We start from the raw sequence: 71,241 nt of genomic DNA, 5'->3' as shown, positions 1-71,241 counted from the left end.
AAACTCAAGAATATCTATACAAATGCTCTGCAATGCTCATGGAAGGAATGTATAAATTTGACTGTGTACACTTTTCAACAAGACTTGGTAGACCAGCAGTAAACTACATTCAGATACAAGAAATGGTGGGTTTTATTGCTCTACTGGAGTAAAAATGTACATGCTTACTTTAACAGTCTAACATGAAATTTTACATTTAAAATACTGAACCCATATAGTTTTTCTGAACACACAATTAATTCTCCACACATTTGTGTTTGTTGCTTGGAGCTATAATTTAGTTCAGCTCCCCAGACAATCTCTCCCTTCATGTACCATACCTCTAAATCTATCCTACATGAGTTCAGGCTATTTATATAACATAGACCATTCCCTGTTTAATTTGCCAATCTAAGCCTTGCTTCATTTAAAAGGAGCATTGGAGGGAATAAACTCGTGAAAATGGTACTTGCCCCAAAATTTCATGTGTGGGCAGATAGAAAGACATCTGTGTAGCAGTGATCCGGTAACTGGGGCATTCCACTTGCTTTTGTTTTTTCAAGGGTGAAAGAAGAGACGAGCGTAACCATGGAAATGTTCCCTCCAAAAACACAGATCTTAAACAAATCTCCAAAGCCTAGAAAACACAGGAAACCAGGAGCTCCCCGCCTTCAGACAGAGAACTCAGCATCACCGTGACAGACAGTAGCTGGCAGGGATTCCTTTCCAAAACAGGAAGAAAAGTTTCTTTAAGCACAGTCTTTTGCTTTCAGTGCGGGCAAGATGCTTTTCTTCTATTAAATTAAATGTTTCTTAACAACTGTGGAAATGAACCAAATGCATACATTTTTCTTTTAAAATTATTATCATTATCATTATTATTGGGGTGGGGGTGTACTCATGCCATGGTACATGTGCAGAGGTCAGAGGTTAACTCTCAGGAGTTGATTCTCCCCTTCTACTGTTTCTAATGTTTTAGCACTTACATCTAATCTAATGTAGTGGCCAATGATTAAAGTAAAAGAAAGAATCATACAGGAAAAGTGCATAATGATAGAAATATGAAACTGTAATCATAAAACCCATTCTTTTGTACAAACCTGTAAAAACTTAATGAAGCAGTGATATACTGTGTAGTCTTAAGGGGTGAAAGGGAAATGAAACAGGACAATGGGATGTATGTAAGTTATGAGTGGGGAGTGACTTCAGACTGGATTGTAACACAAATTGCTAAACAGCCTTATTAATATATATTAGGGAAAAAAAAACCCTGGAGCCAGATATTGGGGTGAAAGCTGAAAGATCAGAGAAACAGAACAAGTCACAGCCAACCTCACCTCACCAACTCCTCAGCTGATCTTGTTTCCTCAGACTGAAAGCCTCTGAGTCCTTACCCAAGAGGGATCTCAGCTGAACTGCTTAAAAGCCTCTAGTTACTGGTCCTCACACCTCATATACCTTTCTGCTTCCTGCTATCACTTCCTGGGATTAAAGGCATGTGTCCTTCCCAAGCAAACTTGAGATCTCAAGTGTTGAGATTAAAGGTGTATTCCACCATGCCTGGCTCTGTTCCCGGTGTGGCCTTGAACTCACAGAGATCCACATGGATCTCTGCCTCCTGAGTGATAGGATTAAAGGTGTGTGCCACCACTGCCTGCCCTCCTTATCGAATTTAGTGGCTGGCTTTGTCCTCTGATCCCCAGATAAGTTTAATTGGGGTGCACAAATAAAATATCACCACATTGGTGGTCCCTGAAAATGGATCCTCGAGCTAAGGGGTAGACCATGTTGAAACAGAGGGCTCTGGCAGAAGAACAGAAAACACAATAGGTTTTGGAATAGGAATAAGCTCCATGAATTTATGGGAAAGATGGCGCACAAAGCAGACCCAAAAGAAGGAAACAGTTCTATAAGCTATGAGGAACACAAAAGAAGAAAACAATCACTTTCATTAGCATTTTATGATTTCCCGTCTATGATAGAGATGGTTGAACCAACTAATTTTCTAACTTACACTTTTAAAGCAGATGTTTTAGAGTAGAAATAAATAGAGTTGGAGAGATTGCTCAGGGGTTAAGAGTGTTTACTGTTCTTGTAGAGGACCTGGGTTCAGTTTGAAGCACCCAAATCAGGCACTCACAACTGCCTATAACTCTAGCTCTGGGGAATTTAATGCCTCATCTGGCCTCCATGGGCTCCTGCACACATATGGTGCACATAAACTCATGCAGGCACACACACATACACATAAAAATAATAAGCTTTTAATAAAAAAGAATATGAAAATAGCCATCACAGCTGGGTGTAGTGGTGCACACCTATAATCCCAGTACTCCAGAGGCAAAGGCAAAGGATTGTGAGTTCAAGACCAACCTGGACCACAAAATGAGACCCTTCTGATAGATCACAGCACGGAAAGTAATCTGGTGAAAAGTCGTCTTTGTATCTTACATTCTTAGCCAGGTTGAAATGGATTTTGAACCAACAAACATCTCTAGCTTAGTTATGTTCAGTGCACTGTGGAACAGATAGTTAAGACTTTTGAGTCGTACATAAGCACCAGTCTGCATAAAGATTTGAAGTATCTTGTACAGGTACAAGAGAGCCCGGAAATTCAAAAATCTTTATTTGTCATATATTTTTGAACAAATGTTAGAACAAAAAGAAACTGTGAATTTTTAATCAGGAAACTTCTTTAAATTTGGAATCATAATGCATATTACTATGATCACAAAATTTAAATGAATTATAGCTCCCCCATTTTATAATTAAGAAAGGCAGAAGTTGTGGTGGTTTTAAGAACTATTTCAGTGATTGTAGACAAGATGCAGAGAGCATACACTAAAAGCAAAAGGAATGGAAAGAGAAGACTTCCAGGTCAAGCACCGAGTGGATCATGGCAGACACAGAAGCTGCTGTTCTGGTTTGAATGTGCCCCTCCCCAAAGCATATATTGAAAGCTTACTCCCCGAGAAACAGAGTTGGGAGTTGGAACTAAAAGAGAAGTACTTTGGTCACAATGGTGCTGCCCTTGTGAATGGGTTAATGTTGGTTGAAACAGTGCTCCTGGCTGCCAGTTCAATCTGCTGATTGCTTCTACCTTCTTGTTTTCTTTTTGTATTCATAGGTGAAACACAGCAAGGAGGCTGTCGTCAGGTGTAGTCCCTTATCCTTGGACTTCCCATTCTCTACACTGAACCTGTGTCCACTAGAAATTATCCAGTCTGTGGTATTCTGTTACCACAGCACCAAATAGACATGCCCAGAAACACTGGTTTCAACCTGACTTGCTCAGGCCAGTTCACATCTGTAACTGAGCAAGGGGTGGGCATAAAGGCAGGACCAGTTGAGCTGGCTAAAGGATGATAGTATCAAGCAATATAAACTCTAGAGAGACACTGTTGGGCCAGCATCATAGCTTCTCTTCTTGCACCCTACTTCTTCAACCTTTCTTTTCAAGTGTTGATCCCTAAAATCAGTATTATATGCCAAACTTAGTGTCTGTTTTGGAAACCCTGACTTGTATCAGTGATCCATCTTATACTGCTAAATCAGAAATATACATCCTAGCTGGGAGTGGTGATGCACACCTTTAATCCCAGGACTCGGGAGACAAAAGCAGGTGGGTCTTTGTGAATTTGATTGAGGATAGCCTGGTCTACATAGTAAGGCCAGCCAGAGCTATATAGTGAGCTAAATAACACACACACACACACACACACACACACACACACACACACACACACTGTCTCACAAAAAGAAATGTAAGTTCTAAAGTAGTCATGATGGATTGTCTTCATAAAAAGAACATCAACAAGAACATAGCAAAAAGTGCTATATACTAAACACTAAATGTTAACTGTGGTTATCACTGCAAGAGCGAAGTCTCAAGGGAGCTCCTGTTGTCACCTTGTACTTTAGAAAAGGTCACCAAGTATAGCAGGTGACATGTAGGCATAGACAATCCTAGTCTTGATTTCTAGGGATAGACGCTAGCTAGATGAACTTACAGCACTAATAAACAGTGACAACGTTGATCATTGTGTTAGTCAAACTTGGTTGCTGGAACAAAAACCTGACAGAAAGTTCTTAAAAGGTTCCCAGGTTGCAGAGGGTATGGTCTGTGGTTATCTGGCTTCCTTGCAGAATATCACAGCAGTGTAAATGTGTGGAGAGGCTGCTTATGTACTGGCAGCTGGAAACAGTACATTACCCTGACTTTGAACCTATTACTGGATTAAACATTGTTCAGATCAGAGCCCTCATGATCTAGTGACCCTTGGAGATCCTCTCCTAGACATACTTAGATGAGCTTCAGTACTTTCTTAGGTGTCTCAAAATCTACTCAAGTCCACAATCAAGATTAACCATTGTTATTGTTATTATTACCACTCCCCCTTCCCCGCCCCAGCCTCTCCCCTTGAGACAGTAGCCCATCAAGCCTGGAACTCACTATGTATCCCAGACTGGCTTTGAGCTCACAGTAATCTTCCTCCTTTAGTCTCCAAAGTGCTGGGGTTACTTTTGAGTTACAACACCCTTTTAACCATCATGATTATTAAAATTAAAAACTTTGTTGTTCATCAAAATACATTTACATGATTTTTTAAAGTTCCAAATAAAAACACATTTAGAATACACAAGACTGATAATTAATATCAACATTCAAAGAATTCCAAATTAATAAAGAACAGATGAAAAAGAACAATAAGCAAAGAACATAAATGGTCATTGTAAGATGAGAATAAGTCTTGCTAGTGGCAAAAATAAGTGACAGTGAAGACAGAAATAGGTAACTTTTAACTTCTTTCAAATGAGAGTATCAAATGGAACAGAAGATGTTGATTGTAGAATCTCTTATCCTTTCCAGGAGAGTCTAAAATGGTGCCAACACTTCTGGAAAATATTTAGTACTATTTATACATACACATGTAGCTAAACATACATGGACATTCTCTACTGGCTTCAAGCCCAAAAAAAATTATCACTTAAGCACACAGAAAGCTATAATAACCTAGAAATAATTTAAATGTCTGTTTGTAGAAGAATTGAAAATATATCCTGGCATATTCACACAATGGCATGGTGTGAATCATACAATCTTGAAAGATTATATATAGAATGATTATTTTTTTTAAAAGAACAAAAGATTTAAACTAATAATATTTTAGGAAATAAAGATTAAAGTAAGTCTTGTAAGTCAAAGGGATAATGTAAAGAAAGAAAAGAAAAAAGGCATAAAGGATGTGGTAAGCACAGAAGACTGAAGAGGGCTTGGCACTGTTGAATGGCACAGCAGTTTCACAGATAATCAACCAGTGTTAAAGGGGAAGACAAGCAAAGGCCTGCATGGACTGTTCCTGTGTGTCAACAAAAACCTGCATGGATTGTTACTGTGAGTGTGTCAACAAACCTGTGTGGATTGTTAATGTGAGTGTGTCAACAAAGACCTGTGTGGACTGTTAATGTGAATGTGTCAACCAAGACTTGTGTGGACTGTTAATATGAGTGTGTGACAAAGGCCTGTGCAGATTGTTAATGTGAGTATGTCAACAAAGACCTGTGTGGATTGTTAATGTGAGTGTGTGACAAAGACCAGTATGGATTGTTAATGTGAATGTGTCAACAAAGGCCTGTGTGGACTGTTAATGTGAGTGTGTAGCAGGAATCTTAAAGAGTCTTATTAATAAAAATCAAACCTGAGGCCAGGTATTGGGGTGAACACTGGAAGATCACAGAGACAGAACAGGCCACAGCTAACCTCACCTGGCCAACTTCTCAGCTGATCTTGTTTCCTCTGACTGAAAGCCTCTGTGTCCTCATATCTGAATGGCTCTGTGCTGCTCAAAACCTAAAAGCTTAACCAGCCAAATGCTTAACCAGCCAAATGCTTAACCAGCCAAATGCTTCTAGTTTCTGGTCCTCATGCCTTATATATCTTTCTACTTTCCACCATCACTCCCTGGAATTAAAGACATGTGTTACCATGCTTGGCTATATCCTTGAACAGATGGATTTCTGCCTCTGGAGTGCTAGGATTAAAGGTGTGTGCTACCACTGCCTATCCTAAGTATCTAGTGGCTTTTCTGTTGTCTGACCCCAGATAAGTTTATTAGAGTACACAATATTTTGGGGAACTCAATACCACCACATGAGTGTGTGACAAAGACCTGTGTGGACTGTTAATGTGAGTGTGTGACAAAGACCTGTGTGGACTGTTAATGTGAGTGTGTGACAAAGGCCTGTGTGGACTGTTAATGTAAGTGTGTCAATGAAGGCCTGTGTGGATCCTTAACAAGAATCTGTTCTGAACCTGAGATTATGAATATCTACTTCTGTGTACAACTTGAGATATGATTTTTTAAAGGTGTAAACCAAAACTAGTAACAATCTCAGATTAAAGCTTCCTTAAAATATAGGCTTATTATAAGGAAAAGACAGAAAAATAAATCTGGCTACATTAAGCATCTTCTTTGCAAGTTGGAGAAGATAAGATACCGGTTAATTCCCATTATTGAATAAAAAAATTAATGGCTAGTAAACATATAAGCACAACAGACTGAAAAAGAGAATCTAGTCAATACAACTGTACAGGCAAAGGAAACAATAAGAAAGCTTAACAAAGTCATTGTAGCAACTGTCAGGAGAAATACAATTAACACAATCAATATGGGAGAATTAAAAGAAGGTGAAACAAAGCTGGACAGAGTGGTGGATGCTTTAATGCCAGCATTTGGGAGGCAGAGGCAGGAGGGATCTCTGTGAGTTCAAGGCCAGCCAGAGCTACATAGTGAGATCCTGTCTTGAAAAAACAAACAAACAAAAAAACAAAACAAAAGACATCGAAACAAACCTTCAATATTAGTATTTTTACTTATTTATTTAGAAAGTTTTAAAATGTTCCCAAATTAAGACATGCCACTTGAGATAATAACATTAATATAATACTCACATGCGTTTATTTTATGAGCTTTAGGAGGTATATGAACAAATATAAATGTATGTGACTTAGTAAAACATACAAGTTGCTACAGAGTAATGGCCTATTCTTTTCTTTACCAAATTCCTAGCAGAGACTTCCTAAGGTTAAAAGCGTCTATTCAAGACTGACAGGCTCAGAAGGCACACATTTCTCCACATTACAAAGTCCTTAAATAATTCTTCCAGAATTCAAATACTGACTACTGACTCAGAACCAAACATTTAATCAACAGATTATCTCTGATATATCAGTTCTCAGCAAATAATAAAACTTACATTAGACCATATAAGACAACCCAGGGATGAAGGAAAAGGGTAATTGTGTACCATGTTTCCTCCTTCTCTTTGAATATTTCCATTTTTACAAGACAGGCCAATGGCTGCTGAGATTACGTGATAAGAACAAAATCACACTGGTTCTTTACTGCCCTCTGATGGAAGATGCACATAGATACACAGAAGTTTTAAGCACTAACTGGAGGCTCATTTGTGTAGCTGACATAGTCTAGCTGTTCTTAGCTTTACGTGTAGATGATGCTTTAGAACAATGCACTTAAGACATTTGAGGGTTACCATGAGTGTTTGTAGAACTGAGATACAAACTTTACTGACATTTAATATTGACTTAAATGAGTAACCACTCTCTAAAATCATCTTTGCAGGGCTGGTAAAATGGGTCAGCAGTTAAGAGCACTTGCTGCTCTTGCAGAGGACCCAGATTGGGTTCCTAGCATCCATGTGGCAGCCCACAACTATCTATAGCTCCATTTCCAGGGGATCCAACACCCTCCTACGGTCTCAACCAGCATCCCCTGAGCATAACACAGACATACATGCAAGCAAACACTCATACACATAAAGTAGAAATAAGAAAATCTTTAAAAATCTTTGTAGCATATAAATTCATACATACCACATTTACTTGATATATTAAATTACATCATGCAACCAGTTTATACACAGGAAGGTAAAAATTGATGATATTATCTAAAACTTCAATTTAATCTTTTGTTTTGAGCACCATGGCCTTTTTTTTTTTTTTTTTTGGTTTTTCGAGACAGGGTTTCTCTGTGTAGCTTTGCACCTTTCCTGGAACTCACTTGGTAGCCCAGGCTGACCTCGAACTCACAGAGATCAGCCTGCCTCTGCCTCCCGAGAGCTGGGATTAAAGGCGTGTGCCACCACTGCCCAGCTGCGCCACCACCGCCTGGCTGCGCCATGGCCTCTTTAAAAGCTGAAATCTAACCAATAGTGAAAATGAATGGTTGAGGGTTTTCCAATTGTCTTCTGTTTGGTTAGTCTGTTGGCTGTGCCTGTAATCTCTCTTAGGGAAGACCAAGTAACCTGAACTTTGAATTAAGCAGGCCTAACCAGTTTAAAAAAAAAAAATCTATGAAGAATCTACATAGCAGGTAGTTACCACAAATGAAAATAAATGAATGAATGAATGAATGAATGAATGAATGAATAAAAAAGAAAACAAAAACTTGTTGGGATAATCATCAAAAATATTTCTTGGGCTGGAGAGAAGGCTCAGTGGTTAAGAGCACTGGCTGTTCTTCCAGAGGTCCTGAGTTCAATTCCCAGCAACCACATGGTGGCTCACAACCATCTGTAATGAGATCTGGTGCCCTCTTCTGTCCAGGCAGAACACTGTATACATAATAAATAAATAAATCTTTAAAAAAAAATTTCTTGGATCCCACCTCTGTTGCCACAACCCATGCTGACAAGTTTGTGCCAGCTTCTTCAAGAGCTTTGCTTACTACTTATATCTCCTTCCTACTTTCTTTTCTTTTAATTATTTTTTTATCCTTTTGAAGTTTCATACGTGTATATAATGAAATTTAGTCCTCCATGTTTTCAATGACATCATATAACCAAGGTTCTTATCTTCTTACATTTCTCACCAAATATACTTTATGGATACCCATTACTGTGTTCAATATTGTCAGGACCTACGTACAGAATGATGGCAGATATATGGTCTAATCGCAAAATCATCTGTAGTCTAATAAAACAGAAACAAACATACAAGTGAATACAGTGATGCTAAAATGTCACCCCGAACCATGTGCAAAAGGCGTGGTTGCTAGCTGAGAATTTGGGGGAAGTGACTGGATCCTGAGGGCTCTCAATTCCATCAAATCATTAACCTATTGATGGGTTCACGATTAGATGGGCTGGTTGGAGGCAACAGAAACTTATGAGGCAGGGCCCAGGTGACAGAAGGGGACTTGGGAACTGCATCTTGTTCCTGCCCATCCCTTGTCTGTCTCCCCTGACTCCCTTTCTCTCCTGCTTCTGACTACAGAGGGATAAGCAGCTTTGTTCTAGCACACTTCCTCCACCCTAATGTCCTGCCCCACCACACACCCAGGAACAAGGAGCCAAAGACCTTGTCCTGAAATCCTTGAGACTGAGTCAAAATAAATCTTCCCTACTGAATCAATTTATTTGTTTCTGTGACAAAATATCTAACAAAAGCAACTTAAAGAAGGAAGACAGGGTTAATTGTGGGGAAGGGACGGCATCAGGAGTCTGAGGCAGCCAGAAACCAGAGAGAAATGTCTGTGCTCAGTTTGTTTCTTCATTTTTAGTCAGCCCAGAACCCCAGCTCATGGAACGGTGCCATTCACATTTAGGGTGGGTTTTCTCACCTTAATTAACCTAGTCTATACAATTTCTTATAGGCATATCTTGAGACCTGTTTCTATAGTGATTGTAAATGTTGTCCATTTGCCAATCAAAATACACACTTCCTTTAACTGACTACCCTGGCTACAGCCCAGTGTTTTGTTAGGAAAATAATAGATTGTTTTAAGGAAAGTATAGGATAGGTCCACATATATATCAGGACCAGAGGAAGGCTACCATTTGTATAAGAGTTTGTATAAGAGTTCTTGTGGACCTCATGTTTAAGACAGTGTCTGAAGAATGAGTTGTAGTAGTCACGATGAAGAGAAATTTGTGCAAGAGAAGTAAGAAAAACTGAGGGCTCCAGGGAAGAAAAAGCAGAGCATGTTTTAGGATTACCACAAGCACATGCTTGTGCTTCACTGAATCTGTGCTGAAAGCTGAGACAGGAACATCAGCAGGACTAAACCCATCAAGGTCCTGACAAGGTATGTTAAAAAGTTTGACTTTATTTGAAGTGTTATTGCTCTGGGCACATGGTTTGACTAGAGGATGACATGATCACATTGTGCTTTGACAATTGTGGTGATATTTTATTTGTGCTTTAATAAATAAAGCTTGCCTGGAGATCAGAGAAAAAACCAAGCCATTATAAGCAAACACAAAAGTCATGCAATGTAGCACACCCCTTTAATCCTATCACTTGGGAGGCAGGGATCTGTCCGGATCTCTGTGAGTTCAAGGCCACACTGGAAACAGAGCCAGGTGTGGTGGCACACACCTTAAATTCCAACACTAGTTAACTATGGAGGTATGGAGGTCTATACAGACAGACAGGAAGTGACAGAGCTGGGCAGGAAAAGGAAGTGATGTAGCTGGACAGAGAAAGCAAATCAGATGGCAGAACAGCAAGGCTTATAGGCATTGGTAGACAGGAAGTTGCTCGCATTTGGAAGCTGTGGAGTTGGTGAGGAGAGGTTAGCTTGTGGCTGTTCCTATTCCTCTGATCTCTCTCAGGCTTAACCCCTATATCTGGCTCCATATTTTTTTATTTAATAAGACCATTTAGAAATTCATCTACAGACAGTATACTCTGATTTCTAGGTGGAAAATAGTTTGGAGCAAAGCAAAGAGAGAAGTAAAAAAGTCACAGAAGAGATAACCGCAGAAATGCATTTGAACACTGTATTAGGGCTCTCTAGAGGAGCAGAACAGATAATATGAATATATATGTATAATATGTATATACATATACATATACACGTAAAGGCGATTTATTAGAGTGGCTTAGAGGTTATTGTCCAGCTAGTCTAACAATGGCTGCCTATCAAAGGAAAGTCCAGAACCCAGTAGTTGTTCAGTCCACAAGGCTGGATGTCCCTGCAGGTCTTCAGTATATGCCAGAATACTGAAGTAGTAGCTCTACTGTTAGTGAAGGAATGGACTTGCCAGCAAGAGCAAAAGCAAGCAGGCAAAGAGCAAGTGCTTCCTTCTTTCAAGGGGCTGGTCAGGTAATGTCTCAATGCTAATACCTCCCTTCTTCCACATCCATCATAGGTTGTCACTGGAAGGTGGATCTTCCCACCTCAAAAGATGTGGGATTTAGGGTAGGTCTTCTCATTTCAAATTATTTAAATTATTGAGAAAAATCTCACCGGTGTACCCAGCCACTTGGATTTTAGTTCCTTCCAAATGTAGTCAAGTTGACAACCAAGAACGGCCATCACCACATCACAAACACTGTCCTGCAGGCATAGCGCAGCCGGTACCATCTTAACAGAGCTGTGACTACCTGTATGAGGTTCTCAACAAACTTGGGCCTGTTAACTCTCTCTCAAAGGGAGAATCACTGGACCTTCAACTGAGATCCCAGCCACTCCTTCCCTAATTTCCCCCAGTTCTGCACAAAATTCGATCCAGAATTCCATGTTCTTGGAGGTGCTAGAGGACATAGAGGGTAGAAGGTAAATGATGAGGAAAGGACGCCAACCCTGCAGCCTTCAGGAGACTGTCACCCACGCCCACGTGGGGCTTTCCAGTGGTGCAGCACTTTTGGGGTCATTCACACTCCCTCACCCATGCGCCAATAAGTAAACCCAATAAACTTCATCGGTTTACGAGTTAGACTTGGGTGGAATCATTTCTTTGGTTGGTTGTTGGTGCTCTTCGTGGGGGAAAACAGACACATTCATGTCTCAGGAAAAGTAACACAGCAAAGAGTTACAAGACCAAGGCTTAGATTGAGACTGTGCTACTAGAATTTGGAGAGGCAGATGAGTTCACTGTTTTAGTGGTGAAATTAATAGTGCTTGCTGATACTTGATAATCCTGATGAACTTGATGACTTATTTAAAGAGCCAACAAATAAAGCTGGAATGTACTGAGGTAAGGAAGACAGGAGACAATTTAGTAGAGAGAGGGAATAAGAATAAAGTTTTAGCCAAGTTCTGTGCAATCTTCCTTCCCTTTCCCTTCATTTATTTGATTTTTGAGATAGGGTTTCATGTAGCCCATGTTGGCCCCTAATTCACTTTGTAGCCAGGGATTATCTTGAACTTCTGATTTTCCTGCCTCCTCCTACCAAGTGCTGGGAATAGTATGCGCCAGTATGCCAAGTTTCAGTGTAAGATCTCTATCAGACAGTCAATAAATATATCAAGAACTCAGCATAGGCTGGGTGGTGGCGCACACCTTTAATCCCAGCACCCAGGAGGCAGAGGCAGGTGGATCTCTGTGAGTTCAAGGCCAGCCTGGTCTACAGAGTGAGTTCCAGAACAGGCTCGAAAGCTACACAGAGAAACTCTGTCTCAAAAAAACAAAAACAAAACAACAAATAAAAAAAAAAAGAGCTCAGTGTATAATTGACAAAAATGGTGGAAAGGCATGAGACTCTTTAAAAGAATGTGCCAAGTAAGAAGCTTGTGACTTCAGTTGCGTAGACAAGAGGAAGAGTCATTGAGGCCTAGGTCAGAGGGAAGCCGAAAGCACATCATGCTCGGTGCACACGCCTTCCCTTTTGTAATGATCCCATAAACAATCAAGTTCTCCCTGGGCAGTGATTTCTGCATCAGCTTCGTGTTTTATTGCACATAGCTGTGGCCACTTAGCCAGTATTACTGGCCACCCAGACCCATGTATACCTGAGACTGCAACACATTCTTTTATCCTTTAATCGTTTCCAAGGCATCCCCATACTCACGTGGTTAATCCCATTCATCAAGCAGGTGTGCCACTCCATACCTCATAGAAGACAGCCCTGGATTCTCTTTATGGACACCTCATTCTCAGCTCATCCATGGTTGCGTGTCCTATCACCCATTATAGGCGCACACAAACACTGCTATAACAAAGGAGGCATACAATCCCAAGTCACAAAGGAAAAGATAGATGCATGGGGATTGTTCCCTGTAACATGAATCTTAAAAGGTCTTATTAATAATTAAAAAAAAAAAACCAGAGCCAGAGCTTAGCGTGAAAGCTGGAGAGATCAGAGAAGCAGAACAAGTCACAGCCAACCTCACCTTGCCAACTCCTCAGCCAATTCTGTTTCCACGAATCCTCAGACTGAAAGTCTCTGAGTCCTCACCCTGAGGGTCTCAATTGAACTGCTGCTTAGTTCCTGTCTCCTCAGCTGTATATACCTTTCTCTACCCAGCCACGTCACTTCCTGGGATTAAAGGCATGTGTGCTTTCCAAGCAAAGGCATGAAATCTCAAGTACTGGGATTAAAGGTGTGTGCCACCACTGCCTGACTCTGTTTCCAGTGTGGCCTTGAACTCAAAGATCCAGATGGATCTCTGCCTCCCAAGTGATAGGATTAAGGGTGTGTGCCACCACTGTCTGGCCTCTATGTCTAATCTAGTGGCTGGCTCTATCCTCTGATCCACAGATAAGTTTATTAGGGTACACAATATATCCCCACAGTTCCCATGGATGCTCCATCCTCACATAGATCATCCACTTGAGCATGTCTCAGCATTTATTGCATGGTCATTTAATCACTCCTTCCCAAGTCACTGTTGGCTATCAGTCCTTGTTAAGAAGCCAATTGCATTGTGTGACTTTTCCCAAGGAGATGTGAACAAATGTCTACTCATCCCAGATAGGGAACCAATGACAGAGCAAAAAAACAATTCCATCAAAACCCAACTTGGCAAACTAATCTGCTGACCTACCCTCCAGGCAGGCCAACAGGCTAGAGAATCTCCTTAGCAGTTAATACTGCTTGTTATGCCTTGGGTGAATATGAACCTTAAGAGTCTTGTGAGGTGTTTACTTCCTGAGTGTTAAGAAAACTTCCAAGTATTTCAACTTGGAACTTTCTGAGTCTCTCTGAGATGAAAGTCTCACTATGAACCCCTGGCTGACCTGGAATTCATAAAGACCCTCCTGCCTCTGCCTCCTGAATATTGACATTAAAGGTCATCTCCCACACCAGGGACTTCCTTAGTTTTAAGGAACCTCCAACCAGGACAAAATTGCTACACATCAGAGCAGAGCAAAGCTTTAGAAATTACCTCAGATGGCAAATTGAATTCCACAAGAAAAAAACAAAACAAAAAACAGAATCTGGGAGGATAAAGTTAATGTAACAAAAGCCATAAATTCACATTTGACTTCTTCCATTTCTTTAAAAGACAAAAAAAGCAGCAATTATAAAAAATATATTGGTGAGTTTAGTGTTTCTACCACATGAAATAAGGAAACAATAAACTATATTAGAGTAGGATTTCCATAGCACTGGAGCTAAATTAGTAACTCCCACTCTGGTGAGGGAAGATGTGCATGGTAAGCTCTAGAATGACTAAGAAGGAAATCAGCTTTTAGAAAGTGAAAAAGTATCACTAAAGAAATTTTGATGCTATATCATGGTCATTGGGTGCGAAAGAAAGTCATAAAAGTGGGCTAGAAGAACAAACAAAGTTAGAAAACAAAACATGGCAGACAAATCTAATTACGTAATAACCATGTTAACTATGATGGGATTAACCAATCAAGATGCACAAATTGTCACACAAGATTTTCTTTCTTTTTAAAGAAACAAGATCCAATAAAATGTTTCTAGGGGAGACACTTCTTAGACTCACTGGCACTGCTTGTAGAAACATCAACCAGGATAAAGGCTACCAGTACCAACATCAGGCAAAAGAAACTTCAAAGTAAAATCATTACTAGTGAAATACAGAATTCTAGTTTCATTTTGTGGCTATCATTAAAATACTCTGGCCAAAAGTAATCTAGGAGAAGAAAGGATTTACTTGGGTGATACTTACAGGTCACAGTCAATCATTAAGGGAAGTCAGGGCAAGAACTCAAGCATGAACTCAAAGACAGGCCTGCCTCTAACCAGGAAACTCACTCCCAGCCAAGTATATCAGAAACCACGGAGGAATATTTTTTGCTGGCATGATCATTGGCTCATGCTTAGCTAGCTTTCCTGGAGTCCAGGGCTGCCTGCCCAGGGAATGGTGCTGCCAGCAGTGGGTTGGCCCTACTACCTGAATTAACAACCATGGCATGCCCACGAGTCAGTCTAATCTGGGAAATGCTGTGATTGAGACTCCTTTCTCTGATAACTATAGGCTATATCAAGTTGACAGTTATAGCTAACTAGGATACACTGGTACATTTTTATAATGATAAAAGAATTGAATTGTTATGCAGAGATAAGGCTGGCAAGTATCTCCACATTAAAAACAGAGAATCAAATACTGCATTATGGTAAAAATAAAGGAAAAGGCACCTCAACAACAGCTGAAATCTTTGAGACCTGACTTTCTTTTTTGTTGGCTCGAGACCAGGTCTTCTGTAGCTCAGGCTGACCCCAAGCTCACCAAGTAGCAGGGGATGACCTGGACACATGCCTCCATTGCTCAAGCACTGGGATCATTGGTGTGAACTACTCTATCTGGTTCTAAGATTCAATTGTCTTTCCTTCTTACATGTCTTCCTTACTTTATTTTACTTTGTGTGTGTGTGGCAGCCTCATACATGCTAAGCAAATGTTCTACCACTGAGCTATAGTATAGCTAATTGTTAATTAGACATTTGGTTTGAGATTAAACACAAATAATTATCTACTTATTTCATTTCTTATAATAATTTTATGCCATGAGAACTTTTCTTATGTTACTGATTTGTAAGATCAGTAAAGTTAAAAAAAAAAAACCTTAAAGTCATGCACAGTTACATAGTAAATGATGAGGCTGAAGTCTGTCTTGAATGCCATGTTCTCAACACTGCTCTAGCTATTGCCTCATTAGTTATATAGACAGCACAGAGCTGATATAAGCTAGACACCTTGTAACAAGGATAAAATGCTTACTGAAACTAAAATTAAGTAAAAATTACTGTTAGATGAGAAAGCAAACCATCACAATGTATATATGCTCTATTCTGAGGGTACAAAAAGACTAGTACTAAATTTTCACCGCCTTCATGCATCTAGAATCTGCTCTTCTTTTCTTACATTGCTGTTAACTACTAAGGGCAACGGAAGCACTGTCCTGTAGCTAGAGTTTTCCCCAGTCCTGCTTGGCCCATGGTCAGGACAAATCTCTCTCACCCACCAGGCCTGCAGCTGTTCAAACCCAACCAAGTAAACACACAGAGACTTATAAACTGTATGGCTGTGGCAGGCTCCTTGCTAACTGTTCTTATATCTTACTGTAGCTCTAGAGTAGAGCTTGAAGTCAGGGATTGTGATGCCTCCAGAGGTTGTTTTATTGTACAGGATTCTTTTGGCTATCCTGGGTTTTTTGTTTTTCCATATGAAGTTGAGTATTATTCTTTCCAGGTCTGTGAAGAAAAAAATATGGAATGCTTCACGAATTTGCGTGTCATCCTTGCACAGGGGCCATGCTAATCTTCTCTGTATCATTCCAATTTTAGTATATGTGCTGCCGAAGCGAGCACCTGTTCTTATATCTTAAGTCAACCCATTTCTATTGATCTAAAAGTTGCCACGTGGCACGTGGCTTACCAGTATCTTAACATCTTCTCATGGCGGTGGCTGGCAGCAGAAGGATAGAAGTCCAAATTCTACCAGCTCTCTTTATAGCTTTATCCCCACACCTTTAACACCCTCCATCTCTCTCACTCTGTTTTTTGAGACAGGATCTCTCTACATAGTCCTGAAATTATGTAAACCAGGGTGGCCTCAAACTCATAGATACCTGCCTGCCTCTGCCTCCTGAGTGCTGGGATTAAAGGCATGTGTCATCATGCCCTAGCTTCTGCCAAAACTTCATCTTCACTATCCTTAGCAAATAATTAAACCAAATTTATAATATAATTCTATTTTGAAAAACATAACACACATATGCATAAGTCTGAGAAAGGATATTCCTAAACATGAATGATGATGGGTAAAAAGAATACAATTAATTTTTCTTAATGTAAAAACATAATTTCTAATTCCAACATTTGTTACACCACAACAAGAAAAGCCATCAAACCCCTTACATCTAGTGTGGCAATAGAGTAACAGGCCCCCTGACCTTAGCACAACTGATATGTTGGCGGCACCATTCTGACCTTAGAACTTAGCATACAGGTCCCAAAACCTGCCAAAATGGGAACATCGACCTTATCCATCCAAGACCTGGTCCCTGGTTCCTGGACCTAGGAAAGTCCCTAAATGTCCTTACCTTGCTTCTTGGCTTCTGTAGTTTTCCTTCCTTACTGTTAGTGCTAATCAAAGTGTGTCAACAAGGATGTGGTTTTTGTACATGAAGGACAAAATAAGAAAGAAAGAAAGAAAGAAAGAAAGAAAGGAAGGAAGGAAGGAAGGAAGGAAGGAAGGAAGGAAGGAAGGAAGGCAAGCAAGCAAGCTCGGGGCTGCATGAATGATCTGGGTAAATTCCCTGTGCAGTTACCAGCAGGCAATACAGACTTTCTGTGTTTTCTTTAGTGGAGGTACCATGCAATGATAGTACTTATACACAGAATATAAAAATAAATCATAAGTCACCAAAAAAAAAATCACACAAGAAATACTTTTCTCTATTAGTAACCACTATTTATTCATATAGGCATTTGGTCATTATTTCCTTTTTCTACAATGAGAACTATTATCCCCCTATTATTGATTGGTAAAACTAGAAAAATAAGAAAATGAGTTAGTCTTAGTTGTACGGTAAATGATGAAGCCCTTTATTGACATAAATCCTATGTTTTTTTAAAAAACATTTTTATTATATCTTATTTTGCATGAATAGAGGGCAGAAGACAATTCACGAGGGAGTCTGGGTATCAAACCTAGCTCCTCAGGCCTATGGCAGGCATCTGATCCACCTCACCAGCCAGCACTCTTGTTTTCTAAACACTGTTCTAGCTGTTTCTCTTCATAGTTAGAATAGTGCAAAGTTGATACAATCTAGACACCTAGTAACAAGGACAACAATGTAGTTAGAAGATGTGGGTCAAACCAGAATGACATAAGCATTGAGAACTGTTACATGAGAGCAAACTATGACATTGTGTACACAAGAGTCAGAGAATTTAATATTTCACATAGGGAAAGGCTAAAAATAAACCAACATGTTCTTGTTGGTTCAATGTGGACAATAGAGGGTGATTTTTTTCTTTACTTTGAGTTTGTCCCGTTTTCATAAATGCACCAGAACTGCTTCAAAACAACAAAAAAGCTAAATTAAAATAGGCATGATGCCTCATGCTTGTTAACATCAGTTTGGCGTCTTCCCTCAAAGCTCCAAATTCCAAGTCTAAACTCAAGTGCTGTCCAAATGGCGTTCTCCACTCTTCAAAGACACTTGGTAACTACAAGAGTCAAAATATTTTACGATCCCGGTAATTTGTTGGTAGTGTCACAATGGCTTACTGGGATTGATGACTACCGTGTCTTTTAGAAGGTACGCGTTTAATAGCTTTCCACGGGAATAAACTTAACTCAAAAATATTTTCCAATTATTTCAGGAATGTGTATCTCGTTTAGAATAACACTTGAAGCCAGCACAGATGGTAGGAACGGATGAAGCGTTCACAAAGACGCGCTTGCCTCCAAAGCCGCAACTTTTTCCGCGGCGTGCCAAGCGCTGTCGTCCCCACCGTGTCACCGGACAGGACGGACCTCTACTGGAGGGAACCTGGGGTCCGCAGGGAAGCGCAAGGCGCAGACGCAATCTCCGCCAGCGTCTCCACTGACGCTGCGGACAGAGCGGAGGTCCTGGCTGGGGCCGGGAGGCGGAGACACGCTGGGCAGGAGCCCGGAACTGGCACGGCCTCGCTAGGCCAGCCTGCCACAGCAGCATGGCAGCAGCCGCCGCCGCCCGCTTTGAACACGCCCACGCTTTTCCCAGGACGCAAGCACGCATGCGTCTTTCTGGCAGGCCAAAGACTTCCGGGAAGCTGGTTCCGCCTCGGAGTGTTCACTTCCGCCCCGGTCCTCGGAAACTGTGGCTACGGATCAGGGCGTTCCGGTACCAGGGCTCCCGAGGTGGAAAAAGTACAAGAAGGAATTGTTTGGCTTGCCTGTCACTTTGTAAACGTTTCCTGAATGATTAAGCTAACGCTTGGTTCACCTTTACTAATTGTTAAGAGTAACAGTTTGGGATGTTTTAAACTTCTCTATTTCGCTCTCAAACTGATAATAGCATGGAAATGAACTTGGTGGGAAAAAAATCTTCAAAGGAAAATTTTGCCCAAAATTCCTTAGATTGGTTTATTTTGCTCTTTTAAGAATGGTTTATGTAAATCTGAAATTGGCCACAGTTCGGTATCAGACAGCGTCCATTATTTGTTTCCTACTTATCACTTCCAAAAACTAAGCTTGATTCCCATATAAAGCATACCACAAAGAACAGAAGGTCAAAAGGGGACATGGGAGATATTCTGACGGTTTTAGAGCTTTCAGCAAATCAATCGGCAGCAGTAAGAGACAGAGAGATATTTTCACCCACTTCTGGGCCTCACGGAGAATCAGCTCCCAGAAATGCACTCTCAGTACCAGCACCCTAGCCCTTTGCTCCTTACTCCAGCAAGTTTCTGCACGTAAACACTTAGCTTCCATACGGACTGTCACTCAAGCTAGAAAGGCCTTGATCTCCGCTTGCTCCGCCCCCTGGCTCCGGAAATTACATCAAGGCACTCGGCGTCCCGCCCCCGGACGTAGGGCTTTTCTATCCGGATTCTTAGCGCGGACTCGGAGTGCCGCTCTTCTCTGCGTGCTGTGCACATGCGCGACTGCTTTTCCCTTCTTCCTCCGCTTCCCCTGGCGTCCACGGTTCACGGAGCCGCCGCCAGAGCGGCGGAGAAGTCGGGAAGTGCAAGATGGCCGCCGCGGAGGCCCCGTCGTTGCGGGAGCAGCCGGAGTAAGTGGACTGTGCGGGGGGGTCGGAGCTGGGCCCGCGGGCCGCCGGACGGGAGGCGGCGGTGACCTGCGCGACGGGCGGGAAAGTTCAGGCCTAACGGCGACTGCCAAACTTTGCCTTTCCGCGCGCCATGGGTGGTGCGATGGGAGGCGTGGGAGCGGCCCCGGCTTTGCTGCCCGTGGGGCCGCGGCTGTTAGGGCCCCGGCAGCGCGGCCTGCTGCGCGTCGTTGCCCCGGGAGGCGGCGGCACGAGCGGCCTCTACAGGTCCAGTTCGCGTGGCGGCTGCGGCTGCCCTGAGGTCGCGCCTTCCTGCGCCTCCCCTGGGGACGGTGGAGCTCTCTGGTCTCAGCCTCCGCCTCCGCGTGCGGGACCCGAGGGGCAGTGGCGGCAGGCAAGGCAAGCCCCGCTTTCCTAACGCATACAGTATCCCTGCGGTCCTGCTGATGGGAAGAGCAGAGATGGAGGTGCTAGGGTCACACTTTTCGACTGTCCCGGAAATTGTGCTAGCGAAGTCTTTCGCCTTCTGCTCCAACCACAATCCGGTATTTCTCAGTCCATGGGCAGCTTATTTCCAACTTTCAAACTTGAGGCAAAGTAAGGTAGCCTATCTGGTTTTTGATGCCTGACAGTTTTTGCCCCAGTTTATAGTCCTTTGGGAAGACATATGGGAGAAGTATTGGGAATTGTTGCTACTTCTAAACCATACTAATCTGTTTATAATTAAGCTAATATAAAAGTTGTTGAGACCAAGTGAATAGTCAAAGGCTAGCCGTTGCTTAAATAAGAGCAGTTTTTTTTCTCTCTCTCTCTCATATTTATTGCTAGGAAAGCTTAACTTAAAAGAGAATGGCATTGAAGACCATGCACCCCCCCACACCCTTTACATTTGCATTATCTAGTGTTCCCAGCCTCTTTAGGAAAGCGTTTGATACCGTCTCCAGCAACTTGTGATAGAGGACAGCTTTGCTACCAGATAACTTGACTTTGCTGAAGAAGTCCTGAGTTCCCCTTTCATTTGCTTTACTTAATTTGACAGAGAATTCAGCGGGTTTTTTGGGTTTTTTTTGTTTTTGTTTTTGGTTAAGTATGTTTTGTTGTGACAACTTGTCTTAGCAGAGAACAGATAGGGTTTTAACTACTCATAGCTTATTGTTTCTCAGTTCACGGTGTGGCAGTTACAGGATGTCAGTTCAGTCAGTACAATGGATGTCTTCGGCTGTACAGCTAAGTGTTCTAGTAATCTGTTCTGAGTATTATGTCCATTTATTTAATTTGAGGGGAGAGTTCATTTTGAGGATGATTCAGCCCTATTACATTTGCATGTGTGAATAATACTATAGTTGTAAACATGCATTTGTTTAGGCTCTGACAATTGAACATAACACTGATGGTAGTCTTTAATTTACCCTCCCTTTCCCCAAAGAAATTGTGTAAATGGAATATTTTTTCTGTGTCCTATTGTGGCTAATTTGAAAGTAATTAATGAAGAAAGTGACAATTTGATATGAAAGTAGGCACTATGTGTATTTTGACAATAGTGCTCAAACAGTGTTCTAATGGCTTGTAGTTACACTCAATAGCTTGTAGTTACAGGGAAGCTATTCTAATAGGAAATTAAGAAAGAATACATATATTACATAGTTTAAAAATTCCTCAAAGGCTCAAAGGGCTTTTGTTGTAATGGCCTGCACATTTGTCAGCTTCTTTAGTTCAGCTTTAAAAAAAGAAAAATTGCAGTCATTAGCGACCAGGTACTATTCAAATCATCAAATGGTAGCTGATTAATTCTTGTAACAATACTATTGAGGTAGATACTGTTGAGGTAGATGGCTGGTATTTTATGGGTGATGAAACTAACACAGAGAAATAAAGTAGTTTGCTCAAGATCACACTGTGACAGGCACATTTAAATTTGTGCAGTCTGGTTTTAAAGACCCTCTTCAGACTGCTGTACTGTGACTCCCTTTTCAGGTGCCCTTAAGGTTTGAAATAATATTTTTGCTAGTGTCCCCAAAAGATCCGTGTAGGGGGTGAAGAGGGATTAAGGCTCAAACTCAGTGCCCTTCCTTTTGCAGATGTTAATAAACTAGTACTTTACCCCTGAGCCACATTCTCAGCCTGAGATTATTGAGAAGGGCCTGGTACTAGGAGTGAACTCAGAACCTCACATATGCTAGCCTAAGTAAGCACTCTACCACAGAGATGCACCCCACTCCCATGAGGGTTGGCCATGTCCTTCAGGCCAGCCTCCCAAGCATGCTCTGCCATTCCCAGCCAAGATGTGCTTTTGATGTGATATTTCTGATTCATTAAAATTTAATTTCTAGAACATTAATTGGAAAAGGTAAGAGCAGAAGCTAGGTCTAGGATTAATTGGTCTTTGGGATCCATTCAAACTTAAGTCTACATCAGTTCTTTTTCAAAAGTATTTCAGGTCGGGGTGGTAGTGGCGCACGCCTTTAATCCCAGCACTTGGGAGGCAGAGGCAGGTGGATCTCTGTGAGTTCCAGGAAAGGCGCCAAAGCTACACAGAGAAACCAACCCTGTCTCAAAAAAAAGTATTTCAGTTTATAAGAAAATTTATTTAACTACTTTCTCTGCATTCATTTGCTCAACATTAATATATTTTTTAGGAATTGTCTTTTTAAAAAAACAATTGTCTAGCTTGCTAATGGATTGGATACGTTGAATCGTTCTAAATTATGACTATCCTAGCTGGCAGTGGTGATGCATGCATTTAAACCCAGCACTTCATCGGCAAAGGTAGAATCTTTGAGTTTGAGGCCAGCCTAGTCTACAGAGTGAGTTTCATGACAACCAGGGCTACACATAAACCCTGTCTTGAAAAGCCAAAAATTTTTTAAAAAGAAAAAAAAATCTGTTGATAACTAGACATGGTATTATATTTCTTTAATTCCAACTCTAGGGGAGCAGATTTCTCTACATTCCAAGCCAGGTAGGGCTATATAGTGAGACCCTGTCTGACTTTGAGCTGCTTATGATGGTGCATGTTTCTAATCCCACTACTTGCAAAGCTGAGGCAGGAGGAACAAAAGTCCCAAACCAGCCTGGATTGCATTGTGATACTCCACCTTACCCTACCCCTGTTTTCTGGGAGATTTGTGAAAGAGAAAGTTAAAATAACACTAATGCTTGGTAATTATTGACTTCCTATTATTTTGAAGTTGTTCCATGTCTGTATTTATTGTGCCAGATCCTCCCAAGACCTAGGTTGCTTAACGAGTAAAACCTAACAAATGAGCAGACTGCTGAACCCCCCTGTGTTTCTACTTTATATTCAGCTTGGATCCTGGATAATGTGAATAAATGTTAACCAATACTTGGTAATAGATTATCGGTAAATACTTGTTTTATGACAGGTTTATGCACATTCATTTGTTACATTGTAAAATACAAATGTGAAGAATAGATTTATATAGTCTCTGTTGTCCATGTAAACTGTCTAAGAAACCACCAGTTTTCTTAACCAGCAGCCTTAAGAGAAAGCTGTTGATAATGAACCTTTGTTTGCTACTTTATTTATATACCCATTTCTTGTGGGACTTGTGTATGCATGTTTTTGTTGTTGTTTTGTTTTTTAAACCGGAGCTGAGGACCGAACCCGGGGCCTTGTGCTTGTTAAGCAAGCGCTCTACCACTGAGCTAAATCCCCAACCTTCTTGTGGGACTTGTGTAGTACCAAGGTTTGACCCATGCTAGGCATTCTACCACTGAGGTGCCCTTAGAACCCTAAACTATAACGTTTGTTTTCTGAAGTTTGTTTTGAAAGATGAACTGAAGAAGATAGAAGTCTGCTGTATGGGTGTATAGGATTTGTTAACGTTTGTCCTAAGATAACATTTTTTATCAGGAAATTATAATTTGTAAAATTATAGTTTTTTTAAGAGCTAGATAATGTCACTATTTCTAATGGAATTTATTTCATACCTAAAGTTTTTTTTTTATGTTTTTTTTTTTGGTTTTTTTCGAGACAGGGTTTCTCTGTGTAGCTTTGCGCCTTTCCTGGAGCTCACTTGGTAGCCCAGGCTGGCCTCGAACTCACAGAGATCCGCCTGCCTCTGCCTCCCGAGTGCTGGGATTAAAGGCGTGCGCCACCACCGCCCGGCTCATACCTAAAGTTAAAGGCTATACTTAACATAAAAAAAAACAGATTTTTGGGGGGCGGGGGTGGTGGTGGTGGAAATGAGTATATTTGAATCACTTAGGGTATTGCATATTAATATCAAGGAGTATTAGGTGTGCACAGAAAGAAGTCTTCTGGGGAGCACTCTGTGCTAAGGAAGCAAAAGCAGGGCTCTTGTGTAATTACTGTGAGCACATTTCATGCGAATTTAATCTAATTGTCACAACAAACCTATGATTTGTCCGTGTTACTGATTATCCAGTTTTTGTAGCTGCAGAAAATGGCAGTAGAGGAGCACCTTTCCCAGGGTTACAATAGTTGTGGTATGTTGGCCAGCACTTTGAGTCAGGCAGTTTGGTTCTAAAACCATCCTCTTTTGATGGTATTCCTTCAGTAACTTAATAACCACTCAGTCATCTCCACAGGGTGTGTTTGAATAGGCATATTTGTCTAATGTGTATACAGTAATACCTGGGGGGCGGAGTTCATGCTAAACACTGTTACAAATAAGCATTTAATGTCTTTAGGTAGGTGTGGTTGTTTTCCCCACCTGAGCTTACAGACACATTAAACTTGCCAACACCAGAGGTAGGTGGATCTCTGAGTTTGAGGCCAACCTGATCTACAAAGCAAGTTCCAGGACAGCCAGGGCTACACAGAGAAACCACATTTCAGGGTGGGGGGACAGGGGTCCTTGCCAAATCCTTAGTACTAGTACAGTAGTGGAACCAAGTTTAGACTGCAACAGCCTACCTTGGGGACTGCTTACTTTCATTTTAAGTGCATTTTTATGTAGTGTAACTTAGGGTTACTTTTATGACTAAAATTCTTTACTATGGATGCTTACATTTTATGCACATTTAAAATGAATATTTTATCTTTAAAAAATTGGTGTAATTTTTCTTGAACTTTCCCCCCAACAATTAAGATTCAAGGGAAAAAACTGCATTCAGGGAACCATACTAAAACATCTACTAACAAGAAATTGGTCTACACTAAAACCCGACTCATAGAACAGTGTCCTCTGCATGTCTCTTCAGTACTTTTTCAGAAATGGAAGTTGGTAGATTTCAGGGTTCCTTTTGTTTAATACCATGTAATGGCCATGTGTTTTTCACGCCTTCATTGTTGTCAGCTGATAACTTCTCAGAAATACTCTGTATTCCTCTCCCCTACCAACTTACTAAAAACTGAGGCCTGCCAGAGAAAAAGGCTGTATACCCCAGCTCCTGCTACAATCCCCAGAAATGATAGTGCTTTTCTAGATCACCCAGCCAGCACTTTAACCTTGCAGTTCTTGTGCCTTTGGGTTCTCAGCGGCCCTTTAGTTCTGTCACGCCTAGACTCACACTTGGTCATCTGCAGGTGTTTCACTTGAGATCGTAGCCTTGACTAGACTACAGTCTTCACAGAGTTGGTGCCCTGACCACAGCCACCTGAGTGTGGTTTTCTCTCCATGACTGGCTTGTGCTGTCTGCTTTCTCTATTCCAAGTGCTGTCTCCCCACATTCTTTGCTCACTCTCTACAATACTGTACTGCACCTTTAGTTTTTAGCTCACATTCCTTCTCAGTTAACACCTTTTTTTAAATGTGCTCACTTAACAAATTAGTTGGACCCCCCCCATACATACATACACATACCTACTCATGTGATCTATAAAACACCCTTCTTGTCTATTCTCAAAAAGTGGGTTTAAGTGATCCTTCTGTGTTCCAACACCCCCTTGTTTGTGTCTTCTGCTATTGTTTTGCTCTTGGTACTTCTCTAATGTTTTGTGGTTGTTTGTGTGGTGTTCTTTCCCACTGGACTATACTTTCCTTGAGGGAGGCAAATATGTCCTTGCACATTTTTATTTTCTGGTCACCTTGCTGAAAATCTGCATATCATAGTAGGTCATTTAAAATGTTCAGAGACTGATGAATAGATTCATGATTCTTCCTTTGCAAGAAGCAAACAAAAAACTTACTCAAAAGCACCAGGAATATATCATTTGAAGGCAGATGAGCTCCATCTTCTTCCAAATTAGTGTGGTGGACTGAACCCAAGACTCTTAAATTTGCTCTTGGGCCCATCTTGTAGAAGGCAGTGAAGTGCCTTCAAAGGGAGAAGTTACATGCTTACTGATTGTCAGAGCTTACAGATTGGTACATTCAATATGTTATTTCATTTAGAATGTTTTGAATTTACAGTGGCTGTGCTGGGACACAACCCCATGTAAGTCCAGGAGCATCTACAATGCTGTTGAGGCGATATTTAATCTGGAATTACTGAACACTTGATAAGTGGAGAGTCATAAACTCTTTGAGTAAAACCCATGTGCTTAAAACAGAACATCCCTTAGTTCATTCTTTTTTGCATCCACCTATGAATATGAACTGGATAACAGTTTCTATTGGAGAAATTCATAGAGAGCGAATAATTTGCTGAACAAATACTTGATCAAATCCTGCAAAGTTTCTGGTGTTAGACTGCTCTTGACCTCCAGAATGTCTTTCCCTGTGGTGGTTGTAGCTAGGCAGCTACAAACCAGGAGTCCTTACTCCTGGCCAGTTCTCTGAAGTCTTAGCTCATAGGGGTTTGTTTGTATTGTTACTGTCATCTTGAGAAACTTCCAGTACACACTGACCGATTACTCGGAGCAAGTCAATATTAGCCCCTGAGATTTTTTTTCAGGAGGTGATTAGGTGAGATGTGTTCACAAGTAAGCTGCTAGGCTTATTGTAGAGACACCAAGTGTTCTGAGTTTGATCAAGTTGAAGAGATTAGCTTTCCAGTATGTCAGTATCTGTGCTTTATAAAAAGAGAAAGTGGGCCTTTTGTTTAAGTATTTGTGAGGGATGCTGGTTTAAAATCAAATTACTGGAGTTTCTGTGTAACTACAAATAACGGAATTTTATTGTTGCTGGTTTGGATTTCATTTCAGTTAAATGATTTTTCTTAAAAACATACCCGGTACTACTTTTCGTTTTTAATTCAACTATTAAAAACAGTTTGTTATGTCTCTGCCACCTCAGCCTTTGAAATAAAATATCTGAAACTTACAACATTTTAGTGGCTAATGTGTTACAATGAGATTCATTGTATCATTTACTATTGTTATAACTGAACACTGGGTAAATATTGTGATTTGTAAAATGTGTTTCATATATGTTTATAGAATGGATGATGCTGATAATTCTGAAAAGAGTGTAAATGAAGAAAATGGAGAAGTATCAGAAGACCAATCTCAAAATAAACACAGTCGTCACAAAAAAAAGAAGCATAAACACAGAAGTAAACATAAGAAACATAAACATTCCTCAGAAGAAGATAGGGATAAAAAACACAAACATAAGCATAAGCATAAGAAACACAAAAGAAAAGAAGTTATAGATGCCTCTGACAAAGAAGGCCTCTCCCCTGCAAAAAGAACTAAACTTGATGATTTAGCTTTGCTGGAAGACTTGGAAAAACAGAGAGCCTTGATTAAAGCTGAGCTTGATAATGAGTTAATGGAGGGAAAGGTCCAGTCTGGAATGGGGCTCATTTTACAAGGCTATGAGTCTGGCTCCGAAGAAGAAGGGGAGATTCATGAAAAGGCAAGAAATGGAAATAGGTCCAGTACCAGGTCTTCCAGTACACGGGGAAAACTTGAAATTACAGAGAACAAAAATAGTGCAAAAAAACGAAGTAAGAGCAGATCCAAAGAACGGACTAGACACAGGTCGGACAAAAGGAAAAGCAAGGGAGCTGTTGACATGGCGAGAGAGAAAGCAAACAGGAGCAAGTCCAAGGAGAGGAGGAAATCCACAAGTCCGTCCAAAAGAAGCAAGTCTCAAGACCAAGCAAGAAAATCAAAGTCCCCTACCCTTAGACGGCGGTCCCAAGAAAAAATTGGGAAGGCCAGATCTCCTACTGATGAGAAGATTAAGATTGAAGATAAAGGTAAAATAAAGGATAGGAAGAAATCACCAATTGTAAATGAAAGAAGTCGAGATCGATCTAAAAAATCCAGGTCGCCAGTTGACTTAAGAGATAAATCCAAAGACAGAAGGTCAAGGTCCAAAGAGCGAAAGTCAAAACGGTCTGAAATTGACAAAGAAAAGAAGCCAATTAAATCTCCTTCAAAAGATGCCTCTTCTGGGAAGGAAAATAGGTCACCTAGTAGAAGACCTGGCCGGAGTCCTAAAAGAAGAAGTTTGTCTCCAAAACAGCGAGACAAGTCAAGAAGAAGTAGATCCCCACTTGTCAATGACAGAAGATCTAAGCAGAGCAAATCACCTTCTCGAACTCTGTCTCCAGGTAGAAGGGCCAAGAGCCGATCCTTAGAAAGAAAACGAAGAGAGCCAGAGAGGAGACGACTATCTTCTCCAAGGTAACCTGTTCATGAAACATTCAAGCTCATTTTTTTCTTTTTGGTGTTTTGAGACAGGGTTTCTCTGTGTAGTTTGTTTTGGTTCCTGTCCTGGATCTTGTTCTGTAGACCAGGCTGGCCTTGAACTCACAGAGATCCGCCTGGCTCTGCCTCCTGAATGCTGGGATTAAAGGCGTGCACCACCACCACCCAGCCACATTCAAGCTTTTTACTAGTTTATATTTTAAAAGAAAAATAGAGTGTGGAGATACTTTTAAATGAGATAGTGATGAGTTTCGTAATAGTAGTATAATTTAGTGCATTAATTATATTAATACTAAGTGTTTTGATAGTAATTTGTGTTTGTTTTATGAATAGCTGGATGATTTCTTTCAAATTCTTGACTTAATTTAGCTTCTCATTTGCTCAATCAACCATTTAAATCCAGGCAATTTACTAAATCTTGGTTCAGTGAAGGTGGGGTTCCTTCATAAACCCCCTCTTTTGGGGGGACAGGGTTGAGACATGGTCTCATGATATAGCTGTGACAGGCCTCAAACTTACTTAGTGCTCTCACTTCAGCCTCCTAACTGTTGGGTTTACAGGCTAAACTGTAATGCTGGCCCTAAGTACAGTATACAGTCAAAGAAATGATTAGGATCATAGAACTAAATTTGGGGAAAATAGGAGAGGCTTTTTAGAAACCAGCTAATTGTGTATGTAGGAATTTTGCTTTTGAAATTATCTGATCTGCCAAGTTTTACTTCTAAAAAGATGATGGCTTAATAAAAATAGTATGAATTCTTAGCTATTTACTTATTCCTATTAATACTAATATGTTCAGTGTAACTGTAAGTTGATCTTGAAGTTTCAATCATCACATTCTGGGAACTTGGAAGAGTGTTTTCAAAGTGCCATCTTAAGAGGTTCTTTACTCTTCACTTCTAAGTAGCCTTATATTAGAATCCCCCCTTTCCTTCAACATTCTGCTTTGAGGCTGTTTTATTGATCCTCTTGTTCTGAAGTGTTTTAGTCAGCCCAGTTTGCTTTTAGTTCAATAGGAAAGTCTGAAAGTTCTATAGAAGACCAAACTTGCATATTCGAAACACCCCTCCCTTTTTAATCCAAAAAAGATACAGACTGAAGAAAAGGCCAAATAATGCAGAAGCCTGTAAGTTCTTGGCCTCCCTATCCATCTCCAGCCTCTCCCAATAAGTTTTTATCCTGCTAGTCTACTTCGTATGTACATTATTGTTGAAAATAAGCATTTTCTTATAAATGGAGTCTTGTAATTTATCTCAAAGTACAGATGGTATACTATTTTGGGAAAAATACTTTGGTGACAGTATATAGGGTTTTTTTTTTTTTAAATAACAGCAGTAAGTTATAGTGTAGGTGTTCTGTATTTTGCTCATGAACATTAGATGGGTTTATTCTTCACGGTCATGTACAGAGATGTCTGTTAGTTATATTTGAAGCTTCTTTATAGAATCCACAAGTGAATTTGCCCAGTCTCTTTACATGTACAATTGTATCTTAGAAAATTCAAGTTAGCTCTGACCTCACACATGTGCCAAGGCACAGGCATGCACACATACATATAATAAACAAATAAGATTTCTTAACCATAGAAATACCAATATATAGACACTTGAAAATAAGGAAATAGAATATTATGACCTATTTAGGTAAATTTCCTTTGAGTTATACATCCAAAATTTGAGTTTTTTTTTTTTTTAAACATGAATAGTCTTTAAATTTATTCATTCTGAGGTCATGGGAAATACTTTTATTGTATGCCTCCTGTAACACCATAATGCCAGTGGAGTCATCTGACTTTAAATGGTAATTCAAAATAAATTAATCACAGTTACTCTCATTAAATTTGTGAATCATATGTTCTTTACATGTCGAAAGGGTTCTTTTAGTTTGTTCTCTTAACTTGCATATGTTCCCCTTAAGAACACGACCTCGAGATGATATCCTCAGTAGATGTGAACGATCAAAAGATGCCAGCCCCATCAATAGGTGGTCTCCAACCCGAAGAAGAAGTAGGTCTCCCATTAGAAGAAGATCCCGTTCCCCATTGAGACGCAGCAGGTCTCCAAGAAGAAGAAGCAGGTCTCCTCGGAGAAGGTGAATATGAAGGATAGATGTTATCGTCTCAATTTGTTAACCTTTGCCTCCTTTTGAAACTTCAGTTAGCTGCATTGGCAGGTTTTCCCACAGACCATTTTTCTCTGAAGCATTTTAGTTTGTGATCCCATACCCTCCTTTTGCCCGCATGTGGTACTACACACAGTTCTTCAGCGTGGTTTCCTTTGAAATTTATACAAGCCGTTAATCTTCAAGTACCTAGTTAAGGGCCTAGGGATGGTTCGGCTGCCTTTCCAGAAGATCCAAATTTGGATCCCAATATTTCTGTCATGTGAGCACAACCACTTATAACTCTAGCTCTAAGGGATCCAGTGTCCACTTCTGGATTTCTTGGACACTTGAATACACATGGTATTCATGAACACAGGCACACATGATAAAAGTAATCCTTACTTAAATTGATAATACTTAGATTTTTTTTTTTTTTAACTAGCAAGACCTTTAAAAAAAACAGGTTATATAAATAACTTGGTTAGGATTTTCTGATTAAAACATTTCAACTCACTATTAGAGAGCATTTTACATAAAGTATATTATTTAAAGGTCAATCAAAAAGATTTAAAATCCATGCTTGCATAAACCTGAACTTATGCATAAATGAACATTCTTTTGTCAACCTTTGACCATCGTTGGAATATAGTTTAGGAAGACAACATACTAAAGGCTTACATTAACACCACCTTTACATGTTTCTGATGATTTACTTTTTAAAACTATCTTCCTAGAAATGGAAATAGTCAAGTGCTTCTGCTCACTGTAAGGTTTCTGACTCTGCCAGGTTTCTGTGCTGCCAGTGTGTTTAATCGTTGTGATCTCCTTCCTGAGCAGACTGGGACAGTGGGGTTCCTGCTGCCGTCCTCTTGGTGGCTCTCCTGTCTTCTCAGTCATGGGTCCATTTTCTGTTCATAGTGTCATCTCTCGTGCGTGCAGGTGTCCTAGATGGCCAGAGGGCACTGGATCTCTTGGAACTGGTTACAGGCAGTTGAGTTACAGCAAGTTGATCTTCCTGATGTGGATGCCGAGAACTGAACCTGGGTCCTCTGTAAGAGCAGTAAGCTGGGCTGGAGAGGTGGTTTAGTGGTTAAGAGCCCTGGCTACTTTTGTAAAAGACCTGGATTTGGTTCCTAGCACCCACATGACCCACATGGTGGATCACAATCCTCCCTTCTTTCACCCTTTCACTATAAATAGATTAATTAATATTTTAAAACTTAAAAAGAGCTGGGCAGCAGTGGCACACGCCTTTAATCCCAGTACTCAGGAAGCAGAGCCGGGCGGGTCTCTGCAAGTTTGAGGCCAGCCTGGTCTACAGAGCAAAATCCAGGACAGGCACCAAAACTACACAGAGAAACCTTGTCTCGAAAAACAAAACAAAACAAAAAATCCTCATTTTTACTATATTAATAAATGTATGGCTGGAAAGTGGCTCAATTTGGATAGGAACACTCTACAAGCATAAAAACCTAAGTTCACATCCCCAGCACTCAGATAAAAAGCTAAGCATGGCTATATGTGCCTATGACTCTGGCATTTAGGGGACAGACAGGTGGATCCTGAACTGAGAGCTAGCCACTGTAGCTAAAAAGTTTCCAAGTCATCGTGAGACCCTGTCTCAAGACAGTAAAATGGAGGACAATAGAGAAAGACATCCTGCTCCTCTGGTCTCTGCATTCTTACACACGGATGTGTGTACTCACCCTCACATGCATGTCTACATGTAAAATAATACATGTATATATCCAGTACAAGCCAGTAGCCTGTGAGTCACAACTTTGGTGCTGTGAGAGTGTTGAGGTACTGGTAGTGTAGTTCAGTAGTAGAGTGCTTGACTAGCACACACACTCTCCAGAAACAAGAAATAAGAAACACGAGTGTTTGTTTCTGTTGAGCTTAACTCCATATTTTTTTCATGAGAAAAAAATTAATCTGACAAGTATTATTAGCTATGTTTTAGTTGTTTAAATCTTTAAGTGAGGGGCCAGATAGATTCCTCAGGAGCACTTGGTGCTCTAGCAGAGGACCTGGGTTTGGTTTCCAACAACCACACAGTGACTCACTGTTGTTTGTAACTCCAGTTCCAGGAGATTGGATGCCCTCTTCAGGCCTCGGCGGGTACCAGTTGTACAGTACATACATAAATACATCCATTCATTTCAGCCCACAGAAACATTTAATGACTCTGGGTCTTGCTAATTAATGCTAGTCTCCTCCCCAGGGCTGGGGTCTATGGTGTGCCACCATGCCTATGCACCTTTCCTTAAAAGACTAGTTTTTGGAGACATTTGGGTTCACAGAAAAATTGAGTATAGAGTTCAAAGTCTCCCTTTATTCTTCCCTACACATGCATTTCCTTTGCTTACTCTAATTGATACTGTAACAAATATTTATCTGTCCCATTTTTCCCTTCAAATAGAGATAGGAGTCGAAGGAGCAGGTCACGCTTGAGAAGAAGATCTCGATCACGGGGTGGTCATAGGAGAAGGAGCAGAAGCAAAGTAAAAGAAGATAAATTTAAAGGAAGTCTCTCTGAAGGAATGAAAGCTGAGCAAGAGTCTTCATCTGATGATAAGTAAGAATGCAGCTGTGCCCATTTCATGTTTCTAGTAGAGGAAAATTGATGGACTTTTAATTTCTACCTAAATGATAGGAGCAAATCCCTAATTTCATGCAGAATTTAAAAGTTATAACCTTTTGTGGTTATTAGGTAGGCTTATGGCATAGGTAACACTTTTCTGATTTTAGGGGTTCTGCTTTGTCTAAATTGTCGTCGTTGTACTGAATCTTCCTTTTGTTTTTATTAGACCAGACCAGTTTAGGGGAAGATGTTTCTATACAAATTTTAGACTTTTCAGTTTATGTCAGATGATACGTGCTTTTCAGTTAGTTGACAGAGTGTCTGTCACAATGAGAGAGAAACACTTGAATGACTAATTTGACAGTGTTAGAAATGATTTAAAATGCAAGTTTCTAAACTGTCTATGAATCAAAGCTGTTTGAGTTGAGTTTTTCTCAATAGCACTTCTTGCCTCCTTAGAGACATTTTGTTCATGTCTGAAGACATTTGGTTGTCACCTGGTGTTAGAAAGCCAGGGTTACTAGATTCTGCAATACACAGTCTAATTTCACCTCACATGACAACCCACCCCCCAAATCAGTAGTGCTTGAGTTAAGAAGCCCCATTTGGTTCTATGAGAGGAAGGTGGGAAAGAGAAGAGTTGTGCATAGAGCCTGACGCAGCCACAGTGCACTTGCTAATGGCATAAACTACTCCGCAGACACTAAGCATTAAGAGGACAACAGTGCACTTATGAGGTCATAAAGACTGAAGAACATGTGGGTGGACACTGAGCCTTGTCTTTCTGAAAGAGTTTGTGTGGATTTTTTTTTTTTTTTTTTTTTTTTTGGTTTTTGGTTTTTGGTTTTTTCGAGGCAGGATTTCTCTGTGTAGCCCTGGATATCCTGAAACTCATTTTGTAGACCAGGTTGGCCTCAAACTCAGAGATCTGTCTGCCTCTTCAGGGATTCAAGGTGTGCACTGCTATCACCTGGCAGATGTATGCTTTTTTTGTTTTTCATATTGGTTTTTGTTTGGTTTGCAGGTAGTACCACAGCCCGCTTGCATTTTTGATAGGAAATAGACCAGAAACTTCCATGAGCTTTCTGTGATAATAGCTTACTTCATGCAGCTTTTCTTTAGAGATGAGAAAACTCAGATCAGAGCAGAAAAAGAACTCTTCTCTAAGTTTATGTAGAGATCTCTCTTGTTTCTAGTGTTGGTGCCATGAACAAGGTGAGGGTAAAGTCACTAGGCTTCCATCAGGCAGCTGAGAGTCAGATAGCAGGGTTGGTTTAGAGAGTGGCTCCAACTTTAATTTTAAAATGTGCAAGGTAACAGTTTGGGAATCTGCAAAAATGTGTGAAAACATTTTTTTTTAAGCCTTGAAGATTTTGATGTAGAGGAAGAAGATGAAGAGGCTCTAATAGAACAGAGGAGGATACAGAGGCAGGCGATTGTGCAGGTATGTGATGTTCCGTCTCGTGCGCGGTACTCAGAAGCAGAAAGGGTTGTAAGTTAAACCAAGAGGGGGAATAATGACAGTAACCAGGTCACTAGAAGAGCTCATACATTTGTGACACTTGCATTTCTTTAGTTATTAAAGCTGACATATGTTGCTCTTTGTTTTCATTGCATTGTAATGTAAACTTTTTGTGTAAAACATGAGAATTCGAAATTTTTTTAACAAACATGAAAATTCTGACAGTGTAGGATAAATTATAAGTTCATTTAGTAAAGTCTGTGATGTTATACAAAAAACACTTTATTATCTAAAAAGGTAATGGCAAGGTTTATAATTGCAATTTTGCTTTAATTTTATTTTTGCGTGTGTGCATGAATGCATGCGTGCGAGCATGTCTGTACATGCATCATGGCATGAGTATGGTGATATGCATAATTGGGAATGAGTTGGTTCCCTCCCCCCATGTGTGGGTTCTGGAGTTTGAACTTGGATTGCCAGGCTTGGTAGCAGTTAACTTTGGCCCACCGAGCCTTAATTGCCAGCCCATAATTGGGGTTTAAATGAAAATTGTGTGAGAAAGGTGTTCCACACAGGTCTCAACAGTAATGAAGTAATAACATTTGCTGTTTTAAAAGATAAACCACGTGTCCTTGGCTGTGCTTAGTCCAAAGCCTGGTACAGTCACTGGGGCCATTAGGGACAACAGTCCTCATAAAGTGCCTTCTCAAAGGACAGAGACAAGAACAGCTATGGCAGCTCTCTTACCACACATAGCAAATGGTAAGGCAGGAAACCAAGGCAAGAATCAACTGCAGAAGAAACAGGACAGACCTGAAAGGTTTTTAGTGGTACTCTGGTAAAGTCTTGAATAAGCCCATACCCCTGAAAACTTGGTTGAATCCGTTTTACTCTTGGCCAAGTTCATGACCCCTTATCTGCAACCCTTGCCAGATGGGCTTCAAAACTTAGACACTTTTGAATGCTAAAAGAGTAATATGGTGTGTGTCTGTGCACATCACTTAGAGCCATCTGGGGGAACTAAAACAGATCCTGTAATTAGCTCATTAATATTTCTAAAATGAGATTCATGAGTGGTCATACCAGATGATAAAGAACAACGATAAATAGAATTCCATATGGTCAGGTCAGGTTTTACCACCTGATGACTGTACGCCAAACACGGAAATACTTTTCAGAGTTTTTTTTTGGGGGGGGGGGTTGAGACAGGGTTTCTCTGTGTAGTTTTGGTTCCTGTCCTGGATCTTGCTCTGTAGCCCAGGCTAGCCTCGAACTCACAGAGATCTGCCTGGCTCTGCCTCCCAAGCGCTGGGATTAAAGGTGTGTGCTGCCACCACCTGGCCACTTTTCAGAGTGTGTGATGTTTGGAATTTTGTAAGGATTATGCACCTGATGCAAGCCATGCATGGATGCCTTTGTTTTACATTTGCTTGACTCTGTGTCTTAATGCAGCAACGCTTTGAAATTAATATATTTAGATAATTGGTTTTCTGAAACTGATATACCTATTGTTATTACAGAAATATAAATATCTTGCTGAAGATAGCAATATATCTGTGCCATCTGAGCCGAGCAGCCCCCAGAGCAGCACGAGGTCACGATCACCTTCTCCAGATGACATCTTGGAGCGGGTGGCTGCTGATGTAAAAGAATATGAGCGGGAGAATGTTGACACATTTGAGGCCTCAGTAAAAGCCAAACATAACCTGATGACAGTTGAACAGAATAATGGTGAGTTAGAGTGTCTTAACAATGCTTTTCTCTGTAGTTTTAGCTGTATAACTTTATAATGATAAGATTTGAGGGAAAGTAAAAGGGAGTAGGAAGATTATGCTCAAATAATGCTCTGCAATGTGCTTTTTAGCTTATTTTCTCTAGATATGTGTCTGTATGGTAGGGGTTGCATGTGCAGGCCAGGGGACAACCCCAGATTTTATTTCTCAGGTCCTATTCACCTTTCTTGTCTTGGAACTTGCTAATTAGGCCTTTGTCTCCCCAGTGTGGGAGTCACAAGTGTGTGCAGCTGTGATGCCCTGCTTTTTAATACAGATTCTGGCAAGGCAAGGACTCGACTGATTCTCATTTCTTGTCAAGGATGTCTCTATTTTTATTCAGTTATCTGACAGATATATGTGAATTATGTCCAGTTGTGGCGACCCATTGGATACTCATTTAACAATACTGTACATCAGGCTGTTTTCAGTGCTGAGCTACGGAGTTTTGGAATAGTTTTCTAGAGAGCCAATGTGCAGGAAATAAAAAGTTTTATTACTACTACTGATTTTTCTGTTGACTTAGGTTCTCGTTTCTGTTTTTATTTCTCAAGTATTAATCTAAGAAGTGTGATTCTTGGATCAGGAGTGTGCTCTTGTTGTCACATTCTCTTCTTGAAAGTTGTGTGATCTTTCCTTCCCATAAACCATACCTGGGTACTTATTTAGCCAAAGTCTTATTAGTATAGGTGTTGTCTTCTTTTGGAATTTTAGCCACTGTCCTTAAAAAGCTCTTACACTTAATGGTAGTTTTAATTTTCATTTCCCTTAGGTGTGTGTTCCCTTGTTGAAAACCATTGTATTTCTTATTTCCTCTGTAGTCTTCTAAATGGGTATTAGGTATTTTAGGGGCAAATTATAAACAGATGGATGCTGATCTTTCTCTGTCCAGAGGAGGAGATTAACCCTTTGAGGTATTTAAATAAGATTTTAAGTTAATTTAAAATTAACTTCATTTTAATCCAGGATTATCATGTAGTAGCTGTTAACTTATTTATTTAAACTGGCAGTGGCAAAAGTTGATGTTAGTCTTTTTGGCGTGTACTTATAGTGGATTTTTATATCAAGCGTAATGAGCTGCTTCTCAATTGAATTATTGGTTGAAAGTCAATGTGAAAAATGGAAAAAGAGTTTGATAATACTGATTTTTCTGTTGACTTCAATTTTAATTTCTGTTTTTATTTCTCAAGTATTAATACATATTTCATTTAAGGGTCATCTCAGAAGAAGCTTTTGGCGCCTGATATGTTTACGGAATCTGATGATATGTTTGCTGCTTATTTTGATGTGAGTAATCTTAAATCAGTGACTTAACTGTTTAGCTAGTACATATGAGCAGTTACAGAGAGAAATGAGGTCCACGTTAACATAAGAAAACATCTGAACAGCCTCTGTGCATAGCATCTCAAAACTGAAGTGTACTAGCTTTGTTCCTCCTGGAGGCCAAAACTATATCAGAGTTTTTAAAAGATGTACAACAGAAGAACTTTACTGAAGTTATATACACCTACCCAGAAGCCTACATGTGTAGTACTTACCCCACCTCAACACATGAACAGGAATGTGTGTGTGTGTGTCCTTAGTGACTAGTTATTTTTTGTTGTTGTTGTTTTGATTTTCATTTTATTTTTGTTCTTGTTTTGCTGTAATGTTTAGCAGTGCCTTTTATTGAAAGTCTTTACTTACAAATACACCTGAAAGTCTGGAACCATTTTCAGTTTATATTTAAAGGGTCATAAGAAATACAAGGCGTTAGTAAGAACAAATAGAGGATAAATGTAACAGGAAAAATAAAAATGAAGTAGAATAAACAGTGTATGGGACCCTGAAGACATTATGATTGGCCTAAATAATAATTTGTAATGCATCACCTGGACCACAACAGACACACTAGAAGAGGATGAATTAAGATGAAGTGAATCTTTTCCCCATTGAAGTATCAGCACCCATCAGTGAGGAGAAAAGACTGATTTGGGTTCCAATCTATAATCAGTTGGCCTTGCTGCTTTGGGTCCGTGAAGAGGCAGCACCTTGTGCAGGAGCAGGTGGCAGTAAAATTGCTCATCTAATGGTCAAAAAGGGGAAGAAAATGAGAAGGATTTTTGGATCTCAGAGTCTTCTTTGAACTTCTACTAGGTGTCAGCTCTTACATGATTCCACTGCCTTCCAGTAGTGTCAGTCTGAGAAACCAGAGATTTGGGAGTGTGAGCTAGGGATGTTTAATAACCAAACAATAACATTATTGCAGGAGCTTCTGGGTATCATGGGGAGTGATATGGATAGGGTTCTTCACAAATGCTAGATAGATATTGTTATTTTTAATATTCCACACAGGCTTAACCTAGTACAGCCCGTGAATATTATACTACATTTCATGCCTGTGTGGTAAGGGTACAAATGTGGACATAGACAGGGAAGCAGAGAAAGAAAGGATAAAGATCGGTAGGTAATGTTGGACACTCTGATAGTTAACGGAGTTCATTGTGTAGGGATTTTTCCAGTCTATCTTACCAGCTACAGGAAACCAGAACTGATTTTTAATTTTTATTTTCACTTTTAATGCCCTAATCATAACCCAAAAGCTTTTGGGAATCTTGAATGTTTTTTCTGTTATTACGATTATAAGACATTTTGGTAATTATGGTACCTTGAATTTATATAAGCAATAGTAACCATCAACGGATCTAATGAAATGTTAGTTTTGCCATTTTTTGTTATTAAGGAGGTTTGCAGTCACCCGGCAACCACTCATGTTGCCTCCCTCATTTCAGAGTGCTCGTCTCCGGGCTGCTGGCATTGGGAAAGATTTCAAAGAGAATCCCAACCTCAGAGATAATTGGACAGATGCAGAAGGCTATTACCGTAAGTTTGCATTTCTCATCAACTTTAAAATTCATTGTGCAATTCCATAAAGGCACACTGCTCAATGTGATCACACATTTTTGAACACTGAGTAGAAAAGTGTGGCACAACCAGTCACAGCACATGAACTTTAGTTATATTCCACTCTGCAGCTCAGAAGCATTACGTATTAATAAAGCAAGGCTAAATCTGTGTATAGATATTTTCAGCCATGAGTGAATCCTCTAGAGGAGAGGGTCTATCACTAGACCATCTTTACATTATAGGTCAAGAGAGCAACATACTGAGGCGCTCAGGTGCCAGTCCCACAGTATTTGTCGTGTAGAACTGTAGCTGATGACACTTCAGTGAGCACATGTGTAAAGTTGCCAGCAGTTGACAGGACCACGGAACTCTTAGTTGTCTGAAATAGGCATGCAGCTTCTTCCACATTCTAAAAAAAGGACCAACTGAGGCAGTGACTGGTTTCCCATTGTGTATTAGAAACAGTGGAGATTTGATCTATTTTTTAAACGACTCCAGTGTGTTAACAACCTTTTGGTTTTGCTCTTATAATCAGACTTCTAATTTTTAAATTTGGTTTTAGGAGTGAACATCGGGGAAGTCCTAGATAAGCGTTACAATGTGTATGGCTACACTGGGCAGGGCGTGTTCAGCAATGTTGTCCGTGCCAGGGATAACGCTAGAGCCAATCAGGAGGTGGCTGTCAAGATCATCAGGAACAATGAACTCATGTAAGTGACTGAACCGAAACAACAACAAAACGTCCAGACAGGGATCTTAGTTAAATACATTTTTAGGAGAGATTTTTGACTGTAGACTTTAAATTTACAGCTGTTTTATGTGGAAAGTTCTAGAACCATAGATTATTATGTTGAACTCATTTCAGTACCAGTATGTCCTCAGATCTTCTTCTGCCTCACCAAATGCCATTATGTGCTGTGACAACCTTAATCTAGAAGGAAGAAATTAAAATGTACATTGATTGTTACTGAGCATACAGCAGCCAGCAAACAAAACTGATTCATTAGCTGCAGAGAGGAGTTATTTGTGTCTTTTTTTTTTTTGAGATTTATTTATTTATTTATTATGTATACAGTATTCTGCCTTCATGTGTCCCTGCAGGCCAGAAGAAGGCACCAGATCTCATTACAAGTGGTTGTGAGCCACTATGTGGTTGCTGGGAATTGAACTCAGGTCCTCTGGAAGAGCAGTCGGTGCTCTTAACCACTGAGCCATCTCTCCAGCCCCCGTTATTTGTGTCTTTCATCTCTTGACTTTTTTCTTTCATAAGCTTAAGTAATTGCCATAGCCATATATTTAAATCTGTACCACATACTGAACTGGTAGTAGAGCCAGCTTTTTACTGGCCTTCAAATGTTAGAAGTCTTAAGAGATGTCTTTGGTTGTCCTAAGCTTAGAAATAAAGATATGTTTGGTTGGGAAGGTCTGAACTTCTGTACTGTAGGCACTTTTAAGATGTACCTTATGACAGTTTTTAGTCAGGTTTTCATTAGCAAAGTTATACTTAGGAAGACATGCCCAATAATTACATTTTTAGAAGACACAAAATAATAATTATATCAAGATATTTTGAGATTAAAATTTTTATTTTATGTACATTTGTGTTTTGCCTGCATTTATGTCTCTATGAGAATGTCAAATCACTTTGAGTTGATAACAGACAGTTGTGAGCTGCCGTGTGGGTTCTAGGAATTGAACCCAGGTCCTCTGGAAGAACAGCCAGTGCTCTTAACCACTGAGCCATCTCTCCAGCCCCAAAATTTGAAAAATTTTAATAAGTTAAAAATGACACTTAGGTACTTAACGTGTGTTACCAATGGCATATCAGGTTGTGTCTAACAGATGTTACTCCTAAATTCTTGTTAGGTCCTAATTTTCTTTTTCATTTCAGGCAAAAGACTGGTTTAAAAGAACTAGAGTTCTTGAAAAAACTTAATGATGCTGATCCTGATGACAAGTTTCATTGCCTGCGCCTCTTCAGACACTTTTACCACAAGCAGCACCTCTGTCTTGTATTTGAGCCCCTCAGGTAAAGTGTCAGAACTTGAGTAGTCAAGTGAGCATGTAGTTTACCTACCTACCAGCTTCATCAGGGTACATGCAGGGGAGATTTGGAAACTGCTTAAGGTTTTTCTGCTGGTTCTTTTTGTTAACTTTATTTTCCTGAAAATATTCAATGTATAAAACATGAACTGACTTTGTATGTGTGGCAGACAGTAAGTAACCTCAGGTACCCTGCAGGTCAGCAGTCTGATGGACAGAAATAGGAGTGGTGGGGAGAGATGCCAGTTTTACCTTCAGCAGTATGGCTTCCTAGTTGTGTTTGCAAGGGAGGCCTTTCTCAAGTGAAGTAGGAGTTACTGTGTAATAGCTCTTCCTTTGTTTATTTTGAAAATTGAGCTTTATTGGGAAATTGTATTATGGATATATGTTATTCTCTCATCTCAGTGCCAAATAATTTATCAAGCATTGGGGATAAGGATTCTCTAAAATTATATAAATTGTATTTTGCACTTGATTTTACTTTATGCTTAAAAATATTTTTACCTTTTGTATTTGATTTTGACCCCATTTTCTTTTGTTTTGTTTTCTCTCAAAGTATGAATTTGCGAGAGGTATTAAAAAAATATGGTAAGGATGTTGGTCTTCATATTAAAGCTGTAAGATCCTATAGTCAGCAGTTGTTCCTGGCATTGAAACTCCTTAAAAGATGCAATATCCTGCATGCAGATATCAAACCAGACAATATTCTGGTAAGTCAAACAACTAGGCCACCCTGTGTGTATGTCCACATCTCTTCCTACTAAGTGATAATAGGATTATTGTTAGGCTGCAAAATAACATTAAAAAGTATAATTATATTAGTAACCCATTATGATGGACTTTGCCAAATTTTATCTTCCTTTGAAATTGAGCCAGGAGTTTCATAAGAACTCTGAGGGAAGAGGAAATGAATTGTCCCTTTTTAAAGAATTGATTGATGGATTTATAGTATGCAGTGATCCCAAGAATGATGATAATTTCTTTGGATAAAGAAGGCTGTGCAATGTTGCTGTGTTGAAGTGCGCTCTGATCTTGTGAACACTAAAGGAATTGCTCTCTACTGAGCAGCTATTTGGAATTCAATTTAAAAGGTGCCTGTTTGGTTTTGTTTTATATTTTGAGATACAGTTTTATTCTTTAACAGCCTCAAACTTTCTATTTCTTCCCTAGCTTCCCAAATCTCATGTGAGATTGCAGGCACATCTACCACCCTTGGTTCCTGGGTTTTTTCTGTTTTGGTTTGGGTTTTTTTTTTTTTTGCCATTGAAGCTGGCTTCTGGAAACCCAATCTCTGTCTAGGTGTTAATGGAAAGGTCTTCCTTTGAAGTTGTGACATCTCTTTATTAGTGATTCTGCTGTAGTGCGATCAGATTTCACGGTGTCTATGAAGTTTTGAAATTTGGAGACACATCATAATGGAGATAGCATTAATGCACAAGAATACCTCTCCTTTTGTTGGCCCCTTTCTTTGCACGAGTTTTCTTTTTTAATTTTTCCTTCTTTTGTTCTTTGATGTGTGTAGGTGTTTTGCCTGCGCACGGGCTTCCCCCCCCCCCATGTGTGTACAATGCCCACAGGGCAGAAGAAGGTGTCAGATTCCCTGGGACTGACATTATACACAGTTGTGGGCCACCATATGGGGGCTAGGAATCAAACGCCACCCCCACCCCTGGCTCCTTGAAGTACAAGGCAGTGCTCTTAACAATTGGACTATCTATCTAGTCTTATCACCTCCAGTTAGTTGTTGTTTTTTTCCTGTTTGTTTTTTATTACATGCTTTTTTTTTTTTTAATCACTTCTAGAATAATGCCTCAGCGGAAAAGCCACATATGTAAGGTTTTCTTCACTGGGATCGTGCTTGAGCTGTGACAAACGTAGTTTTGTTTTGTTTTGTTGAGGCAGGGTTTCTCTGTGTAGCTTTGTGCCTTTCCTGGAACTCACTTTGGAGACCAGGCTGGCTTTGAACTCACAGAGATCTGCCTGTCTCTGCCTCCTGAGTGCTGGGATTAAAGGCGTGCGCCACCCACTGACAAACTAAATTCTTAAAGAGATTGTGACTGGGCAAGGGGATATTACAGCTCAGAGGAGAGTAGAGTGCTCGCCCAGCAATGCATGAGACCCCGGCTTCAGTCTCCAGTACCTTACCCCAAAATTGTGATCTCAAAACTTAATGACTCCTGGAGCTCCTTAATGACTCCTGGAGCTCTTTTTCGTTCACAATTTTGTGTGATTACTTGCATGTGGTGGATGAATGTGTACACCTGTGCATAAGGGTGCTTGTGCCCATGTGTAAGCATGTAGAGGCTAAAGGTCACCATAGAATGTCTTTTCTCTATTGTTCCCTACCTTATTTTTTCAAGGCAGTCTCTCACTGAATCTGGAGCTTACCCATTAGCTAGGTTAGTCAGCCAGGGAGCCTCTGGGAGTGTCTTGTGTCCACCATCCTAGTGCTGACAGTACAGGTGCCCACCACCACTCCCATCGAACTCTGGTCCTCTTGTAAAGCCAGCATCTCACCCACTAAGGCACACACACATACCATCTATCTTAAAATAATTCCTTCCAATCTGTTACATTACTAATGGTGCATATTCCACCTTGATAATTGGTTTGTGTTTTATATATCATATTGTATGTCTAATATAACTTAGGGATGAGATTGCTGAGAAATTGGTGAAATGGTATATTGTAAGTGGATTATAAAATTCAGTAGCCAACTTTATACTTTTTTACTTCAGATTGTTCTTTTAAAAAAATTACATATCAAATAAACACCTGTGATTTAGAAGACAGTTATACAACAAATACCTCTATTACTGTGACAGTTAAAGATGTTTGGCAGTGTCCAAGCTTTTTGTTTTTTAGCACTTTTTTTTTCCTTTTAATGTTAGTTTTGATTTTCACATGAAATTTGGGAACTAAATATTTCTTCTTGAAAAGGAAAAAAAATCTCAGGGAACACCTAGAACTGATTTCATTCCTGACAATCCAATGCTTTTAGCCACAATTTGATTGATGTACAGCATTCCTTATAAGGACTAGAAGTTGTATAGCAAACTAAAGGGGGGGGCCTGTGATGAGGGTGTGGTACAGTACTGTATGTTTAGCATATATAAGGCCCCTGCATTATACCTAACTCCAGCTAAAAACCCCACTGTCTGAGTGAGTGTAGACAGCCCTGCTACCATTGAATGCATTGTAGACAGCTCAGAAGTTCCCCTGGTACATGGTTCCATGTGTTTTCTGGGTGTTACATCTTTTTTAGTAGCTGGATTGTTTTGTTGTTGTTGTTGTTTTATATATATATATAAAAGTGTTTACCGTTTTAAAATAACTTTCTGCTGGTCTCCAGAGTAAAAAAAAAATGGTGTTCATGTTGTGTTATAGTTCAAACTAATTTGTGTTTGGCTGAGCTTGGTGGCTCACACCTTTAGTCTCAGCACTTGGAGGCAATGGCAAGCAGACTTCGTGAGTTCAAGGCCAGTCTGGTCTATATAAGTGAGTTCCAGGCCATCCTGAGCTACATAGAGACTGTCTTGGGCTGTGGGGAAGAAGCTGTTTATTATAGCTCACTTCTGCGGGTCCCAGTGACAGTCCAGTCTGGTGCATTAATTACACTTTGTGATAATAACTCCCCCTCCCCCAGAGAGTAGAGCTCATTAAACTTAATTGTCGTGGGGATGGGAATAGTAGGCCAAGTTCAAGTCCCAACTCAGAATTTGTATGTGTCTCTTTTGAAGGGGGGAAGGGACTCTGGAGTATGAATTATCTTCACTTGTTAATCCTGAACATGCTTCTGATCATGAGTGGCAACAGTCATGGGAGCAGCTCCAGCCTTTCTCAGCAGATGTCACTATTACTGTGTATGTGGAAGTATTTACCAAGGAAACAAGAACAGATGTCCAATACAGTTCATGTTTATCAGTTTTGTCAGATACGTTTAACATTTCTTCACTAATACTTATACCTGAGGGATTTGGTATTTTTCATACTTAAAGTGATTACAGAGTTTAAGATGATGTAAACCAGGTAGCCAGATGAAGAATCATTTTAGTATTTAGTTTCATTGTCATTGTAATTTTCTGGCAACTACTAGTTGACTCAGTAAATTTTTTTTCCTACTAATAAACATTCTCCTGCTCTTTTAGAGAGTAACTCTTGACCTTAGGTAGGCAAGGGAAGCTTAGAAATGGTTTGCCTCTTGAAATGAATTTTTTTTTTTTTATCTCATTACCCAACTCTATGTTAAATATCATTAAGTAAAGTTAAATGTACCTGGTGTTCCCCCATGTTTCCTTACTGGACAAAAAAAGTCTTACTAGTTGTAATAAAATATTTTAAGAACACCTTTTCATAATTAGGAACTTGCATAATACAAAAGGAGTTTTTAAATGAGTGATTTTTGTTCTCAGTATTGAGATTAATATAAATTTAAAAAGACAATTTTAATTTACCTAATTATTCCTGGCATGAATTGAATTTCCTTTAAAAAAAATGTTTTGCAGGTTAATGAATCCAAAACCATTTTAAAGCTTTGCGATTTTGGATCGGCTTCGCATGTTGCAGATAATGACATAACACCTTACCTTGTCAGTAGATTTTACCGTGCTCCGGAGATCAGTAAGTTCCTCAGAGTGTTCTTGGACCTGGGCCATCCTCTGTGGTGGAAGCAGCGTGTGTCATGTCTAAGCACTGTTTTCCATCGCACTTCAGCAGCTGCACGAGTTCATTCATGAGGAAGGGAACCATAGCAAGTTCATCCTCCTCAGGTGGAATGAAGGTAGTTGTGGCAGGAGTCTTGATCATGTCGAGCAAGAGTAGCAAAACAGTTGTGGAAAACCTCGACTTTAGAAGACTGCTCTTGATTGATCAAGGTCTGATTATCACGTTTATGGATTGTGTGGGACCTTTGGTTTTCTCTTCCTCTTGCCTGGGTTGAGGTTGACTAGCACCTCCAGCAAAGGTGAAAGGTGAAAGAGAAGGAAGGCATCCAGTTCCTCTCCTGCCCCTGTTTTTAAACCTGTTGGCATTTTTTGTTTTGCTCTTTTTGTTTCTTGTTTTATTTTTTTTTAAAGTATCTCTCTTAAGAATTAGTGGGAAAGAACATGAAACTAAACTGAGACATTGTGGATGTGGTTAGTCCAAGCTAAGGTGTAGTGCCCCATTACTGAAAATAAAAGTTAAGGAGTCATTCATTCTTATCCTCATGTGCTAAAACCTTCATTTTTTTTTTCAGTTATAGGAAAAAGCTATGACTATGGTATCGATATGTGGTCTGTAGGTTGCACCTTATATGAACTCTATACTGGAAAAATCTTATTTCCTGGCAAAACTAATAACCATATGTTGAAGCTCGCAATGGACCTCAAAGGAAAGATGCCAAATAAAGTAGGTTAAGTTCCTTCCTATAGACTTAAAGACTCCTAACACTTTGTCACCTAGACTGTAGCTTGTAAAGTAAAGCTCTTAGAGATTTATGTGGGTGGGTGGCTTTTGTGACGCCTTAGCTCCTTTCTTGTTTGGGGCTTCCAGTTAATGGTTCTAATCAGCCAAGAGCTATCAAAGGGAACTCCCTTTTCACTAACAGGAGGAGGACACCCTTGCTGGTGAGAAAGAATTGCAACCATGAGACAGTGAATGAAAGAAAAAGAATGGAAAGAGCGGCACATGAGTTAGTTAGCATGGAAGAGAATGTGCTGGTCAGAAGAGAAGGTAGCTAAGCATGGCAGACTTCCTAGCGCTCTTGGTTCTGGGTGCAAAGGCTCAGCAAGAGAGTCTTAAATAATACGTTTGTGTGAATTATTACATAGAGTTGGTAGTGTGCCAGGCTGCTTTGTATTAGTTTTAAAGCCTTCTCCCCGCCCCCCCCCCCACTATTTTGTAGATGATTCGGAAAGGTGTATTCAAAGACCAACATTTTGACCAAAATCTGAACTTCATGTACATAGAGGTTGATAAAGTAACAGAGAGGGTAAGTCTGGCTTAAGTGTGCTATAGTTGTTGCTATTTTGTCTTTTCACTGTGGGGATCGAGATGAGGTTTCACATTTATTAGGTAAGTGCTCTACCACTCACTAAATCCCCAATGCTGTGTGCTTTATTATTCATGAATTGAGTTCTTTGTGGTGCGTGGAGTTGTGATTATTTTTAAAATGACAACAAAGTATGCCATTCCTTTTTGCTATTAATTCCTGAATAAAGCACCTCAGGCTATGAAAACAGTGAAGGGACTTCAAACATTTCTCTAAGGTGATAATAGTCCATATTTAGGCCCTTGCCACCTCTCACTTAGATCCCTTGATAGGGCTTGCATGTGTCTTCTATGTTGCTGTTGGAGGACACTTTCTATATTTTGAGTTTTGCAGAGTTACAAGCCACGTTCTCCATGAACTCTGCCTTTGGCATTTTTCTTCTCCCTGCGAGTCCACTCTTGGCCAGAAGCACACTGGTTTAGGCAGACCTTAGTGCCTTTGCTCACAGACTTCCATGAGCTGAATCATATCCTGAGTTACTTCCTCTCCTAAACACACTTATCCAGTATTGCTGAAATAAATTTTCCATATCAGCCTTTCTAAAAATCTATAGTAATAGCTGATTTTTGATCTGTAATACTGAGCCCTTGCTTTGTCAGAGCACTGAGTAACATGTCCTGGTATTGACCTGGATCAGACTGTCTCTTGCCATTGAAAATAAGACCAGAGAGAGCACATTAGGCAGCAGATGCTCACTGCGTTTTCATGGCTAATTGGGGTTTTTTTCCATTAAAGTTTCTTGATTGCTCCTTGAAAAGCTATGCAGGATAAAACTACAGAAAAACCATGATTGATCATAAGTATTTTCGTTTATATATTAATATTTTGATAGACAAACAAAGTCTGATTTACATACATGTAACCTATTTAGAGCTATGCATTGTAAAAATTATTTTTAGGAGAAAGTTACTGTCATGAGCACCATTAATCCAACTAAGGACCTGTTGGCTGACTTGATTGGGTGCCAGCGACTTCCTGAAGATCAACGTAAAAAAGTACACCAGCTAAAGGACTTGTTGGACCAGATCCTAATGTTGGACCCGGCTAAGCGAATTAGCATCAACCAGGCCCTGCAGCATGCATTCATCCAGGAAAAAATTTAAATGAGATGAAGAAACTCCAAGGGTTTGAGTAATTAAATACAAAGACTGAAGAAATTTCACAGCAGTTTATTATTAATGTATATAAACTTATAAATATTTCTGCAGCAAATTTGAGGAAGCATGATATATTTGAATTAACACCAAGGGTGATATTTCTTTTAGAAATGTTAGTTAATCTGTTTTGTGTCTTATGTGAAATTTCACTGTAGAAATGTTTTAATTGCCAAGACTGCACAAAATTACAGTGCTAATGTATATGGTTGCAGTTCACATAAAAGACAAAAGCATCTGTTATGAGTAGCAGTGCTGGGTGGTTGATTTGTTTTTAGCAGACTTGGCTTCATTTTGGTCTTCAGATACAATGGCCAGCATAAATGCTGTTTATATTCACATTTTCCTAGGTGTGTGTGTGCAGGCCACAGCAGCATGCCCTTGGTGTAGTCAGTGCCGAAGGGAGTCTGTTCCTTCTTGAGCCTGCCTGCAGGGATGTCTCCTCTTTTAAAGCAGGTTGTGTACAACATTCAGTACACTGAAGGTAAGCTAAACCATCAACATCACCAGTGTTTTAAGATGTTATTTTATTGGAGTAATTGAAAATGAGGGATAGCTTTGTGGCAGAATTTCCTGCATGTGTGATAACTGATCTTGTTTTATTTTTTGGCATCACAACTGTGGCATAGTTACAGTTTCTGTTCTGTTCATCACATTTAAAATTGGAAGCGTATGCGCTTGATGGGTAGAGCGCCTTCAGTGTACTGTTTCTTATTAACTTTACTTTTTTTTTTTAATCAACTTGCTATAGACTTTATATACATTTTGTTAAATACAGTTCTTAGTGACATAGAAACTGCATAGTTTTCATTTACTGATTAAAATGTTGAGGCCTCCTTCTGAAAGTCCTCATATTTAAAAGATAGACAACATAATGAGATTTTTAACTATTTGTATGTCATTTTGAAAGTGTACTGCTTTATGGTAAAAGTGTTTTTCATTTGTTCATTGTTTGCATTATTTGTGATCATGTTGTCTTTCAATACAGGCATAAACCTTCCACTCTTGAACAAAGCAGCTGCTTTTTAAAAGCGGTAATTGCTTCTTTACCTTTTATTTCTTTTGTAAATGAAGCTTTTCTTTAAAATGTGACTTTAAAGTGTTGTCTATTGCATAAACAGTTGACACTCACTTACTGTAAAGTGAACATTGTTCTACTGCATGGGAAGTGGACCATGCAGATTTCTGTATGTTCTCAGTATGCATCACTAGATAATAAAGTCTTTTGTGAACAAGGCATTTGTAGCCATTTTTAAAATATTTTGTCTTCAGTGCTGGTAAGTCAGGTAAACTGTAAATAGTTTTAAAAAAGTCGTTGTTTTTCTCCTGAAAGTGTTATCTCTAAAGATATAACTCAGTCTAGCCTGATTTGTAAATTTTTTTTTAATAATTAGGGTCTTAATTACTTCATCCAGTTAAAAAGTCCTGCAAATTTTGTCAGCTTTCAGTGTAGTGAGGTTATTCCTGTAGGTTATGGGGTATAACTCAGGATTTAACTAATGTTTCTGCTATTTTCTCACTTTTCCTTTTGATGGTGCGGAAAGAGAAAAGGAAAACGGGGCACAGGCCATTCGACGCCTTCTCCAAGGGGTCTGATTTGCTGAGACACCAGCTCCACCTTCTTAACAAGGTTATTTCTGACAGCATGTGTAGATAAACATTTAGCAACAATTTAAAACAAAATCATGTAAATCAGCTTGGTTTTGCAACACAAAGGAATTTGTATTTTAATATGGTAGAAGAGAATTTTCAAAATCCTATGTAATCTTTTGTTTGGGAGTGGGTAAACTTACTGCTTATCTCCCTGAGGATTATGGAGAACAATAAAATTTTGGGGTTTAAATAATATTTTTACATTGTAAATGGGATTTTTTTATTCACCCAGGCACCTAATTACAACAAGCATGCACATTTTGGTGCATTCAAGAATGGAATATCAGAGTAGCAGCATTCTCCTGGTGGGTTATGCTCCATTTAAAGACATGAAATGAACTACACAGCCAGGAAGGTGGTAGATGAGATAATAAGCCACCTATGAACCTACACCGTCTCTTCATGGTTAGCCTTACTAAAATACATACAAGGTGATTTTCATCTGCAGGTAGAGTGAGGCCTTTTAAATAAGGCGTCACAGTGCAGCATCCACCTTAATGATCTGAGTAGTGATTTTCCCACCATGACTTAATTTATTTTGGTGCTGGTATGCTGCATATTCAAGTCTTGTAGTTGTTTTCACTCAGTTAATGCTTTGCTTCTGGTGCTTTTCATGGCATCGTTGTATAGTTATTTAAAAAGTTAATTTCCACTAGAAACAATTCATCTTATGCCTTCAAAGCTATTGCCTGCTCTTTAAAAAAAACAAAGTTGCTTGTTACTTGTTCTTTGTGTTTTAGGTGCAGCTCAGTGGAAGATGATGACAGCCGGAAGACATGAGCCAAGGTTTCTGTCTCATAAAAGATCTTTTCAGTTCTCATTTAGTGTGTGTTTCCTTTTTAGTTTCGGCATTATAATCTAGGTTTCCTTGCTGTGGTACTTAGAGTAGTAGTGCTGTTGTGCTCATCTGTAAAGTGCTTGTTTTATCACATGTGCTGCAGCTACTCCCTTCCTCTAAATAAAAGTCAGGGTTAGTCATATAAAAAGCCCACATTTTGTGGTTGTCAGGATTAGGTCCCAAAGATCACTAAGAAAACAAAAGCTGCCAAGTTAGTGTACATTTGAAAGTAATCTTCAGTTTGGGGGTAGTGGCCACACCTGTAATCTCAGCACTGGGGAAGTGGAGCAAGAAAGATTTGGAATTCAAGGCCTACCTGGCCAATATGAACGCCCCCTTCCCTTTTAATTCTTTAGCTTAAGCTGGTACCTAAATTGTATGAATAGTCTAAGATTCTAATATGCTATTTGACTCCTTTATTAGCTGTTCTTTCTCTTAGTCCTTTGTAACCAGCCTTTTAATACCAGAGACTTAAAATAGTAATAGCAGACGTGGGGGAGGTGAGAAAGGGGGTGCTGTTCCCAAAGGAACTCTGTAAACCGGATTAGGTACACACTCCATTCTACTTGAGCTGGTGGTAACTTTGCTGAGGTGGAGGTTTGCAGTTGTTTAGGACCTCTGTTAGGTTGAGGTCATTTGGTGAATGATCCTATTTAACAAATCTGTGTTCATGTTTCTGAATAGCTGAATAGTTTTCACATAAATGTCTTGAACTTTAGGCTTTCATACTTTACAGAAAAAAATGACAAGTGATTATCAGACTTGAGGTTCATAAAACTATTTTGTCTTTTAGAAAAATTTTAAAGCCAAGTTTTGTTTGTTTGTTTTTTTTTAGGAAGTAAAGAATACCAAGATACATGGATATTCATGTAATCATTATACACGGGCAGTTAATCCAAAGATCTTCTAACATTAAAACCCTTATTCTGGGCAGTGTATGCACACACCTTGAAGAGTGTCCAGAAAACTTTTAAGTATAATGTGATCATCTAAGGTTAGAGGAGGGAAAGACAGGAAGCATCCATTATAGATGTTAGGTCTCTTGCCAGACTTTGTTCTCGGGGACTATCAGAAACTCCCTCGAGTTCAATGGTTCTGAACAGGAGCAGCATTGTAAACAGCAACCTCCCCATATTTGTATTTACACTAAAATCCTGATTAACATAACAGCGTTCTGTTTCTTCATTCCCAGTGGCTACCTTCTCAGCTATTTTGTTTAAAATGATAATAATAATAATAATAACGTGACTTATATGTTGCCATTGTAGTTACCACCTTTTTTTTCTAATGAAACTAAATACTCAGGACATTTTTGGAATAGAAAATACATATTTTATTGTATGGCAGATTTAGTGAAATGTAGTATTCTCATTTTGGCCCTAGGTTTGCATTTCTTCTAGTCTACTCTACCTGCATAGGTAGAAATAGACTCTGAAATGAAACAAAAGAATCACATGTAAAATTTAGGTTAAGCATTTAGGGGATGAGATTATATAGTGAGATGTGATTATATAGTATATTTCCTTTCTTATGACACCATTAGCAGTTGGACTCTAATGTTTTTTAGTATTGTTCTGTGGCCATAATATATTCAGCATGAATTTATTCTCCTACATGCAATGTTCTTATACAAATGTTCACTGCAAATTCATTTGTAATTTTTACATGTCAATGATGTATGCAAAGTTTACTATAAAATGTGTTTTGTTTTTGTTTTGTTTTGTTGGTTACATTGAAATACCACTGTGGCATCCTTACTTTCTCTTCTTCTGTATATAGGGTAAGGGACTGTTCTGAAGAACCATTCCATTTAGTGATCAAGATACAGAAGCTGCTCTCAGAAAATGCTTGATGTGTATCCTAATTGTTCGTGATACCATTCGAGTTATAACTTGCGCTGTGGCAGCAAATGATCCCCAACAACTTAATAGGAAGCTTAATAAAGTGTGCCTATTGCTACCATATTGTCTACTGGCGTTTTCTTTATAGACACCATGCCTGTTTCACTAGTGGTAGGTGTGTTTTGTAAAGAACCTCTGCTCCATTGTAAAGTTAAATGGGAATCTTTACATAACAAACTCTCAGAAGAGGAGCCTAGGGAAATGGCTTAGTTTGCCTTGCAAACATGAGGACCCACATAAAAGCTGGGCGTTGTGGTTTTTGCCTGTAACTTAGTGTTGAGAGGACAGAAATGGGATACTCTGGACTTGCTAGCCAGACTATCTTATAGAATCAGACGCTGCCTCAGAAATAGTGACAGACACCCAGCATCAGATTTTGGCCTTCACATGTATGTACACACATGAACCATATACACAAAGTTCTTAGGAGACTTAAATGTACCCTGTGAGTCATAATGATGGGAAGATATGGAGGGGAATGTCCAACTTAAAACCTGTAGGCTTAGAAAGTAGGCTGATTTTACTCACAAACGTGAAAATGTTTTCAGAGTATTAGGTACAGAATACCAGGGTGTTATATTCATGTTCCTTCTCTGGTTTTCTCTTAGTGAGTTTCATTCCTTGGTTCATTGCAGTGTGAAAGCTAGACCTATTAGACCTTCTTACCCCTCAATTCTGCTCACTCATTTAAAGAAACATTTATAGCTTTTAAAAACAAGGTATATGCAACAAGTATGAGTCTGTAGCACATGCAAAACAGGATTGGAGTTGTGGAAGAGTGTGTTGATCTTAGCTGGGTTAACTAGCTAAGTGGCAGGTAGAGTTGAAGTTAGCCTGGTTGGATCTCATTAACCTAATGCTTGTGATGTTTACCATCTCCTTTGCAGGTAGGTCCCAAAAGTGAAGTAGAGAGATGAAGAACTGTCTAAATGTTAGAGCTGTAATTCCATAGGATTTGGGTTTAAATTCTCAAAATAAGTTGTTGCTGTCATGGTACCAAGTCCATGATTATCATTTGTCAATTTCATAATAAATATCAGGATGAGATAGTAAATTAAAAATGGATGTTGATTCCTAAAGATCTTATACAGATTATATTATGAACCTAAAAGTGAGGGAATGAAGGCCAGGTAATTAAAGGTAAAATAATGAATAAAAGCACTGGTGAGTAAAGGTTCAGGACTGATAAGAGTCAAGATAGATGGGAATCACGAAATGAATGAAAATATATGTCTTATTTTTTCATTCTATGAAGGACTGTTACTAAGCATCTTTGAATAATAATTGTTACAGAAAATTCTTTGACATTAACCTAAAAACTAGGCATGCTTTCTGTGACCTGTAGTCTGCATTTTAAAAGTATTTGAACCTTACTCCTTGACTAATGGTAAATAATAAATACAAACAAGTAATAAATACAAACAAGCAACAGCTAACTTTCTTCATAAGTTTGAATCACCCATTCCAGTTCCAGGATTCCTTGGAATCATTTAGGAATTCATTTAGGAAAATAATACACAAAGAAGAGCTGTATTTACATATAGCAATGTGTAGAGGTGAGGTATGCCTTTTACTTCATTTGGTATCTTTGGTAGTATCTGAAGTACTAATTATGTGTTACTTTCCAGTGTTTAGAAAAGCTAATTGAGGCCAGGCGGTGGTGGTGCACACCTTTAATCCCAGCGTTTGGGAGGCAGAGCCAAGCGGATCTCTGAGTTCAAGGCCAGCCTGGGCTATAGTGATTTCCAGGAACGGTGCAAAGCTGCACAGAGAAACCCTATCATCTCAAAAAACAAAAATGAAAATGAAACAAACAAAAAAAAGCATTAATTGGAATTCATCAAACATCTACTTAAAATCACAGCACGATACCCCTCCTCACAGACATCCTGACCTTGATGCAATATCATTACATCAAACATTCACATTTCTCAAGTTGCTTGGATAATAATAGAACATCTTCATGGATCCCACTCCCCAAACTTCTCTACTTCAGGAAGCTTGCTGCTGAAGCCAGGACTCTACTTGTTTTCCTTATTCTTAGATTCAATAAATATCATGTCTCTTGACAGGTCATGAGTTACGTTTTAGCTGTGCAGTTTCTATGCATCAGCTAATACAAGCACCCAGAGCTGGGGGCGGGGGAGTTTAGCAACGAAGTATTTTTGGTTGCTCTGTGGACTGTGATCATCCATTTTCCTGCAGTATTTTAAAGCTATAAGGTCTATGTAGAAAAGGGTTATTTCACACATAGGCCTGTACTTGGGCTTGAAAGAAAAGTGATACTACTATCGTGTCTATGACAGAAGGGCCAGGGAAGTGGGAACTTTCCAGCAAGTCCAATATATGGCCTGCAGGCTGCAGCCAAGGGTAGGTGTCAGTGTCAAAATGCTGGACCACTATGCCTGTTGAGGATCTGGCATGTTGACTAAGCAAATGACTTCTATCATTGCTGTTGTTGCTATGTTATGGAATGCCCATGTGGCATCAGAGGACTTCCAGGTTCTCGCCTTCAAATGGGGGTTCCAGGAATCAAACTGAAGTCATCAGGCCGTCTTAGCCCCCAAATAACAGCTCCGTAGAGCCAAACAAATGCTGGAAGGCTGAGGAGAGAGAGGTTTGTGGAGATGAGGAAGGAAAGGGGAAAGGTGCTGAGGTTAGGAAGTGTAAGCCCTTCAAGGTGCAAGTGAGAGACCAGAGGACCTCCAACTGTCAGGCCTCACCCCTCAGAATTCTCGAATGTCCAGAACAGCTGGATCCAGCCCCTCTAGGTGCAGGCAGCCAAGTGGAGCTGGAAATCCTACCAATCCCTGAGCTTGCCCCAAGATCAGGCCACAAAATCCCACCAATCCCAGGCTACCCTGGAAAGCTCCACCCCCCCATCCCACCCCAAGAAACCCTATGTAAGGCCTGCCTCCTGCTTAGTTCTGGGCTGCTTCTCTCTGGAGCATAGGCAGCCATCCTGTGTTTTTTCCAAAAAAAAAATTTGTGTGGGGTTTGGGGTGTGGTATTCCCTGGCTTCTGACTGCCAGGATACCTTTCCTTCCCTTCAGAGCTGTAACACATTGGTACTGTGACTCAGATAGGCGCTCCTGGTGCCTGTGCCCCACCTGGTGGTCTGAGCCGCACTGAGACAGCACTATAGATTCCAATATTACTCGGACCTTTACACGTACATCAAGCAATTGGGGAAATGGAAAGAGATTCCCCATCCATAAGGTCAAACCTCCTCTTTTTTCCACTCCAAGCCTTGTTATTGTCTGGTCCCCCACCCCTCATTTTAAACGTTATGTCTTATAACTTACCATTGATGGATCCGCAAGTTTGTTCAAAGAGAAAGCCATGAGCCTGACTGATCAGGAGGAGGAAAAAGCAAAGGAGTAGGCCCCCTGCGGCTTGGACACACCCAGTACATACTCCTTACTCCTCGCTGACTGGTGGTTTCCTGCGGCATCTGCCCTCTATAGTCGGGTCAGAAACTTCCTATCTCTAAGCCTTCTTTGTTCTCAGCTTACTGGATTCAGTTTTACAGGGATTCAGGTGTCTTTTAGATATGATGGCATTAGACTGTTTTATGCTGTCCCATTTCAATTAAAAGCTGGCTCTGGAATTTGGGTATGGCTTCTCTCCTCTAGACCCAAGCATGCTTGTTAAAAGGTTTCCTCCAAAGTCTCTGTCCCATGTCAAGCGAGCCACGTGACTGTGTGACAGAGAAAGGAGAGCAAAACAAAATAAAGGGATAAACTACTCCCAGTGGGGACTGTTGCTACTCATCTCATACTCTTGGTTTTGGTTTAACTCTTAATTTTTGCTAACGTATAAATTTTATCTCAAGATTTGTAAGACTCTTATGTAAACTTTCTGTACCTCAAGATTTGCAAGCATACTGTGTATAATTAAAAATCTGTAAAGTCTTTAGCAAGAATTAACTTAAAATTCATAACACCAGGGTTGATACTTAAAAATCTATACATAGACTGGGCAGTGGTGGCACACGCCTTTAATCCCAGCACTCAAGAGGCTGAGCCAGGCAGATCTCTGTGAGTTCAAGATCAGCCTGGTCTACAGAGCGAGATCCAGGACAGGCACCAAAACTACACAGAGAAACCCTGTCTCCAAAAAACAAAAAGCAAACAAACAAAATCTATACATAGGTAATCTTAAGGACACATGTGGCTGGCCGCCATCTGAGCTGCTGTATCCCCATCGGGATGGGGGTCCCACACCCCTCTCTTTGGTATCACAGTCTGCTTTAACTCCTCAGGAACATGCTTTGTGGGCACACTGGATCCCGCAGATTGCAATAATACTTTAACCCTTAATCTACCACACAGCCTCTATGCCCAAACATTTACAATGCTTCAAGTTTACCACTGCCTACCCCGTGGGTGGTCTGGGACGTGTGCGCTGGTGTTCCTTTTTCCAAAACTAGGCATGGTACCCGGTGAAGAACCCTTGCTGACTCCATCACAGGGTTATAGTGGCACAGAATGACAAATGAGTGGTTCAAGTCCTACCCTTTCTAGCAGTCCTGGGTGTCACCACTGGTGTCACCACTGGAACAGCAGGACTGACGCCTTCCCTAGCTGTTTACCTCCGGTTTCCTCTAAGTTCATCCAGGATCTCCAGTGGGTGGCTCAAACCGTCCTTACCCTCCAAGGCCAAATAGACTCACGGCCGAACTACCAAATTGGCAAGGATTAGATATACTAATAACATAGAAAGGTGGTCTTTGTCTCTTCCTCAGCGAGGAATGTTGCTTCTATGTCAGTCAGTCAGGTATAGTAAAAGACAACATCTGACAACTCCAGACAGATCTCCAAAAACTGTAAGAAACAGTTCAGTGCCTCTGGCCGGTGGATCATTGACAATCTAATATGGAATTGGATGCTTCCCTTCTTAACCCCCGCTGCTACCCCTTTTCTTAATCCTACTAGTCACACCCTGCCTTCCAAACTTCTTCTCTAGATTTTTTCAACAACAGATCCAAAAGATTTCTAACCAGACTTTTAATCAGTTGCTATTATCGGATTTCTGCCCCTTACCTGTGGAGCCAGAGGCCTGCAACTCCCTGATATTACCTTGATGGTGAAGATCCAGCTGCCCAAGGTCTTTAATGTCCCCATTCAGCAGGAAGTAATCTAATGTTAATGTCACACCCTTTTCCAACTCCTGATTATTTATCAACAGTAAACAAAAACAGAGGTGGCGTAGGGGGTGGGGCCTGGCCACTCAAGTGGCCTACATTCCTCACCCCTGAGGACCTCCAACCACCAGGCTTTGCCCACAGAACACTCGAAGCACTATAATGGCTGGACCCAGACCCTTGAGATGCGGGTGGCAAAGCTCCACCCTACAGAGGAAAAAGCCCAAGATCAGGCTACAAAATCCCAATCCCTGAGCTTGCCCCAAGATCAGGCAATAAAATCCCACCAATCCTAGGCCACCCTAGAAAGTTCTTCTCCCAAGAAATCCTATATAAAGCCTGCCTCCTGCTCAGTTCTGGGATGCTTCTCTCTAGCAGAGGCAGCCACCCTCCTCTGTCTTCCCCAATAAATCTCTTAGGTGAGGTTTGTTGTGCAGTGTGACTTTGTGATATTCCTTGGCTCCCAGTTGCCAGGATACCTCCCCCTTCAGATCTGTAACACTTACAGGAAGAACTAAGAAAAATCACTTCAGGGAGCTGCAACTCTTACCTGACTATGTATTAGAATAAGACAGTCATAACTGCAACGGAGTTAACTGTACCATTTATTGATAATGGAATCATATTAGAAAACAATCACAAAAAAAAACGGTCTTCTGAATAATTTGCTTTACTAAGTGAGACATTTTTTTGAAGTACAACATACAAAAGATTGTCAATACGTCAGTGAGGAAGCCCTTGACTGTCTAGATATAGCAGTGATGTCATGAGCTCTACCCCATATCATATCAAGGATTTATGTTTTTATGGGTGAGGTGGTTTTTATTTCTAATACCTGTTTCTCAATGATAAACCATATTTTTGATGGGTTTCATGGAATAAATTTACTTACATTGAGATGTATGGAAGCTATTTTTGGTCAGTGGGTGAGCACTTACCCCTGGCTATAAGTGAAGGCGATAAGCAGTTTTGCTTCTGAATGTAGAAAGGCCTATTCAGTAGTATGCTTTTTCGGTGAAGTTTCCTTTTGGTCTTTGGCACCTTAGTTTCTTCCTTTGGATTTTCAGGAAAAGACAGGGGTATGGGAGACACTGGCACCGGGGACCTTGGTGGGAGACATTTTGTTGAGACTACTTTAGCCAGTGGCTGGGTTGCTTGGGTAGTAGTAGGCTTGGGTGGGAGTTCCTGGCAAGGATTTAAAATGGAGCTTTTGGAATTCTTCAAGTCCTCGTGAGCAGCAACACACTGTTTTGCAGTGGATGAACATCTTAGCAACGGTCTAGAGTTCAACTTACATTTGCCAGCACTGCTCCAGTTCCATTTGGAAACATTTTGTTCTGACTTGCCAGAACCGGAACTGTTTTTTCTCTTGTCTCGACTTTTCTCTGCACTAGAGGTCTGTAGAGTCAGCGTGTCAGGAAACTTGGGTGGCCTGCCTTTCAGTGCGATGGCTTTAGAGGAAGCAGGCCGTTCTGCCATTGAAAACATGGAGCTGTAGAAAGTGCTTTGTAGCCTCGGCTTCTCTTTTTGGATGGTCATATGTTGTAATCTTTCCAGTTCCAATAAACGAATTATTAACCGCTCAATGGAGCTTTCTGGAGGGTCGATGACTGCCTTCCAGTTTTCACACTTTGAGAGGGCAAATTTGTGTAAGTCCAGAGTGTTGAAAGGAGCAGGGAGAAAGTCAGCATATGCAGACATTCCGTTGGCTTCCTCTGGGAAAGATCTCTCCACGTGGTCTATTGTTTCTGGCTTTAAGTTCAGGTCCATCTTTTTAAAATAGCTGAGTAAAGAGTCGTTCATTTTCTCATTTTCTGATAAGTCACTTTCATCTGTGACATTTTCTTCCACACTGCTGTTTCTGTATTTGAAATTCCAATTTGAAACGGATAAAGAGTCACCATTGTTGTTTTCCATAGTTGAGCATGAGTTAAGACGAAACTCATTTCTATCCTTAAGAAAGTCTCCATCGGCATAGGGCCAGCAGAGCCCTGCTGGCACTGACTGGCCAGGATAAGGACTGACTTGCTTGCTGGCTGTCAAACCCGGAATACTTGTTAATGAGTGGTTTAGGGTGAAGAGCCTGGGACTGTTGGATGCACTGAAGCCAGTTTCCACTGAAGAGTTTTTAAATTCCCTTAAAAAGAAACTTCATTAACTAGAGGCTTGTTGACTAGAATTAAAATGCTATTAAATGATGAGGTTGGAGAGATGACTGGGCAATTAAGAGCACTGGGTTCTCAGTTCCCAGCTCCCACACAGTGGCTCACAATCATTGATAATTCTAGTTCCAGTGGATCCAATGCCCTCTTCATGGACACTAGGCATCCATATGGCACACATACATACACGCAGGCAAAATACTCATAGATGTTAAAAATAATATTAGTAACCTTTATCAAAGACAGGTTAATGTTTAGTTCCCAATAGCACTCATGTATGTAGCTACCTCTAAAATGTTAGTTTCCAAGTATACTTGAATTAGATGCAACTACATAAATGTCTTAAGGTATACATTAAAAAACTGGTGGGCAACTCTTTGTGCAAGCACAATTAAGCCCACAATTAAACGGGGGTGGGTGGAGCCAAACCACAGAACATTGAGTTTTTAGTCAGGTTTGGTTTTGTTGTTTGTATGTTTGCTTATTTTAAAGACAGCTGGAGAGCAGGAAGCAGCAACACCCACCTGCAGACCTAGCTACTTGGGAAATGAAGGCATTCAGACAGCTTGAGCCTAAGTGTTTGAGTCTAGCCTGGACAGCAGTGACAGACAGACAGACAGACAGACAGACACACACACACACACACACACACACAGACACACACACACACACACACACACACACACACACACACACACACACGGGGTGGGGGGGGATAATTAGAAATACTAACATTGAAAGATTTCATGCACCTTCTTGACAGTCTCAAAGCCTTCTTAGTTCTTTTAGGTTCAACATTTAATAAAAATATCAATCTAAGTCTCTGAAAAATACTTTCACTTGTAGAAAAAGTGATTAAAATGGGCACTTAGCTGGGAATACTGGAAAAGCTACCTTGCCTTTGAAACACCACAGGAAAAACGTTTGAAATCTATGATTATTAACAGAGAGGAAGGAGCCCAGGTAGTACAGTAGGAGAGAAGAACATCAGAGGGGAAGCCTTTGGCGCTAGGGAGAGGGCAGCATGGCGAGGGCATCTTCCCAGAGCGCATCTCAGCCAGGGCTGCTCCGAGAAGCAGGACTTTCTTCAGGCTGAACTGTAAACACTTCTCCAAACTGAAGGTAAGTTATTGTTACATCACCACTTTCTTTACTTATTGATAAATAGACTGAGGAGAAAGACTAGTAACCTACTTCATTGATACCAAACTCCTAAGAATGTAATAAACACATTCTTCTGGTTACTCCTCACCACATTCTTTAATTTCCGAATTCACTGATAGAGAGTGGCTAACTCACACATCTGTGAGATGTGGAACTTCATGCTGTGTCTTAACCATTGCACCATGCTGCCACATTTGTGCTTGCTCTGATAAAATGCAGTGCCCTTCATTTGACCTCTAGCCTGAAATCCTTGTTCCCAGCAGAGTTCTTTCTGGTAAAAGTAGGCTTTCCTATCTCCTTCAGCTCCGCCATTCCATTAGGACTAGTCCCTCCAATTCCCTGTGTCTTGGTTGTCCCTTCAAGCTTGGACATTAGGCAAGCTCTACACTGGGGTTCATGCAGGAAGTATTCTGACCAGGGGATGATGCTCACTCCCTGGTGAGCCACTCTATTGTTACACTTGTAGTAAAGAGGAGTAGAACTCAAGATAGCCATTAACCAGGAATACGCCATGTGTAAAGTGACACAAAGCAGTGCCCAGTGAAAGGTCTCAATCACATGTTACTAGTCTGAATCGTTAAGAAGCAGTCTGGCTGCTAACACACAATAAAATGAACCTGAAAACAAGAATTCAAACCCAGCAAAGGTCTGAGAGGATATGCTGTCATGACTGTGAGCTCGAATTAAGCTATGTCCACTCCCTGGTCTACCACCATTAATGTGCGAGTTGGACAAGTTTCTTAACTTTCACCTTCGCCCAGTGTCCTGCAAAAGAGGAATGCTGGCAGCGAGCTACCCTGTGAGACTTCCAGGTGAGGTAGCTGAGTTTATATGTATGGAACTAAGTGGTTCCTAGAATAGAGAACTGTACTTTTGTGCCACATCTCCTTTCCCTCCAATAAGAAGCCCAGCTCCAACCATTCAAGTCTCACTGGAAGGGTTCCTTCAGTACACATACACTAGCAGTCTTTACTGTCTGTAGCCACTCGCTAATTTAGAGTGAATTTCTATAATTTCCTATTATTTGTACAGGATATCTTTCTCCCTGGAAGTATTTGATCTTTGTATCTCAAGTAGTTAATGAGTATATTTAAATTTATTTCAGTGAAATATTAAAAATCTATTTCCCGCTAGGTTTGATGGAACACGCCTTTAATTCCAGTACTTGGGGTTAATCCTCTGAGAGTTCCAGGGCAGCCAGGCCTACACAGTTAGATCCTATTTAAAAAAAAACAAAAAAACAAAACAAAGCAAAAAAACCATGGAGATATTTTTCTTACCTGCTGTCCAAGGTACTTCCTTTATTGACAGGAGAATTCCATAGCTGAAATACCCCTTGGTTACTGTTCTGCTAATACAAAAAGTACACACAGTGTTTAAAAGCTTTGAGAATTTCAGCAGCAGTAACTGAAGAGTGTGAGGAAGAAATCGCACCTGTACTCTACTGTGAGCATGCTCCGAGACGGTCAGCTGCAACACCAGCTGTTCTGCCGGAGTTTCCAGATGGTTCTACAAGGCAGCAGGAGACTTGAATACAACACGGCCCTGTTTACTATTCACGTTCTAAGTAAAGTCCAACGTACTCCCAACTTTCTGTTGTTTTTGGCACTGTTAATTAATGAGACTTAGATACCACTAATATTATTTTTACAGTTAAATGTTTCACACGTTGATATAAAGGTACAGGGAAAGATTATTTCCACCACAAAAGAGGATATTGACCATTTCAAATGCTTCAAGACATTTTAAGAGCACACATGACTTTCCTTTTGATAACGACTAGAAAACTGTATTTATTGCTGCCAAGTCCAATTTACAACATTGTTATACTGAAAAAAGTGAATGTAAAAAATCTTAGTTTTCTTTCTTTTGTGATACTGGGGATTGAAAAGGGCCCTGCACATACATGCTAAGCAAGCACTCTCCCACTAAGTTGTAGCTTCAGCTACCTTTTCATTTCACTAAGTTGCCCAAGCAAATCCTGGACCAACTGTACCATAGACATCCGTCTGCACCTTCACCTCCCAAGTACCTGGGATTACAGGACTTTATTACCAGACCATCCAAAATAGTAACTTAATGACCAATGTATAACTCTGTAAAATGGCAAAGGTCTTGACTTGTTTAAAGAACTCTCTGGAAATACAATTTCAAGTTTAGCCTTAAGAAAGAGAAAAATTCGAAAGAGCATGCAAATAATTTTTAAGTAGAATGTTTTATGAGTTACTTTAAGCCAAACATCCTTACCTTGTTAGTTTTGCCTGAAAGAATATATATGAAAAATGTCAATTAATAGTTCTATAAAATAGGTTAAAATCTTAAATCCTTTAATCTGTGCAATTCTCGTGGTATAATATACACATGCAGGGCTTCTCACTACCTGCCGGACCATCCTTTCCAAGCGGAAGGTTTTCATTGTCAGCAAGGGGTTCTTCTGAATCCAAGTTCCATGGAGAGAGATTCTAAAACAATATTCATTTTAAAGGATAAAGTTTGTATTGGTGTTGAAAAGCCCGGGTATACCACTTTACATCTTCTCTGGGTAAAGGCTGCAGAGGGCTCCCTCTGCCTCCTCTGCAGAGGCAGGTGGTCAGCAAGCACATCTCTGGGGAGTGAGTGTGCGGCCTCCTCTTACCGAACCATTACCAGCTTGTTTGGCGGGAAATGGAAAGGCACCTACAATATGTGGTTTTGTTAAAAAGAGTGGTACATGGGTTTTCAATACTGATTTTTAAAATACAATGAAACATCCTCATCAGTGTGTCTCTGGCTCATCAGTATGTGATGGCTCATCAATCAAGCATTGTGTACTGAGTGCCAGACCTGACAGCTCACAGCTTCTTCCATCAACCACAGAAAAGCTCCAATCCTGGGTTACACTCAATACTAAGCAGCTCACGGCTTATTCTGGATTTCAGGTATTAGGAAACACATAGAAAATATTACAAAGAAAGCCAAAAATAAGTGGAAAGTACCAATATCTACTATTGGGCAGATATTCTGGGAGAAAACTGGGGCGAGTGTAGAAGGTGATTCCAATACTTCCTTCTGGAAAAGAGTGGGGAGGCGCTTTAGCTGAGAAAAACTTTCGTTGGTGAGTCTCTAAGCAAATGACATGTTAGGCATTACTAGGTAGCATCTTTGTACTGTGGAAGAAGAAACTCGCTTCACTGCAATGTGAAGATTTTATTTACCCCCAGAGAGGTTTCTCCTGATAGGGTGGGTACATGGGTGTGTAAAGGAGGCTGTAGATTATCCATCTTTAAGGATTCTGAAAACAACATTAATAGTTTTCTACTGTCTTGAGTAATCTAAATAAGGCCAGTCTCCATGAGAATCACCAGAACAGGGGGCTTTCAAAAAAGCAATTGAGGGGTTCGGAGCACTCGAGTAACATGCTTAAGGTTTGTATTTTGTCTTAAGCACTGGGAAAAAAACAAAAACAAACAAACAAAAACCACTACAAATTCTAATTCAGGAAGATGAGAGCAAGGGACCTGTAAGGTGACTCCGGGTTAAGAGAACTGACTGCCCTTCCTGAGGACCTGAGTTTAACTCCTAACTCACAATTGTCTGTCACCCTAGTCCTGGGGATCTGACACCCTCTTCTGACCTCCCTAGGCAATGGATGCATGTGAACAGACATACATGCAGGCGAAACACATATATCCATAAAAATAAAGAATATCATTTCCCTTTAAAAAGATGAAGGTGAGAACCAGCTATTGGCATTTTGAAAAGAGCACAGTGGATGCTCAAGCTTCTTTGGGCTACATATTCCTGGAACAGTGGTGTCTGGAATATCTCATGTGAGAAAACCATATCCTTATGTTGAAATGGGAAAGAGATATTGAGGCAACTGAGCTGTTTGTATATGGAACCAACATACCAAATGGTAAAGACTGCCAGTTTCTCTAGGGTTGGGGCTTGGCTCTGTTTTTGGTATCCCAAACACCTTTACTGATGTGTAACAAAAATACATGGGATAAAATAGGGAGGGCATTGCCTAATTAATAACAAGTCCCATCCTTAATGAGATTATTTCCATTTGTTTAAACTGGGTTTTTGGTTGGTTGTTTTGTTTTTCACTTGATGATCAAAATTCGATAAGGGGAAAGCTCAGCAGAAACTGCTCAAAGAGCAAAAGCAGAGTTATCACCACAGTAGGACTCTGGAACCCTGCCCCTGCCATCCAAAGTCTCGAATTCAACAGCGCTGCCATACCTCCTGAGAGACGCTCGACACAAGAAGGTTGGTGCCACAGATCTCGTCGTTTTTCCTTCCCATTTTGTTGGAGCTGTTCTTCTGTCCCCTTGAAGTCCTGTACGTTTGTAGAACAGGCAGACTTAGGGGAAGGTTTTTCATTTATATATAAAGAAGACTGTTTTGTTAAGAAAAATGCTTAGAAGGGCTGGAAGTGCAGCTCAATGTCAAAGACCTTGGGTTCTAATCCCGGCAGCACCACCACCCTACCACCCACAAAAAGCTTGGAAAGCAGAGAGGGGAAGGTGTAACATTAGAAACAGTGGCAAACTGGACCAGGCAGACAAAATAAATGGCAACATCTAGATGACCGGATATTAGGAAATGAGATCCAAAGGTTAGATATCAGATAAGAAAATATAAGACAATTGGGGAAAAAAACAAATACAGTGAGTTATCTCAAATTTAAAAACAGATTCCAAGCCTGCTTTTAGTCATTCAAAACAAAATGTGCCACGCCTGAAAGCAAACCTTTCCACATAGGCAGGGCAAGAATCCCATGCATATTTCACTAAAAGGCTCAGAGGGCCAGGCGTTTTCCAATACCAAACTATTTGGTGTCTAAAATGCCCCAGTAGTATTGAAGGTAAACATATTAGATAGAGAGCTATATGTTACTGCAGTCGCTTTAAACTAAGGTCTGGATAATCAGAAAAGTTACAAACCACTGCAGTAGCCAATAGATCTGCTAACGGTTTAACAAAGTGTTGTCTCCGGGAAATATGTATAGTTCAGGTAGCTTATGAACCAACCTGATCCACTGCACTATACATGCGGGACTCTGGGGCTGAAAAATGCAGAAAGCAGCAGGCTCCTAAGAAGTAGGGGCGCCATTGGGATCACTCAGATGTGTGTCCCCCAGTAAGGCACCACACCGGGAGGAAGGGCTGGAGGAGACCTTCTGTCTGCAGCCTTAGCTTCCCGTGGGCGGGGAAGGTCACCCTTCACTCCACGGGGCTTCGTGGCCCAGGACATCGGGGAGTCCTTCGAGGGGTGGGGGGATGGGCTCTTACTTGTTCACCTCGAAGACCCACGTGTCCTGGCCGCCGTTGTCTTCCTCGCCTCCAGCCCCGGGTGCAGGTGCCTCCTTGTGCTGCGCGAAGAGCTCGGCAGGCGCCGGCTGCGCCTCGGCCTTCCTGCGGCGGGAGGACAGGGAGAGCGGCGGCTGCGAGCCGCGGGCGCCCCCGGCGGGGTCGCACCCGGGCCAGGCCAGGCCGGGCCGGGCCGCGGGAGGACGCGTCGCCCGGCAACTACCTCGGAGCTCCACGTTCCACCCAGGCCCGAGCCTCTTGGGGTCGCCGGGACGCTGCCAGCCTGCGGTGGCGCTGCCCCAAGCCCCCTCAGCCCTGCCAATGGTCCAGCCAACCTGACATCAGTGCCCCACCCCTTTGGGGCCCCCTGTTTCTTCCCCAAGATCCTTTGCTAGTCCTTCTTAGCCCTCTGGGAAACTTCTGGGGTCTTTTAGATCACTCCTGGTCCTTCTCAGGCCTCCTTACAATTTCTGGGACTTTTTAGGCCCTTTGTAAAGGGCCTCCCTGGGCCTTCCTCCATTGCTTTCCTTCCCAAGGTTCTGGGCTTCCTAGCGGCCCCTGAGCCCTCTTGGCCCTGGTGAGGCTCCACAGGCCTTCTCGGGGTGGGGATGAGGACTCTTGCAGTGGCCAGTAGGCCTGTGGTACCCAGGTCCTGGCCCACAGACCTCCATTCCAACATCTGTTCAAATAATATCCCAAGCCCACCTCTATTTTTTTTTCCAGTCTAGGATACATTTATATTGTAAGAGACCAGATTTGTAACCCCAAATGAGCATCTCTTGCTACCTCCACAAATTAAGTGGAAAAGAGAAAAAGAATATATATTATATACACTATAATTGAACTTATATACATATAAATGCCTTTTCCCAGAACAGCTGGGTATAAGGAAAAATTTTAAGAGCCACTCTCTATAGATAAGTAAATGATTACTAAAAATGTCAGTATAAGCCGGGCGGTGGTGGCACATGCCTTTAATCCCAGCACTCGGGGAGGCAGAGCCAGGTAGAGCTCGGTGAGTTCGAGGCCAGCCTGGTGTAGATCCAGGACAGGCACCAAAACTACACAGAGAAACTCTGTCTCGAAAAAACAAACAAAAAGTCAGTATAATAAACTAATGACATTTGAGGGGGTTTGTTTGATTTGGTTTTGAGACAGGGTTTCTCTCTGTAGCCCTGGCTAGTTCAGAACCCGCTGTATAGACCAGACTGGCCAAATTCAGAGATCTCTGCCTCTGGAGCTGCCAAGTGCTTGGATTAAGGAGATGTGTCACCATGTCCAGCTTTGAGGAGAGATTTTTTTTAATTGCTTGTTGATAATACATTGTCTAATTGAACACCAGGCTCTAGACTCATTTCCAAAAGGCTCAATAAGTATTGAAATACATTGACTCTTTAATGTCTGAAGGAATGGGAGTCCTCTCCTTTTATCTTCTAGAAAAATACATACACATGTACATAACAAACACTGAACATGATTTCAAGAGTTTCAAAGATCTTTGATTGACTCCCCAACCTCACCCAATAGATGTCTGTCTTCTTCCTCTGCATTTAGTCTGTTTCCCCCCACCAAAGGTTTAAAGAAGCCTTTCCCGACTACCTTACTCTATATTATAACCCTGTATGTTTACTCCTTGTACAACTCACAGTCTTGTTTATGAGCCCTGTTTACTTGTTATCCTTAAAAATCATCTGTTTATCCACAGTAATAAGGGAAGGGCCTTGTCTGCTCCATCCATTATGCTACCCACCTTACTTAAAACTGGATGGAACCCATAGTGGGGGCACACTCAGTCAATGAAAAGGAAGACTAAAGATTCTGGAGGCCTCATTCCCCGCAGGCTTCTTGGAGGCCTAGGCTCTCCCCTCCACTGGGCTGTGTTCTGTCTAGTAGCTCTGACATATAGCTCTGCCAGATGCTCTCCCAAGGCCTGAAGAAGGAACTCTTAATTCTTCAGTCCAGCTCGAAGAGATTGCTTCTACCTTTCCTCTCTAACTTTTTTTTTTTTTTAAGATTTATTTATTTATCATGTATACAGTGTTCTGTCTGCATATGTCCCTGCAGGCCAGAAGAAGGCACCAGATCTCATTACAGGTGGTTGTGAGCCACCATGTGGTTGCTGGGAATTGAACTCAGGACCTCTGGGAGAGCAGTTGGTGCTCTTAACCACTGAGCCATCTCTCCAGCCCTCTCTCTAACTTCTTATACTCGTCAATCACATTAGATAATTCTACAGTTTTGCTGAACTCTCCCTTTTATCGGTTCTTCTGTTTTGTTTTTAACCTGCAGGATTAAACTGGAGTCAAATTGTTCCAGCTCACTTCTCATCCTTCCTGACTGCTGAGGAAGAATGAACAGCTGTCCGCTCACTCCAAGACTGCTACTTTGGGTTGTATTATAGTGACTTGCATAAGTCATTTATTAATGTAATATATAACATATATCTTTTCTACACTTTGAAGACAAGATCTACCTTATTCAATCCAGCAGAATGTCTGGCATACAGTAGGCATTCAGAAAATGCCTGAATTAATTTAATTACTGCCAAACAATAATTGCCAGAATGCATGGTATATGAAGGGTGCCAGCCATACTGCTGAACATTTTCTATGAATTACCTATTTGATATTCAATCCAATGAAGCAGTTACTACTAGTTGTCCCTAATTTGTAACTGAGAAAGCTGAGCTGTAAATCTACTAAGTGACTGTTTTCAATTTACAATTACTTGAAAAATGGTGAACTGGGGACCACGTACTCCCAGCCAATCATTTCTAGAGTATATGTAGCTGGGAATTTTTCTTCTATGTCTTCTGGAAACAGAAGTTATATGTGCACAGGTGTGTGTGGTGCGTGTGCAACATTCATGTATCTGCCTTGCTTGGTCTCATCTTCCTTGTTTAACGTCTCTGATTCTGCCTTTTCCTTTTGCCTTAGAACCAATTCCAGGTTCCTAAGAATCACTCTGAGGTTTGTACATCCTCTAAGGTACTCTTTTATCCTCTTTGTCACAGCCTAATCTCAAAGGCATCTCTTTCTGATTATCATCCCTACTCGAACGGTCCTTCCATGCTTTCATGGCACCCAAATCTCGGCTGTCTTTCCCTTCGTCCTGAAATGTGAAAGGCCGTAGTTCAGTATACAAAAACAGCTAAAACAGTAGTACTTCTCCAATCCCTTGGTTCTGCTTTGGCTCTAGTCCACTGGGGAAGTTAAGACAGCAGGTCATTTTCTTAGTAGATTAGACCTAACATTAGTGTCAGCCATTGGCCAAAGAGAATGCACCTGCCTTCAAGGCCATGCCCAGCATTCAGGTCTTAGGAGTAGTCTCAAGATGGCCTTACTTTAAATCTGTTCCTCTTTAGCTAATACAGAGGGAAACCAATTTTTTTTTTTCCAAAACAGAGCTAGAATAAGGTGAATGTTGTCTGTCTGGTAGTACTTACCAGTCTTTTCTACAAACTACAGCAGAGAAGTTTTGTTATTAATTTACTTATGTGTCTGAGAAGGTCAAAGGACTGTCAGATCCCCTGGAGTTGGAGTTTCAGGTTGTTGTGAGCTTCCTGATGTGGGCGCTGGGACTAGAACTGAGGTCCTCTCCAAGAACAGTGCATGCTCTTAACCACTGAGCCAGAAGGTTTGAATCAGAGGAAATGGGAACAAATCCTGGGCCAGGAACTTAAGAGGGTTGAGTGAGCCCACCTTCGCTTGGCCAGGATCTTAAGAGTGTTCAGTGAGCCCACCTTCCCTTGGCCAGGATCTTAAGAGGGTTCAGTGAGCCCACCTTCGCTTCTCCTCTTGTGGCAGAGAGGACAATGAAGACAGGAAGATGCTATGGTGGAAAGCACCTCAACTTACGTGTCTCTTTATTGCCCTGGCTACGCAAAGAAATGCCAAGAACATCATTTCTTAGTTATTCTTCAGGGAAAAAGATTTCCATTTCTGCCTATCTCTCAAAGCCTTTCATATTTCAACACTCACCTTTCAGGAATGCATGACCTCAGAATCTCCTTCAGTAGGATTATGTAAACATTTTCACAGAGTTGGTCAACATTTTCTAATTAACAATATGAGCCGGACGGTGGTGGCGCACACCTTTAATCCCAGCACTCGGGAGGCAGAGCCAGGTGGATCTCTGTGAGTTCGAGGCCAGGCTGGTCTCCAAAGCAAGTTCCAGGAAAGGCGCAAAGCTACACAGAGAAACCCTGTCTCGAAAAAAAGCCAAAAAAAAAAAAAAAAAAAAAATGCCTTTTCTGTGGTACTTGAATGAGATACTCCATCAGGGGTTAGAGAGATGGCTCAGCAGTTAAGAGCACTGGCTACCTTTCCAGAGGACCCAGGTTTGATTCCCAGCACCCACGTGACAGCTCACAACTGTCTGTAACTATGGTCCCAGGGGATCTGATGCCCTCTTCTTTGGCACCAGGCATGCATGCCCAGACATGCTTGGAGGAAAAACACCAGTACACAAAAATATGAACAAATACTTTAAAAATACATACATTCGATCAGTGGGAAACATCTCAAATCATTTACTAGTAGACAGATGATACTTAGCATATGCTTTAGATCAATAACTTGATTTTATCCCCCCCCC

General features: G+C 40.6%; 2 protein-coding genes and 1 non-coding gene across 21 annotated transcripts; 1 reads left to right on the top strand and 2 right to left on the bottom strand.

Annotated features, from left to right (window-relative positions):
- Positions 1-16,405: 16,405 nt before the first annotated feature.
- On the bottom strand, positions 16,406-16,512 carry LOC114702226. The gene has a single exon (XR_003735940.1). It is a non-coding gene; the product is annotated as a U6 spliceosomal RNA (small nuclear RNA).
- A 3,251-nt stretch (positions 16,513-19,763) lies between these two features.
- Prpf4b (pre-mRNA processing factor 4B) lies at positions 19,764-52,940 on the top strand. 14 transcript variants are annotated; one of them, XM_037205821.1, is made up of 20 exons: positions 19,765-19,928; positions 27,232-28,428; positions 30,370-30,543; positions 32,978-33,133; positions 34,502-34,583; positions 36,122-36,332; positions 37,587-37,660; positions 39,145-39,235; positions 39,822-39,969; positions 41,151-41,288; positions 41,859-42,012; positions 45,808-45,922; positions 46,539-46,690; positions 47,187-47,273; positions 48,233-48,513; positions 48,838-48,971; positions 49,476-49,521; positions 50,032-50,117; positions 50,881-50,926; positions 52,758-52,940. In XM_037205821.1, exons 1-15 carry the CDS (start codon positions 19,888-19,890, stop codon positions 48,434-48,436), a joined length of 3,024 nt encoding a protein of 1,007 aa, XP_037061716.1. In that variant the 5' UTR covers positions 19,765-19,887; the 3' UTR covers positions 48,437-48,513; positions 48,838-48,971; positions 49,476-49,521; positions 50,032-50,117; positions 50,881-50,926; positions 52,758-52,940. The 14 variants fall into 14 exon arrangements, with proteins under 14 accessions (XP_037061717.1, XP_037061718.1, XP_037061716.1 ...); XM_037205820.1 differs by having other exon boundaries at positions 51,814-52,940; XM_037205813.1 differs by adding an exon at positions 51,814-51,847 and having other exon boundaries at positions 48,233-48,971.
- A 5,673-nt stretch (positions 52,941-58,613) lies between these two features.
- Fam217a (family with sequence similarity 217 member A) lies at positions 58,614-66,845 on the bottom strand. 6 transcript variants are annotated; one of them, XM_037205808.1, is made up of 7 exons: positions 66,628-66,845; positions 65,576-65,672; positions 63,732-63,813; positions 63,599-63,612; positions 62,786-62,860; positions 62,632-62,702; positions 58,614-59,886 (listed from the first exon to the last, which is right to left on the bottom strand). In XM_037205808.1, exons 2-7 carry the CDS (start codon positions 65,636-65,638, stop codon positions 58,935-58,937), a joined length of 1,257 nt encoding a protein of 418 aa, XP_037061703.1. In that variant the 5' UTR covers positions 65,639-65,672; positions 66,628-66,845; the 3' UTR covers positions 58,614-58,934. The 6 variants fall into 6 exon arrangements, with proteins under 6 accessions (XP_037061703.1, XP_037061704.1, XP_037061700.1 ...); XM_037205809.1 differs by having other exon boundaries at positions 62,632-62,699; XM_037205805.1 differs by having other exon boundaries at positions 58,614-60,162; positions 66,628-66,844.
- Between the last annotated feature and the right edge of the window lie 4,396 nt (positions 66,846-71,241).

Source organism: Peromyscus leucopus, chromosome 5, assembly GCF_004664715.2.
Source record: "Peromyscus leucopus breed LL Stock chromosome 5, UCI_PerLeu_2.1, whole genome shotgun sequence".
Lineage (NCBI taxonomy): Eukaryota > Metazoa > Chordata > Mammalia > Rodentia > Cricetidae > Peromyscus > Peromyscus leucopus.
Note: the sequence above shows the minus strand (reverse complement) of the source record. Positions and strands in the feature narration are given on the sequence as shown.

What these genes read in the sequence shown, in the direction of transcription:
- Prpf4b (XM_037205821.1), top strand. Translation starts at nt 19,888, where the DNA reads ATGGCCGCCGCGGAGGCCCCGTCGTTGCGGGAGCAGCCGGA. An exon ending in AGACGACTATCTTCTCCAAG is followed by an intron (nt 28,429 to 30,369) that starts GTAACCTGTTCA and finishes GTTCCCCTTAAG; the next exon opens with AACACGACCTCGAGATGATA. An exon ending in AGCAGGTCTCCTCGGAGAAG is followed by an intron (nt 30,544 to 32,977) that starts GTGAATATGAAG and finishes CCCTTCAAATAG; the next exon opens with AGATAGGAGTCGAAGGAGCA.
- Fam217a (XM_037205805.1), bottom strand. Translation starts at nt 65,638, where the DNA reads ATGGGAAGGAAAAACGACGAGATCTGTGGCACCAACCTTCTTGTGTCG. An exon ending in ATGCTCACAGTAGAGTACAG is followed by an intron (nt 62,703 to 62,785) that starts GTGCGATTTCTT and finishes TTTTTGTATTAG; the next exon opens with CAGAACAGTAACCAAGGGGT. An exon ending in GGAAGTACCTTGGACAGCAG is followed by an intron (nt 60,163 to 62,631) that starts GTAAGAAAAATA and finishes TTTCTTTTTAAG; the next exon opens with GGAATTTAAAAACTCTTCAG.